General features: G+C 40.2%; 2 long non-coding RNA genes across 2 annotated transcripts; both read right to left on the bottom strand.

Annotated features, from left to right (window-relative positions):
• Nucleotides 1-18,128: 18,128 nt before the first annotated feature.
• Nucleotides 18,129-42,789, bottom strand: LOC138968445 (uncharacterized). Its single transcript, XR_011456195.1, has 4 exons — nucleotides 42,693-42,789; nucleotides 24,912-24,987; nucleotides 20,986-21,114; nucleotides 18,129-18,947 (listed from the first exon to the last, which is right to left on the bottom strand). It is a non-coding gene; the product is annotated as an uncharacterized lncRNA (long non-coding RNA).
• Nucleotides 29,402-39,294, bottom strand: LOC138968444 (uncharacterized). The gene is made up of 2 exons (XR_011456194.1): nucleotides 37,560-39,294; nucleotides 29,402-30,878 (listed from the first exon to the last, which is right to left on the bottom strand). It is a non-coding gene; the product is annotated as an uncharacterized lncRNA (long non-coding RNA).
• Nucleotides 42,790-72,089: the final 29,300 nt, after the last annotated feature.

Raw genomic sequence — 72,089 nt, 5'->3', positions numbered from 1 at the left:
TTTGGCCGAAATCAATACAGCAGTAATCAAGCTAGGTTCTTTCGGGTGCGTATCGCTAGCACTACGTGTCATTTGTGCTACGTGTCATTTGTCATACGTGTCAGTTGTGCTACGTGCCGCTATCGCTACGTTGATTAGTGCTACAAATAATTTGTCTATGAGGCGCTATCATTCGTTCATTATCACTACGTGTCGATAGCACTACATCTTTTAGCGCTACGTGTCATTATCGCTACGTGTCAATACCACTACTTACTGACGACTCTCGATCTCTTTCTCATTTTTTCTCTCGCTCTCACTCTTTGTGGTTTGTGTGTGTATAATTACGTATGTCTGTTTCAGTGTGTGCGTGTGTGTGTGTGTGTGTGTGTATGTGTGTGTGTGTGTGTGTGTGTGTGTGTGTGTGTGTGTGTGTGTGTGTGTAGGTGGTTTTACTGACAAATGGGGACGATTATCACTGGACAGCAGTAAAATGCGGACGCTTCCGTGAAATGGGGACGTCCCCATTTTACGGCCCCTGCGACCCCATTTGACTGGATTTGAGCAGATTGAGCGACCCCATTTGACTGCTTCCTAGCATCCCTGTGGACAAACGGACTTGATTTTCACACAGATTTATACACAGATTTTAGTTCTGCACTTTGTGGTCTGCTCAACCAAACCGTTTGTGATTTTTTTTATCATTTGACTTTAAATGACTTTACCGTAACTGCTTTTTTTTTCTTTTTTTTTATTTATTTTTTTTTCTCTCTTTTTCTTTTCTCTTTCTTTTTTTTCTTTTTCTTTTTACATTTAGTCAAGTTTTGACTAAATGTTTTAACATAGAGGGGGAATCAAGACGAGGGTCGTGGTGTATGTGTGTGTGTGCGTGTGTGTGTGAGTGTGTAGAGCGTTTCAGACTAAACTACTGGACCGATCTTTATGAAATTTGACATGAGAGTTCCTGGGAATGATATCCCCGGATGTTTTTTTCTTTTTTTCGATAAATGTCTTTGATGACGTCATATCCGGCTTTTTGTAAAAGTTGAGGCGGCACTGTCACACCCTCATTTTTCAATCAAATTGATTGAAATTTTGGCCAAGCAATCTTCAACGAAGGCCGGACTTCGGTATTGCATTTCAGTTTGGTGGCTTAAAAATTAATAAATGACTTTGGTCATTAAAAATCTGAAAATTGTAAAAAAAAAAACCAACATTTATAAAACGATCCAAATTTACGTTCATCTTATTCTTTATCATGTTCTAATTCCAACAACATATAAATATGTTATATTTGGATTAAAAACAAGCTCTGAAAATTAAAAAAAAATTAAAAATTATGATCAAAATTAAATTTCCGAAATCGTTTCAAAAACTATTTCATCTTATTCCTTGTCGGTTCCTGATTCCAAAAACATATAGATATGATATGTTTGGATTAAAAACACGCTCAGAAAGTTAAAACGAAGAGAGGTACAGTAAAGCGTGCTATGAAGCACAGCGCAACCGCTGCCGCGCCAAACAGGCTCGTCACTTTCACTGCCTTTTGCACTAGCGGCGGACTACGTTCAGTTTCATTCTGTGAGTTCCACAGCTTGACTAAATGTAGTAATTTCGCCTTACGCGACTTGTTTTTTTTCTTCTTTTTTTCTTCTCTCTCTCTTCTCTTCTCTTTTTATATTTAGTCAAGTTTTGACTACATATTTTAACGTAGAGGGGGGAATCGAGACGAGGGTCGTGGTGTATGTGTGTGTGTGTGTCTCTCTGTCTGTCTGTCTGTCTGTGTGTGTGTGTGTAGAGCGATTCAGACCAAACTACTGGACCGATCTTTATGAAATTTTACATGAGAGTTCCTGGGTATGATATCCTCAGACGTTTTTTTCATTTTTTTTTTATAAATGTCTTTGATGACGTCATATCCGGCTTTTTGTAAAAGTTGAGGCGGCACTGTCACACCCTCATTTTTCAATCAAATTGATTGAAATTTTGGCCAAGCAATCTTCAACGAAGGCCGGACTTCGGTATTGCATTTCAGTTTGGTGGCTTAAAAATTAATAAATGACTTTGGTCATTAAAAATCTGAAAATTGTAAAAAAAAAAACCAACATTTATAAAACGATCCAAATTTACGTTCATCTTATTCTTTATCATGTTCTAATTCCAACAACATATAAATATGTTATATTTGGATTAAAAACAAGCTCTGAAAATTAAAAAAAATTAAAAATTATGATCAAAATTAAATTTCCGAAATCGTTTCAAAAACTATTTCATCTTATTCCTTGTCGGTTCCTGATTCCAAAAACATATAGATATGATATGTTTGGATTAAAAACACGCTCAGAAAGTTAAAACGAAGAGAGGTACAGTAAAGCGTGCTATGAAGCACAGCGCAACCGCTGCCGCGCCAAACAGGCTCGTCACTTTCACTGCCTTTTGCACTAGCGGCGGACTACGTTCAGTTTCATTCTGTGAGTTCCACAGCTTGACTAAATGTAGTAATTTCGCCTTACGCGACTTGTTTTTTTTTTCTTTTTTTCTTCAAATCTCTCTCTCTTCTCTTCTCTTTTTATATTTAGTCAAGTTTTGACTACATATTTTAACGTAGAGGGGGGAATCGAGACGAGGGTCGTGGTGTATGTGTGTGTGTGTGTCTCTCTGTCTGTCTGTCTGTCTGTGTGTGTGTGTGTAGAGCGATTCAGACCAAACTACTGGACCGATCTTTATGAAATTTTACATGAGAGTTCCTGGGTATGATATCCTCAGACGTTTTTTTCATTTTTGTTTTTATAAATGTCTTTGATGACGTCATATCCGGCTTTTCGTGAAAGTTGAGGCGGCACTGTCACGCTCTCATTTTTCAACCAAATTGATTGAAATTTTGGTCAAGTAATCTTCGACAAAGCCCGGACTTCGGTATTGCATTTCAGCTTGGTGGCTTAAAAATTAGTTAATGACTTTGGTCATTAAAAATCGGAAAATTGTAAAAAAATATTTTTTTATAAAACGATCCAAATTTACGTTCATCTTATTCTCCATCATTTTCTGATTCCAAAAACATATAAATATGTTGTATTTGGATTAAACACAAGCTCTGAAAATTAAAAATATAAAAATTATTATCAAAATTAAATTGTCGAAATCAATTTAAAAACACTTACATCTTATTCCTTGTCGGTTCCTGATTCCAAAAACATATAGATATGATATGTTTGGATTAAAAACACGCTCAGACAGTTAAAACAAAGAGAGGTACAGAAAAGCGTGCTATCCTTCTTAGCGCAACTACTACCCCGCTCTTCTTGTCAATTTCACTGCCTTTGCCATGAGCGGTGGACTGACGATGCTACGAGTATACGGTCTTGCTGCGTTGCATTGCGTTCAGTTTCATTCTGTGAGTTCGACAGCTACTTGACTAAATGTTGTATTTTTGCCTTACGCGACTTGTTACATTTAGTCAAGTTTTGACTAAATGTTACATAGAGGGGGGAATCGAGACGAGGGTCGTGGTGTATGTGTGTGTGTGTGTGTGTCTGTCTGTGTGTGTGTGTAGAGCGAGTCAGACTAAACTACTGGACCGATCTTTATGACATTTGACCTGCGAGTTCCTGGGTATGATATCCTCAGACGTTTTTTTCATTTTTTTGATAAATGTCTTTGATGACGTCATATCCGGCTTTTCGTGAAAGTTGAGGCGGCACTGTCACGCTCTCATTTTTCAACCAAATTGGTTGAAATGTTGGTCAAGTAATCTCCGACGAAGCCCGGACTTCGGTATTGCATTTCAGCTTGGTGGCTTAAAAATTAATTCATGACTTTGGTCATTAAAAATCTGAAAATTGTAAAAAAAATATTTTTTTTATAAAACGATCCAAATTTACGTTCATCTTATTTTCCATCATTTTCTGATTCCAAAAACATATAATTATGTTATATTTGGGTTAAAACCAAGCTCTGAAAATTAAAAATATAAAAATTACTATCAAAATTAAATTGTCGAAATCAGTTTAAAAACACTTTCATCTTATTCCTTGTCGGTTCCTGATTCCAAAAACATATAGATATGATATGTTTGGATTAAAAACACGCTCAGAAAGTTAAAACAAGTCGCGTAAGGCGAAAATACAATATTTAGTCAAGTAGCTGTCGAACTCACAGAATGAAACTGAACGCAACGCAACGCAGCAAGACCGTATACTCGTAGCATCGTCACTCTACCGCCCGTGGCAAAGGCAGTGCCCGTGGAATTGACAAGAAGAGCGGGGTATTCGTTGCGCTGAGAAGGATAGCACGCTTTTCTGTACCTCTCTTCGTTTTAACTTTCTGAGCGTGTTTTTAATCCAAACATATCATATCTATATGTTTTTGGAATCAGGAACCAACAAGGAATAAGATGAAAGTGTTTTTAAATTGATTTCGAAAAAAAAAAATTGATAATAATTTTTATATATTTAATTTTCAGAGCTTGTTTTTAATCCAAATATAACATATTTATATGTTTTTGGAATCAGCAAATGATGGGGAATAAGATAAACGTAAATTTGGATCGTTTTATAAATTATTAATTTTTTTTTTACAATTTTCAGATTTTTAATGACCAAAGTCATTAATTAATTTTTAAGCCACCAAGCTGAAATGCAATACCGAAGTCCGGGCTTTGTCGAAGATTACTTGACCAAAATTTCAACCAATTTGGTTGAAAAATGAGGGCGTGATAGTGCCGCCTCAACTTTCACGAAAAGCCGGATATGACGTCATCAAAGACATTTATCAAAAAAATGAAAAAAACGTTCGGGGATTTCATACCCAGGAACTATCATGTCAAATTTCATGAAGATCGGTCTAGTAGTTTAGTCTGAATCGCTCTACACACACACATACACAGACACACACACACACACACACACACACACACAGACACACGCACAGACACACGCACATACACCACGACCCTCGTTTCGATTCCCCCTCGATGTTAAAATATTTAGTCAAAACTTGACTAAATATAATGAAGAGAGGTACAGAAAAGCGTGCTATCCTTCTCAGTGCAACTACTACCCCGCTCTTCTTGTCAGTTTCACTGCCTTTGCCATGAGCGGTGGACTGACGATGCTACGAGTATACGGTCTTGCTGCGTTGCATTGCGTTCAGTTTCATTCTGTGAGTTCGACAGCTACTTGACTAAATGTTGTATTTTCGCCTTACGCGACTTGCTTCTTTATGCAGTCGGCTTGATCTGCAAACGAACGGTACTGTCACTAGAGAGTTTTGCAACGTAATAACGTGAAGCACGGGACTCTATTAATTTTACAGATCGAGTGGTGTTTTTGAAACGCTGGCCTCGGCCACCTGTGAAAGTTGTGTCATGGGAACGGAATGAGATTGATTTGAGCACATGTATATCTTGACCTTTTAAAGGCACACTTTAGTACGGTCTCTCCCATCCCCAAACGGTCCCCATATGCATACAATTATGCTTTTTCTTTAAATGTGCACTTTAGTGCAGATTGTCTCCCTTTTCTCAACGATAATGCTTATTATTGTTTTTACTGAAAGTTCAAGTTCGTGCTCACCCCTTCCCCCCTCACCCCTCTCGCCTTCGGAATGTCTGCCTCCCGTTTTCCCCCCCCCCCCCCCCCCCCCTTGGTCTTCTTGTTTACTTCTATCTCATGCCCCCCCCCCTTTTTTTTCGTGTTTACTTGTTCGTTCTCACCCGTCTTCCACCCCCTTTTTTCTCGTCCGTTTATTTCTTCTTTATCCGCCTAGTTTCCCCTGGCCCTTCTGTCCGCAACCTGAATGACTTGGTATAGTATTTGATGTTTACAATGCATGTATTATAAGGTATTATTTGTCTATTGCAGTTATCACCGATGAACACCCACAACCCCAAACTGAGAGAGAGAGAGAGAGAGAGAGAGAGAGAGAGAGAGAGAGAGAGAGAGAGAGAGAGGGAGAGGGAGAGAGAGAGAGAGAGAGAGAGAGAGAGAGAGAGAGAGAGAGAGAGAGAGAGAGAGAGAGAGAGAGAGAGTTGAATTGAATTTAAATTTATTTTACGAGGGTAACAGAATGAGCACTGCATACATGCTTTTTTTCATCCGGCCCTCGCCCATTGAGGGGTAACAAAGAAGAAGAATTAGAAGATAAGTTTAACTATAGTACAAATGACATATTTACCATAATTAACATGTCAAGCAACCAAGAAGACATTTTAAGATGCATTGTGATTCTTTAGCAATGCTTGAAAATTATATATAGGAGAAGGGCTCCTAATATGGACCACTTTTTGTTTTTTGCTGATAACTAGCTTGTTTCTTTGCGAAGAAGTTTCATTTTGTGTTTGGTAGTCCTTCTCTCTTAGGTTAACTGTTAGGCCTAATTAGAGTGAATTAGCTTTGATAGGCATTCAGCAAAAATTAAATACAGACAAAATCACAAATGGTCCATATTAGGAGCCTGGGCGCCCAATATGGACCGGTAAAGAGGCCTTCGTGAATTACTGTATAAAGGACCCAATACTTCAAAATAACATGATAAAACTTAGTGTGCAAGTCAGACTAATTAAAATATGCTTTAGATTTATCTGTTTTGGGTTGATGAGAGCATTATTTGAAGCACACCAGGAAACTAAAGAAGCTTATCAAAAGCAGAGCGAAAATAAGTGAAATTATCAACTACCACAAAAACGAGACAATTATTTTGATATATGGGTGCGTCTCAGAATCTCGTCCTCTGTTTGTGACATTATCACCAAAAGTAAAATCTTCCCAGAAAACGTTGATAATACTATTTACACACTTCTCAGGGTGTACCTTTTCAGTTTAAACAAGAACAAAATATAACATTGCCTTTAGTTTGCCATATATTGAGCATTATTTGGACCATGTGTGCAAAATCACCCGTGTAACATGGAAACAATAAAAGACAAAAAGACTGCATTTATAAGGCTGAAAACGACTTTTATTCAGTTATTATTGTTGAATCACAAGCCATTATAGAGTTCAATATGAAATGACTACATGCAAACAACAAAATAATGTTTTTTTCAAAGTTCCATGCATTCGTCAAAATTTCAATACAAAAATGAAAATTAATTAATGATATCCTGATCAGAACATGTTGATACATGGCATTCATTCAGTCTTATTGACATTTAACCTTCACAATAGCATATATACAAAGATTTGTTGCTCTAAGACAAAATGTTAGAAAGTTATCCCAAAAGAATGCAAAATGGTCACCGATGTAACATGAAAACATCACTTTTGTAACAAAGAAACGGTTATGCTTTTTCCCACAAACTTTACTGAATGAAGCTGATTTTGCAACCAGATTCTTCTTAGGTAAAATGCCAAACACTAAAACAGGAACAGAAAGAAAAAAAGCTGGACAAAATCAAGCAAACTTTGCCCCAAAAAAGAGAAACATTAATGAAAAGTTCATCACCGACGTAACTCGGAAACGAACAACCAGACATGTATTATAAGGTTTGACATGAAGAATGCAAATGTTCAAAAGTGGTTCATTCAATTGTTAAGACAATAAACTAAAGGCATTGGTTACATATAGAACAGTTGCCACTTGCAGTTAATTAATTTATTTTAAAAGAAATAATGCCCCCTGGCATTGAAGGTGGGGTCACGAATCATGGTTGCATCAGATGTAGGGACTAAGGAAATATCATCGATCCCTGGAAAGCAATAGTAGTTTCCCTCCGGTTTCCTTCGAAGGAACGTTACCATCAGTTCATCAGGTCGAATCTCTTGCACCTAAAACATGCAAGTACCTGCGATTTCAACTAAAGATTGATGCAATATGTGTACTAGTTTCACTAACATGAATTTGTTTAATGTCTATCAAGATTTTGATGCATCCACATTCACTGGCTAAAAACAAAATAAAGTAATTATTTTGTTCAGACTTACCATTCCATTGAACATACAACTTTTACAATTAAAGAAAACATTGACACTTACCGTTCCTTTATTTAAATGGATTTCGGAAATTTAATTTTGATCATAATTTTTTATATTTTTAATTTTCAGAGCTTGTTTTTAATCCAAATATAACATATTTATATGTTTTTGGAATCAGGAAATGATGTAAAATAAGATGAACGTAAATGTGGATCGTTTTATATATAAAAAAAAAATTATTACAATTTTCAGATTTTTAATGGCCAAAGTCATTAATTAATTTTTAAGCCACCAAGCTGAAATGCAATACCGAAGTCCGGCCTTCGTCGAAGATTGCTTTACACAAATTTCAATCAATTTAATTGAAAAATGAGGGTGTGACAGTGCCGCCTCAACTTTTACAAAAAGCCGGATATGACGTCATCAAAAGTATTTGTCGAAAAAAAGAAAAAAACGTCCGGGGATATCATACCCAGAAACTCTGATGTCAAATTTCATAAAGATCGGTCAAGTAGTTTAGTCTGAATCGCTCTACACACACACACGCACAGACAAACAGACACATACACACACATACACCACGACCCTCGTTTCGATTCCCCCTCTATGTTAAAACATTTAGTCAAGTTTTGACTACGTGAAATCGAAAGAAAAACTATTATTAACAAATGTTTAGCCTAATTTTTCACTTCATAGAATATCATAGCAGCAAAAACTCACCTTTTCTTAAGAACCTTGGGTGTTGATCACTGTCGTAACAAAATCACAGACTTCGGAAACATTCTCGAAATCTTTCTTCGCTGCTGGAACCTGAACTATTTCTCTCTGTAACTGCGCATGCGTAGTCACCCGCACCTCTAAGTCACTACGCGCAAAATAGTTCTAATCTTTCTTCAAAACTCTGAACATTATTTGCAAAACCGTTCACCATCGTAACGGAATTTTGAAGAAGCATGTCATATTGCGCAACTTTCAACTTAGTTTGCAGATGCAATTTTGAGAAAATAATACTTAAATAACATTTAACTTAGCGAGTTTCTATGCCCTTTCATGTCAAGATCGTGTTGAAGATGAATATGCAAATTCTAAAGTTCAAATTTAGGACTTGTTGCTGTTGCACGCGTGTGGAAACCTATGTTACGACAGTGATGGCAAACTTTCAAGCGATTAATTTCGTTTAAAAAAACAATTCTGTGGACAAAATAACATTTCAACTGTCAAGTACACTTAAACCAAACACACATAACCAAAATAGCAGTCCTTGGACATTCTAAACGATTCTTGTAGTGAGGTACAAAACTAGTTGATGGTTCATGTCACAGATCAGACCTCCATTTTTCACGCATTTAATCATTTCTTTCGCAAAACAACCTTCATAATAATCATGCAAAATACTCAGTTTTGTTTGTACTATTTCTTTATTCATTTTACTTCTCAAAAATACCAATATCATGATTTAAAATTCAGTATGTTTCAATTGTGGGCTAATTTGATTATGGCACACACAAAAGGTTCAGTTTCTGAGACGCACCCATATTCTTTTGAAATTTTGAGGGCTAGTTAAGTTTTTTTCAGCAAGCTTCTGAATAAATTAATGAAAATAGCCTTTAGATTTGATTTTCTTCGATTTTTTTTAAGGCGGTCCATATTAGGGGACACACACCTACTTTGATATGTTGCTATTATTTTTTGTTTGCAGTAAAAACTCGGGGTCAACACTGCTAAAATTTAACAAATACAGTCTTAGCTGTCAAATATAACAATTTTTGTGTGATAACAGCTTTGGCTGTGGACAAAAACGAGGCCGTTTTAGGCGGCAAATTTAGAGTGAACGCTGCCAAAAGTGAGAAAAAAAGAGAAAAAGCCTAACGGGTTTGAGGTTTGTGTTTCTACAACTGTTTTGACATGTGCAAGTTATCCAGAGAGGGTGAATACAACGAACGAAATTTTTTTGAGCGCTCTAGCGCCGTTAGTTTGTCAGAACAGGAGGTGGTCCATATTAGGAGCCGGTTCATATTAGGAGCCCTTCCCCTAACAGAGAAATATTTATTTATCCCCGAGTACGCTAGTACAAGGGCTCAGCAGACTTTAATTGTGTGTCTGTCTGTCTTTCTCCACTTAACAGCTTATTGCTGGGAAACTACTGGGCGCAGTTCGTTCAAAAGTTGATACACTAACTTGATAATAGGTCCGATTGATCGTAATAAAACTTCATAATGTTACCTGGGACCTAAATGCGAAATAAACCACAAAAAACCGACTTGGCGGTGGGAGGAATTCGCGGAGCCACAGCCAGCCAGGCAGTCTGATAGAACAGCCGAACTCGTCACACATTGACGATAAATATAGCGTCATAAAAAGATTACGTCACGGTCAAAAGTCTTTGGCGTCTTTTTCGCTCGCGCGGTGTGTGTGTGTGTTCATTTTGTGCACATGTGTTAGTGTTACTGTTTGTGTGTGTGTGTGTGTGTGTGTGTGTGTGTGTGTGTGTGTGTGTGGATGTGTGTGTATGTATGTATGTGCGCATGTGTGTGGCATCAAGGATCTACCTATCAACAGCCCCAAACCAGACAACGGCCAAGCGACTTAGAGTTAGACAGTCTTGGCACCAAGGATCTACCTATCAACAGCCCCAAACCAGACAACGGCCAAGCGTCTTAGAGTTAGACAGTCTTGGCACCAAGGATCTACCTATTAACTCAAACCAGACAACGGCCAAGCGTCTTAGAGTTAGACAGTCTTGGCATCAAGGATCTACCTATCAACTCAAACCAGACAACGGCCAAGCGTCTTAGAGTTAGACAGTCTTGGCATCAAGGATCTACCTATCAACTCAAACCAGACAACGGCCAAGCGTCTTAGAGTTAGACAGTCTTGGCATCAAGGATCTACCTATCAACTCAAACCAGACAACGGCCAAGCGTCTTAGAGTTAGACAGTCTTGGCATCAAGGATCTACCTATAAACTCAAACCAGACAAGGGCCAAGCGTCTTAGAGTTAGACAGTCTTGGCACCAAGGATCTACCTATCAACTCAAACCAGACAACGGCCAAGCGTCTTAGAGTTAGACAGTCTTGACATCAAGGATCTACCTATCAACTCAAACCAGACAACGGCCAAGCGTCTTAGAGTTAGACAGTCTTGACATCAAGGATCTACCTATCAACTCAAACCAGACAACGGCCAAGCGTCTTAGAGTTAGACAGCCTTGGCATCAAGGATCTACCTATCAACTCAAACCAGACAACGGCCAAGCGTCTTAGAGTTAGACAGTCTTGGCATCAAGGATCTACCTATCAACTCAAAGCAGACAACGGCCAAGCATCTTAGAGTTAGACAGTCTTGGCATCAAGGATCTACCTATCAACTCAAACCAGACAACGGCCAAGCATCTTAGAGTTAGACAGTCTTGGCATCAAGGATCTACCTATCAACTCAAACCAGACAACGGCCAAGCGTCTTAGAGTTAGACAGTCTTGGCATCAAGGATCTACCTATCAACTCAAACCAGACAAGGGCCAAGCGTCTTAGAGTTAGACAGTCTTGGCACCAAGGATCTACCTATCAACTCAAACCAGACAACGGCCAAGCGTTTTAGAGTTAGACAGTCTTGACATCAAGGATCTACATATCAACTCAAACCAGACAACGGCCAAGCGTCTTAGAGTTAGACAGTCTTGACATCAAGGATCTACCTATCAACTCAAACCAGACAACGGCCAAGCGTCTTAGAGTTAGACAGTCTTGACATCAAGGATCTACCTATCAACTCAAACCAGACAACGGCCAAGAGTCTTAGAGTTAGACAGCCTTGGCATCAAGGATCTACCTATCAACTCAAACCAGACAACGGCCAAGCGTCTTAGAGTTAGACAGTCTTGGCATCAAGGATCTACCTATCAACTCAAACCAGACAACGGCCAAGCGTCTTAGAGTTAGACAGTCTTGGCATCAAGGATCTACCTATCAACTCAAACCAGACAACGGCCAAGCGTCTTAGAGTTAGACAGTCTTGGCACCAAGGATCTACATATGAACTCAAATCAGACAACGGCCAAGCGTCTTAGAGTTGGACAGTCTTGGCACCAAGGATCTACCTATCAACTCAAACCTTAACCTGCAACCCATGCATGACGTCAAAAACTGCGCAGTGTGTGTGTGTGTGTGTGTGTGTGTGTGTGTGTGTGTGTGTGTGTGTGTCTGCCGTGTGTGTGTGTCTGTGTGTGTGTGTGTGTGTGTCTGTATGTGTGTGTCTGTGTTTGTGTGTGTATATGTGTGTGTATGTGTGGTTGTGTGTGTTTGTGTATGTGAGTGTGTGTGTGTGTGTGTGAGAGAGAATGTGTGTGTGTGAGTGTGTATGTGTGTGTGTGTGTGTGTGTGTATGTGTATGTATGTGCATTATGTGCATGTATGTGCGCATGTGTGTGTGTCTGTTGGGGGGGGGGGGGTGGCGGTGGTGCCTCTCATAAACAAGAGTTTTTGTTGTAATATTTGCTTTACGAATGTGGAAAATAAGTTTTGAAACGGAAGGTAAATATAGGTAAGGTCGGGTTTAACGCAACCAAACCATTTTTAGGAGGCGTGTGGGTAAACAACTTGGTGTTGCTAGCCGGTTATTTGTTCAAAAGATTCTTGACAGTCCCCTTTGTGCCTTTTGTAAAAATGAAAATGAAACAATTTCCTATATATTTTGGTACTGCCCGCTTAGTCGGAAATGTTGTTAAACAGAAGTTGTAGTTACCGCGCAAATGTTCTTTTTACAGAAAAATTATTTTGTCTGGGTGTATGAACAGTGTTAAGGTAGATGTGGTTTTGGATTTTATCATTTTGCTTGCAAAGTTTTACATTTATAAGAGTAAGTTACAAGAGACAAGGCCACTGTTAGAATTATTTTTAAGAAATTTGAAATACAGATTTGAAATAGACAAATATTCCAGTTTCAATTCTGGTAACATTACAACATTTGTGGAATTATGGTCCTCATATGAAGAGTTGGTTAGGTAATACGCTAGGTTGTGCAGAGATGTGATGATTTGTGTATATATATGTCTTTTTTTGTTTTTGTTTTTGTTTGTTTGTTTGTTTGGTTTTTACATTTAGTCAAGTTTTGACTAAATATTTTAACATAGAGGGGGAATCGAGACGAGGGTCGTGGTGTATGTGTGTGTGTCAGTCTGTCTGTGTGTGTGTGTGTGTGTGTGTGTGTAGAGCAATTCAGACTAAACTACTGGACCGATCTTTATGAAATTTTACATGAGAGTTCCTGGGAATGATATCCCCGGATGTTTTTTTAAAAATTTTTTCGATAAATACTTTTGATAACGTCATAACCGGCTTTTTGTAAAAGTTGAGGCGGCACTGTCACACCCTCATTTTTCAATCAAATTGATTGAAATTTTTGTAAAGCAATCTTCGACGAAGGCCGGACTTCGGTATTGTAATAATTTTGTTTTAATATAAAACGATCCAAATTTACGTTCATCTTATTCTAGATCATTTCCTGATTCTAAAAACATATAAATATGTTATATTTGGATTAAAAACAAGCTCTGAAAATTAAACATATAAAAATTATGATCAAAATTAAATTTCTGAAATCGATTTAAAAACAATTTCATTTTATTCCTTGTCGGTTCCTGATTCCAAAAACATATAGATATGATATGTTTGGATTACAAACACGCTCAGAAAGTTAAAACGAACAGAGGTACAGAAAAGCGTGCTATGCAGCACAGCGAAACCACTACCGCGCTGAACAGGCTCGTCAGTTTCACTCCGTTTTGCACAAGCGGCGGACTACGGTCATTGTGAAAAAAATGCAGTGCGTTCAGTTTCATTCTGTGAGTTCCACAGCTTGACTAAATGTAGTAATTTCGCCTTACGCGACTTGTTTGTTTGTTTGTTTGACTGTATTATTATCTGACTGTATTATTATTTGACTGTATTATTATTAAGCAGGTAGTACGTTCATAATGTCCTCAATGTTTGCTTGTGTTGCCTATGTAAAAAATAAATAAGTGTAACAAAAATAAAAAAAATAATTAAAAAAAAAGTTTTCAAACAGAAGGTAAATATAGGTAAGGTCGGGTTTAACGCAACCAAACCATTTTTTGGAGGCGTGTGGATAAACAACTGTCTTACCATTTTACAAAACTTCCTTATTGACTCTTTTGAATTGACTCTACATGTACATGTCCATGGCTCAGTGCATTGTATTGAAATAGAAATAGCGTCAATACATTAGTAACCAGCCTCTCATTAGCCTAATTGGTGACGGGCGCTGTGGCGGGGTGGTAAGACGTCGGCCTCTTAATCGGAAGGTCGAGGGTTCGAATCCCGGCCGCGGCCGCCTGGTGGGTTAAGTGTGGAGATTTTTCCGATCTCCCAGGTCAACTTATGTGCAGACCTGCTAGTGGCTTATCCCCCTTCGTGTGTACACGCAAGCACAAGACCAAGTGCGCACGGAAAAGATCCTGTAATCCATGTCAGAGTTCGGTGGGTTATAGAAACACGAAAATACCCAGCATGCTTCCTCCGAAAGCGGCGTATGGCTGCCTTAATGGCGGGGTAAAAACGGTCATACACGTAAAATTCCACTCGTGCAAAAACACGAGTGTACGTGGGATCGAGTTTCAGCCCACGAACGCAGAAGAAGAAGCCTAATTGGTTATCTTGAACTTAAGCGTGTTAAATTCATAGCTCAGAATCCAGAGGCATTTAAGTCTCCAAATTTGTAGAACCTGCACTTGTAATCATAACAAGTCATTTTAGATCCCTTTGAAGTTACGGAATGAACTCCGATGAACTGTACGAATGCATTTTTTTTACATGGGTCAAAGAAGGAATTATCCGTATGATCAGACAAGGGAGACAACTCTTTTGTGTAAATGATGTCCCATGGTTGACAACGTACGCCATTTTCGGTGCATTTTCGTCGATTGAACAACCAAATTAATTAATTATACTTAAGTTTGAAGCTCAATCCGTCAATTAATTTCACGACAAATGTTCTTTGGCTTGCTTACATGGACTTGTATCAAAAATAAGTAAAGAATGTCACTGGATTCTGAGCTATGAATTTAACACGCTAAAGTTCAAGATTACCGCCTAATTGCTGGATTAGTGACGCTGATGGGGTCTATGTCGACCCAAAGAGTGGGATTCCCTGTAGGTGGAGTTCCTGTAGGGGGATTCCCTGTATACAGGGAATCCCACAGGGTGGAGTTTTTCAATAAAACTTGCAAACCATACTCAAATTTCTAAGAAATATTAAAAAAAAATCGAAAAACATCAAATTCTACCGATGTCGCTAAGCATCACGTGACTTTAAGCGATATCAGCGAAACGCTACAGGAACCACACCCTGTGGTTTTCCCTGTATACAGGGAATCCATCTACAGGAACTCCACCTACAGGGAATCCCGCTCTTTAATTTGGTCGACATAGACCCCATCAGCATTAGTGACCGTATATATCTTTAAGCCTAACACGGTCATTGAATTCATAGCGTGCACGCAAGGTTTATACTGTATAATCAGTGCTTGCAAGCTGAGGATTTACTTGACCGTGACTCTTGGATTAAGATCAGTCAAGGTCAAGCGACGATTGCTTAAGGGCAGGAGCTTCCTTCAAATACACCGTTTTTCTCTTCAAGTCATTTGACCACAGCATTCATGAAACAGAACTGTTTGTGTTAAAATTCGGTGTGCTTTTGCTTCAATGTAATTGTAGAGTAATAGTATATGATACAAAACAAAATGTGCTTTTAGATGGACTTAGTAAAAATTATTAAATGAAAAAAAACCAAAGCGTTGAATCGAAACATGTTAGTTCACGGATGACAAGATAATTTTCAACACTATTCATCAGAATGATTTGAACTTTTTTAGACATGTTTTCATGTTGCGGAAAACTTGTTCTCCCTTCTATTACTTTTTTGCAGTGTAAACTGTATAAAAACAAAGATAAGTGCGATATATTTTCTATTACTTCTAATCCGCCTTTACGTATCTACCACAATACGACTACTAACTTACAACCACGAACAACGAGAACTCGGCATTATAACAATTCCTCAGCAAAGGCAATGAGTGTCAAAAAAGGTCAAAAATGTAACACTGATGTCATTTTGATGAGAAAGAAGATGCGAGTTTACTGCATACGGTTTTGAGTAAATGCTTTTGTGTGTCTGTGTATGTGTGCGTTTATTTGTGCGTTTATGTGTGTGTGTTGGAAGCAATTATAAACAAATTCTCCCTATTTAGTTTGTACATTGTCTACTTGCAAAAGTTGACTTGGTACATCATAATGAATATATAGGTCGATTAATTTCACTCATGAAAGATTTTCGTAATTGGTTGTTTTCTATGCAGTTATCTAGAAAATGTATTTCATGTTTCACATAATCTATTCTCCCTAGGAGTATTGCTGTATCTACCAGTTTCCATTTTTTTTACATATTTTTTTTATGTGTTTGTGTGTGTGTGTGTGTGTGTGTGTGTGTGTGTGTGTGTGTTTGTGTGTGCATATCAAACCGAGCGTTAACCAGCAGAGAAAGTTAAAAAAAAAAAGTAAAAAAAAAAGAAAACAAGTCGCATAAGGCAAAAATACAACATTTAGTCAAGCTGTCGAACTCACAGAATGAAACTGAACGCACTGCAATTTTTCAGCAAGACCGTATACTCGTAGCATCGTCAGTCCACCGCTTGTGGCAAAGGCAGTGAAATTGACAAGAAGAGCGGGGTAGTAGTTGCGCTGAGAAGGATAGCACGCTTTTCTGTACCTCTCTTCGTTTTAACTTTCTGAGCGTGTTTTTAATCCAAACATATCATATCTATCTTTTTATGGAATCAGGAACCGACAAGGAATAAGATGAAAGTGTTTTTAAATTAATTTCGAAAATTTAATTTTGATCATAATTTTTATATTTTTAATTTTCAGAGCTTGTTTTTAATCCCAATATAACATATTTATATGTTTTTGGAATCAGGAAATGATGCAGAATAAGATGAACGTAATCTTGGATCGTTTTATATTTTTTTAGTTTTTTACAATTTTCTGATGTTTAATGACCAAAGTCATGAATTAATTTTTAAGCCACCAAGCTGAAATGCAATACCGAAGTCCGGCCTTCGTCGAAGATTGCTTGGCCAAAATTTCAATCAATTTGATTAAAAAAAAAATGAGGGTGTGAGAGTGCCGCCTCAACTTTTACAAAAAGCCGGATATGACGTCATGAAAGACATTTATCGAAAAAATGAAACAAATATCCGGGGATATCATTCCCAGGAACTCTCATGTAAAATTTCATAAAGATCGGTCCAGTAGTTTAGTCTGAATCGCTCTACACACACACACGCACACACAGACAGAAAGACAGACACACACACATACACCACGACCCTCGTCTCGATCCCCCCTCTACGTTAAAACATTTAGTCAAAACTTGACTAAATGTAAAAAAGAAAAGAAGGGCAAGTCGCACCCCGCACCGTGAATTTCGTACAATCGAACTTCGAGCGTTGGCTTTTTTTGTTCGTTCTGGGTCAAAGGCCACCATGTGTGTATGCGTTTGCTTGTGCGTTTATGTGTGTGTGTGTGTGTGTGTGTGTGTATGTGTGTGTGTGTGTATGTGTGTGTGAGTGTATGTGTATGTGTATGTATGTATGTGTGTGTGTGTGTGTGTGTATGTGTATGTATCTGCATCCGTGCGTGTATATGTTAAAGTATGTAAAGTAAGACCGGCACGGTTGGCCTAGTGGTAAGGCGTCCGCCCCGTGATCGGGAGGTCGTGGGTTCGAACCCCGGCCGGGTCATACCTAAGACTTTAAAATTGGCAATCTAGTGGCTGCTCCGCCTGGCGTCTGGCATTATGGGGTTAGTGGACTGGTTGGTCCGGTGTCAGAATAATGTGACTGGGTGAGACATGAAGCCTGTGCTGCGACTTCTGTCTTGTGTGTGGCGCACGTTATATGTTAAAGCAGCACCGCCCTAATATGGCCCTTCGTGGTCGGCTGGGCGTTAAGCAAACAAACAAACAAACAAAATGTGAAGTAAGGGAGTTATGTTGGTAACAATTGAAACATGCAGCATCATTGTTTCACATTCTGAATACATCGTTGTGTACATTATTCTTCATTCGCGCTCTCTTCGGTTTGCCTAATTTGCAGAAACACAGACGAAAACACGCACGCGCATTCACAAAAATCCGAATAACAGGTGAGTACACAACTTGCTAAGCATTATGTATTTTATTCCAGTATTTTGACATTAAAGCTTGCAGTCGAGTGCAAACGACTCCGAGAGGCAATAAAACGTCTTCAAGGTGACAAGGACGTTAGTCAGTTATACGCCTTTTTACTGCTACTGTTCTTTTTTTCAACAGAGTAGGGCCGAGTATTACACAGACAGCTGATGGGCAGTTCTAAAGGCTGAAGGCCGTAGGACACTGCTTGGACATTTTTAAAACCCTTCTTGGTTGGACACTGAAAGTACAAGGGAGTAAGCGCATAGTGCTTTTAGTTATGCGCTATAGAAATCTCCTTAATAAATAAATAAATACATGAAGAAAAACTGTGTAATCCGGAAAGACAACTTCGTAATTTTTGTGTGCAGAGAATGAAAATAAAACTCTGGCTGCTAGCTTGCATAAAAGAAGCAACCAAGCAGTGAGACAGGAAGGGGGGGAGGGGGGGGGGGGGCACGCAAAACAGACAGACAAGCAGACAGACACCAACAACCCCGACGAATCATTCCAAACTTCTAAGCCTCAAGAGAACTCGAGACAGTCCCGGAGACTCTCGGAGTGACGAAGAGTGAAAGCACAGCGTCGGAGAACCGTCAGATGACTGCGCCCCGCTGTAATAGGCACCGTCCCGTAGCCCCCGCCCGCCATCGTCGCCGCTGGGTCCCCCATCATGGCGCAGCTCTGCCCAACATAGGTCCGGCCATAGATCTCATGACAGCCATAGTGTTTGGGCCGAACAAAAAGGGAAGTCCGGTCGGTTTCCCCGTCATCAAATCCTCAAAGAAGGTCCTTACCCGGTGGTTTTTTCCTGAAACCCCAAAGCAGACAGGGAGTGAGGTAAGGTAAAGGTAAAGGTAAAGGTAAAGGTGAGGTGAGGTAAGATAAGGTGACGTGAGGTGAGGTTAGGTAAGGTAAGGTAAAATGAGGTGAGGTGAGGTGAGATGAGGTAAGGTAAGGTAAAATGAGGTAAGGTAAGATAAGGTAAGGTGACGTGAGGTGAGGTTAGGTAAGGTAAGTTAAAATGAGGTGAGGTGAGGTAAGGTAAGGTAAAATGAGGTGAGGTGAGGTAAGGTAAGGTAAAATGATGTGAGGTGAGGTAAGGTAAGGTAAGGTAAGGTGACGTGAGGTGAGGTTAGGTAAGGTAAGGTAAAGTGAGGTGAGGTAAGGTAAGGGGTAAGGTAAGGTTAGGTGAGGGTCGACAGAAAGAGAGATAGAGAGAGAGAGAGAGAGAGAGAGAGAGAGAGAGAGAGAGAGAGAGAGAGAGAGAGAGAGAGAGAGAGAGAGAGAGCGAGCGAGAGCGAGAGAGACAGAGAGAGAGACAGAAAGACAGACAGACAGACACAGACAGACAGACAGACAGACACTTGCCATCGCTCATACAAGTCACAAATAGATTCCTTTCCGGGGACAATAATAATCAAGTTAATGAATAAGTTCCCAAACACCATCCCAGTATAGATAAATAGATCAACCAATCAATAACTCAATCAATACATAAAAATAAATGAGTAAAGAAATAAATAACATAAAAAATCTCTGAATCTAAAAATCAATAAATCAATCAATTCATTAATTGATTAATTATTCAATAAGTAAATGAATCAACAAAATAAATAAATTATAAGTACAATAAATAAATATATAAATAAAAAGATCATAAATAAATACATAAATAAATACAAAAGTAAATAAACAAACAAATAAATAAATAGTCGAAGACAAAAAAAAAGTGAGGTCGGTTAAGTAACTTTTAAACATATCTCAATTGCTGCACACACACACACTCACACGCACACACACACACATACACACACACACACACACACACAAATACACACACACAAATACACACACACACACGCACATACACGCACGTGCACACATACATTACACACACACACACACACACCAGTGGGGGGCGGATCACAACAGTCATTTTTAAGGGGGGGAGGGGGTGTTCCAAATTACTTTTAGGGACAGAATGATCGACGACGCGAAGCCCCCCCCCCCCCCCCCCTCATCTCCGAAAAATAATGATAAAAACAAGGAAAATTGAGCAATCTAGTGCAACCTCAGTCGACACATTACCCAAGTACCTTCCAAAACCGTCATTATAGAAGACTAAGGCCGGCTTTTAGGGGGGCCCGGGGGCACAAAGGACAATTTTGATAAAAGCAAGAAAAATTGAAACAATCTTGCGCAAACTGAGCCATCATGTTTTCTTTATTTTCAAATTTGTTTCTTTATTTAAAAAACAACTTTTTGTTCTCCATTTTTGTTTTTAGGCTTGGGGAAGGGGGGTGGGGTCTAGAAACCCAGGAAACCCCCCCTGGATCCGCCCGTGCACACGCACACACACACACACACACACATACACACACACGCACGCACGCAGACACACGCACAGACACACACCTTACCCCCCTCCTCTCACACACGCAACACACACACAGATGCACTGACGTAAACGTGACTAACTAAAATAGACACACCCCTCACAACCTACTCCCCCCCAACACACATACACACACGCATGACACCTGCACAGTCGCATATTATCAACAGAAAGAACATGTGCAGACATATTGGTGACATAAGATGAAGTGATGAATGTCCCACCAAGGATTATTATTCATTCGCAGATTTCCTTTCAGTTACAGTCTTATCTATCGCCCTATACAGCACATATTTACATAACCTTCATGTAACCTTCGCTGCATCATGTTTCGAACTGAATACTCCGGAAAAAGAAAGTCGCCTACAATTTTCATGCTTTTTAAGCAGCATTAAACATAAATTACAAGGGTCATCCTCGACAGCCGTCTCCCAAAAAGGTATAAACATACCGCCCAACAACACAGGTCCGAGGATAGATCTCAAGATAGCCATACTGTTTGGGCTGAGCAAAAAGGGAAGTCCGGTCGGTTTCCCCGTCATCAAATCCTCAAAGAAGGTCCTTACCCGGTGGTTTGGTGCTGAAACCCCAAAGCAGACAGGGAGTGAGGTAAGGTAAAGGTAAAGGTAAAGGTGAGGTGAGGTAAGGTAAGGTGACGTGACGTGAGGTGAGGTTAGGTAAGGTAAGGTAAGGTAAAATGAGGTGAGGTGAGGTGAGATGAGGTAAGGTAAGGTAAAATGAGGTGAGGCGAGGTAAGGTAAGGTAAGGTGACGTGAGGTAAGGTTAGGTAAGGTAAGGTAAATAAGGTGAGGTGAGGTGAGGTAAGGTAAGGTAAAATTAGGTGAGGTGAGGTGAGGTGAGGTAAGGTAAGGTAAATGATGTGAGGTGAGGTGAGGTAAGGTAATGTAAGGTAAGGTGACGTGAGGTGAGGGTCGACACAGAGAGAGAGAGAGAGAGAGAGAGAGAGAGAGAGAGAGAGAGAGAGAGAGAGAGAGAGAGAGCGAGACAGAGACAGAAAGACAGACAGACAGACAGAGACAGACAGACAGACAGACAGACAGACAGACAGACAGACACTTGCCATCGCTCATACAAGTCACAAATAAATTCCTTTCCGGGGACAATAATAATCAAGTTCATGAATAAGTTCCCAAACACCATCCCAGTATAGATAAATAGATCAACCAATCAATAACTCAATCAATACATAAAAATAAATGAATAAAGAAATAAATAACATAAAAAATCTCTGAATCTAAAAATCAATGAATGAATCAATTCATTAATTGATTAATTATTCAATAAGTAAATGAATCAACAAAATAAATAAATGAGAAGTACAATAAATAAATAAATAAATAAATAGATCATAAATAAATACATAAATAAATACAAAAGTAAATAAACAAACAAATAAATAAATAGACGAAGACAAAAAAAAGTGAGGTTGGTTAAATAACTTTTAAACATATCTCAATTGCTGCACACACACACACACACACACACACACACACACACACACACACACACACACACACACACAAATACACACACACACGCACATACACGCACGCACGTGCACACATACATTACACACACACACACACACAAACACACACACACACACACACACCTGGGGGGGGGGGGCGGATCACAACATTTTTAAGGGGGGGGGGGGTTTCCAAATTACTCTAAGGCCGGCTTTCAGGGGGTCCCGGGGGCACAAAGGACAATTTTGATAAAAACTAGGAAAATGAAACAGTCTTGCGCAAACTGAGCCATCATGTTTTCTTTATTTTCAAATTTGTTTCTTTATTTAAAAAACAACAACTTTTTGTTCTCCATTTTTGTTTTTAGGCTTGGGGGAGGGGGGTGGGGTCCGGAAACCCAAGAAACCCCCCTGGATCCACCCGTGCACACGCACACACACACACATACACACATACACACACACACGCACGCACGCAGACACACGCACAGACACACACCTTACCCCCCTCCTCTCACACACGCAACACACACACAGACGCACTGACGTAAACGTGACTAACTAAAATAGACACACCCCTCACTACCTACTCCCCCCCAACACACAGACACACACGCATGACACCTGCACAGTCGCATATTATCAACAGAAAGAACATGTGCAGACATATTGGTGACATAAGATGAAGTGATGAATGTCCCACCAAGGCTTATTAATCATTCTCAGATTTCCTTTCAGTTACGTAGAGGTTGCATGCCGAGTCTCAGTGATTATGAAAAATAATGGTCGAAGTTTGCGGATCATTAATGCGAGCTTCAGCAACTGAGTTTTTGTGCGAAAGTTTGATCGAATCATATTCACCCAACCAGTCTACCTGCGCAGGCGATCGATTAATGCGCGGTTGTATAGTTCCGGGCAAATCATTCAATTCTGTTGACACTTCTTGTCAGTTTCCATGTTTTGAACTAAAAATCAAGTAAACAGTTATGTTGTCATTCTGCTGTGGCGGTAAAGGCAGATAGTGTGTGTTCTGTTCATGTTTTGGTATCGCTCAGGAAATGTTCTTTCCTCGACTGTGACTAGCAGACGAAGTTTTACACTCGTGTTCCAACGTTAAAAACTGTATGAAGTTCAGTTTTCTGGGGCAAAATAGTGTATGAAACCGCTGCATGTTCTTTAAATTGATTAAATGTTTGCAATTGATTGCGTGTGATCTGTTTATAAAATGAAATAGTGTTGAAAACTGACCGTCGGATTGCAGTCTTGTCGATGCAGCCGAAATCTGGAAGGGGAACTACTCGTGTCGCTAGACAAAGTATGAGAGTTACTTTTCCTTGTAATCTTGCTAGCGATAAACGATTGTGCACGGCAGATCTGAATTCAGAAAACAACCAAACTCATGGATTTTATGTTGAGATTCATGTGTTCAAGCCTGTAGTTGCTGGTTTAAATGCGGTATGGTTGTATTGTTTGCTCCAGAAATGTATACTTTGTACATTAGAGTGTTCTGAACTTTAGAGTCGCCAAAAGTAGATCCACAATGTGTACAGTCTCTACCCATGAGCTATCGAGGATTCAGGCCCGTTGTTGGGTAAGTGATTTTGGTTGTTGGGTAAGTTACCGAAAAATAACTAGCCCTACAAGTTTACAGGGAGAAAGAAGCAGAGGGGGGAATAAAGTCTTATCTATCACCCTATACAGCACATATTTACATAACCTTCGCTGCATCATGTTTCGAACTGAATACTCCGGAAAAAGAAAGTCGCCTACATTTCATGTTTTTTAAGCAGCATTAAACATAAATTACAAGGGTCATCCTCGACAGACGTCTCCCAAAAAGGTATAAACATTCTACTACGTCTGCAGACACAGAATATCCGCATAAAGATGAATATGCCACTGTTTGTTTGGAAGTGCTGGTTATCCAATAGAATAAAATAGAATAACATAAAACTAAATAAGACGGACGCAGTGGCCCCGTGGAAAAAACGCCGGTGTATCACGAAATGTTTACTCCACGAAAAATTTACTCCGGAGTAAAATTTTCGTACGAAATTCTTACTCCGAGTACAACTTCCGTACGAGAAAAGAACTCCCTAAGTAATTTTCTCGTGTAATGGGGGAGTACTTTTTTCGTAAAGGGAGTAACATTTTCGTATGACATTTTTACTCCGGAGTAAAAATATCGTGGGAGTAATTTTCTCGTGTTACACTGGCCTCCCAAGCGGAGGGCCGTGGGTCCGAATCCCGGCCGCGCCTCCGATCTCAAAGGTCAACTAATAAGCAGACCTGCTAGTGTCTTATCCCCTTCGTGTGTACACGCAAGCACAAGACCAAGTGTGCACAGAAAAGACCATGTAATCCATGCCAGACTTCGGCGTGTTATAGAAACACGAACATTCCCAGCATGCTTCCCCCGAAAGCTGCGTATGGCTGCCTAAATGGCGGGGTAAAAACTGCCATACACGTAAAAACCCACCCGAGCAAAATAACCGGTATCGTATAATACTCTCTAGTCCTTAAAAGGCTTAAGTACCTGTGGGATATGAAACACCATTTTATCGATCGTGCAAAAAACACGAATGTATGTGTGGAGTTTCAGCCCATGAACGCAGAAGAAGAAGAAGAAGAAGAAGAAGAAGAAGAAGAAGAAGAAGAAGAAGAAGAAGAAGAAGAAGAAGAAGAAGAAGAAAAAGAAAAAGAAGAAGAAAAAGAAGAAGAAGAAAAAGAAAAAGAAGAAGAAGAAGAAGAAGTAGAAGTAGAAGAAGAAGAAGAAGAAGAAGAAATAACATAAGATTAAAAAAAAAACACAACATAATAATCTAAAACACAATACAAAAAAAATGAACAAAAACATGAACAAATCAATAAACAGTTTCAAGCCTCACCCGGCTGAGCAGCTACATGCACGAAAAGGCAGGACAGGACCAGGACAGCGATCATCACAAGCTTCATCATCTTCAACTGAAAGTCAAAGCAATCCTTTTTTATAGCTGGTGTAAGTAAAACAACGTTTTCTTTGAAGTCTGAAGCACGAACGGTTTCATTTAATGCTATTAAATGCTATTGCAAGTGTGTTCTATAAGGTGAGAACTGGGTTTTATTTCATTAGAAGAATCGTTTTGTAAACCCTTTGAGACAAACTGGGGCTTTAATCAGGCTAAAAGGTCGATCTTCAACGCGCTTGCTTGTTTGGAGGAGCCGCCTTCCAAACAGGAAGGAGTGTGCTTTGAAGCCTGACATTATATCTGTCATTGTCGAGGGACACATTAATTAATGACATTACATTGTGTCATATTGTCCTGTTATGAAGAAAACCAGGTTGTCTAAAATCACACTGGTGAAGACAGTCATTCATTAAACTGACACATTAAACACGTACATGTTAATTTACTGTGCCACAGATTAATGTACGGTTAAACATACAGATACCAAGTGTGTTATGTAGTGCTATTTTTTTTATTGATTAAAAGGGCACGCTTAAGCGTCTTCCAAAACGTAAAACAAAAACGAGAAGAAAAAAAACCAAGAAAAAACAACAACACGTACATCGTTCGTCCAGTGCGGTATAACATACCAGCATGGTCGTATACTTTGGATTAATACGACGTTTTCACAACTAGTAAGTGTTTCTTCTGAACACAATCTTTGACAAGGCGAGGAATTGCTTCTTGTGTGAGTGAGTAGTTAATTAGGATTATCCTACATACGTGAGAGAGACACTCGTGAGATAATAATCGTTCAAATCACACGTGTGTATATAATGTAAATGAGGTCATGTCAAGCAAGTCTGGCAGGGACCTGTTTTTCCACTGCTTATGATGCCAGTCACCGTCATTATAGAAATAAAAATTGTGCTCGCTAATTACCCTCGATGAATTTTTAGAACTAACACGTCACGCCACACTTTCAGAGTGACGTGAAAGGCTGTGTGCATAAATGTGAAGAAGCAAAGGGAGGTAACTATTTCTGTACTTTGTAATACATTGAAGGGAGGTAACTCCTGTCATAGATTTAAAAGAAGGCTGTTCACATGAAAACTGCTGGCTGTGTGCATAAATGTACATGTACATGCAGTTCTCTGGTTAGGAAAACTCTCAGTATATTTGTGTGCAAAGGATTTACAAGTTTCGCGAATGGCAAATGCCCCCTGCTTAACCTTTGCCGGATGCCGCTTTTGACTACACACTCCCGACGATGCGGGTTTGTCTGAACCCATACATTTGAAAGAGGGTTTTTACCGTTTATTCCTCTAACGACGATGCGGGTTTGTCTGAACCCATACATTTGAAAGAGGGTTTTTATCGTTTATTTCTCTAACGACGGGGTGGGTTCAGGGAAACCCACAGCGCTACTTCAGTGGTTGCATCGAGTTTCTCCCTTCACCGACCTCTTGCAAGGGAGGGAGAGGGGGAGGGAGAGGGGGAGGGAGAGACTGAGAGAGACTAAGAAAGAGAGAGAGAGAGAGAGAGAGAGAGACTAAGAAAGAGAGAGAGAGAGACTAAGAAAGAGAGAGAGAGAGACCAAGAAAGAGAGAGAGAGACTAAGAAAGAGAGAGAGACTAAGAAAGAGAGAGAGAGTCTAAGAAAGAGTGAGAGACTAAGAAAGAGAGTGAGAGAGACTAAGAAAGAGAGAGAGGGAGACTAAGAAAGAGAGAGAGAGAGACTAAGAAAGAGAGAGAGACTAAGAAAGAGAGAGAGAGAGAGAGACTAAGAAAGAGAGAGAGACTAAGAAAGAGAGAGAGAGACTAAGAAAGAGAGAGAGAGAGACTAAGAAAGAGAGAGAGAGACTAAGAAAGAGAGAGATACTAAGAAAGAGAGAGAGAGAGACTAAGAAAGATAGAGAGAGAGAGACAAATAAAGAGAGAGAGAGAGACAAATAAAGAGAGAGAGAGAGACTAAGAAAGAGAGAGAGAGAGACTAAGAAAGAGAGAGAGAGACTAAGAAAGAGAGAGAGAGAGACTAAGAAAGAGAGAGAGGGAGACTAAGAAAGAGAGAGAGACTAAGAAAGAGAGAGAGAGAGACAAAGAAAGAGAGAGAGAGACTAAGAAAGAGAGAGAGAGACTAAGAAAGAGAGAGAGAGACTAAGAAAGAGAGAGACTAAGAAAGAGAGAGAGAGACTAAAAAGAGAGAGAGAGAGACTAAGAAAGAGAGAGAGAGAGAGAGAAAGAGAGACTAAGAAAGAGAGAGAGACTAAGAGAAAGAGAGTGAGAGACTAAGAAAGAGAGAGAGAGAGACTAAGAGAGAGAGAGACTAAGAAAGAGAGAGAGAGAGACTAAGAAAGAGAAAGAGAGAGACTAAACAAGAGAGAGACTAAGAAAGAGAGAGAGAGAGAGAGAGACTAAGGGAGAGAAAGAGAGACTAAGAAAGAGAGAGAGACTAAAAGAGAGAGAGAGAGACTAAGAAAGAGAGAGAGACTAAGAGAGAGAGAGAGAGACTAAGAAAGAGAGAGAGAGACTAAGAAAGAGAGAGAGAGAGACTAAGAAAGAGAGAGAGACTAAGAAAGAGAGAGAGAGAGACTAAGAAAGAGAGAGAGACTAAGAAAGAGAGAGAGAGAGACTAAGAAAGAGAGAGAGAGAGAGAGACTAAGAAAGAGAGAGAGAGAGAGACTAAGAAAGAAAGAGAGAGAGAGACTAAGAAAGAGAGAGAGAGAGAGACTAAGAAAGAGAGAGAGACTAAGAAAGAGAGAGAGAGAGAGACTAAGAAAGAGCTAGAGAGAGAGAGAGACTAAGAAAGAGAGAGAGAGACTAAGAAAGAGAGAGAGAGACTAAGAAAGAGAGAGAGAGACTAAAAAAGAGAGAGAGAGACTAAGAAAGAGAGAGAGAGAGAGGTGAGACTAAGAAAGAGAGAGAGAAAGAGAGACTAAGAAAGAGAGAGAGACTAAGAGAGAGAGAGAGACTAAGAAAGAGAGAGAGAGAGACTAAGAGAGAGAGAGAGAGAGACTAAGAAAGAGAGAGAGAGAGACTAAGAAAGAGAGAGAGACTAAGAAAGAGAGAGAGCGAGAGACTAAGAAAGAGAGAGAGAGAGACTAAGAGAGAGAGAGACTAAGAAAGAGAGAGAGAGAGACTAAGAAAGAGAGAGAGAGAGAGACTAAGAAAGAGAGACAGAGAGAGAGACTAAGAGAGAGAGACAGAGAGAGAGACTAAGAGAGAGAGAGAGACAGACAGAGAGACAGACAGAGAGAGAGAGAGACAGAGACAGACAGTCAGATAGACAGACAGTCAGAGAGACGGATAGACGGATAGACAGACAGACAGACAGACAGAGCAACTGACATACAGACAGAGAGATACGGACAGACAAACAGAGAGACAGACAGTCTCTTGGAGACAAACAGGCAGACAGACACTGTTCCGCCGCTTTGGTAATTATGGGTGTAGCAGAACCCGCGCCGTCGGCAGAGGGATAGTTACAATCACTACTACTCTTTAAAAGTATGGGTATGTGTGAACCCGCGCCATCGGTAGTGTTTATGTAAATTATCATAATCAATTAATTCTGATGTTTTGTCATGTACACACTAAAAATTTGCAGACAGAGAGCAAATTAGGTGTGTGAGAGATACTTAAAATTTCAAAACGATACCTTTAATGGTTCCAGAGTTACAATGATTTTAGTGTGTCTCTGGGTACAGGTGAACCCAGGAAGCACGGCAAAGGTTAAGTCCCTCCCGCGAGAACACCAAGTGCATTCCGCTAGTCTGGTCGCGAAATAATCGTCGCCCATTTGGGTTGACTGACTCGAGGGTTAGTGATCTAATGTTATTCAAACTCATTTTCCTTAAATATCAATGTTTCTTATACATTCTGCCTAAAACCTGAATAGAAATCTAGAAAAACAGAAATGTCCGAACAAAATGGAAATAGGTAGCCTACATCTTTTATGGACCTGCCTGCAATATTTCCTTTATGAAAAGTCCAAGGTTTAGGGTCACTTTTGATACGTTGACGCTCTTAATTCATTAACCACAATTGTATGTGTAAAAATGAACACAGAAGCACGTGGATAAATTCAGGAACACTGGTAGTCTCGCAGATAACAATAAAGGACATAACCCTGAATTTATCCACGAGGCGCTTCACAGTTCTCGCACATGGACAGTGTGTGCCAGGGAACTCTCTCCGAAAAGCGCGCTGGGCGAGAACCACAGAATTGGTAGCAAAGTAAAGTTCAACGATTTTGGTCCTTTCCTGTACTGGAATGCGATCCATTCAGGCTTTAAAAGAATTCTAAGATGCTTGTCTCAAATTCTATCTGAAACAGAAAAGAAAATATCACTTTACAGGTGTGGTGGAGCGCATGCGGGTGTTGCAATTACAAGAATCAGAGAGGGCTCGAGAGAGTACACAAACAATAAAAAGTTTGATGAATACATTGAATGATGTTCTCTGTCCTCTTTATTGCATAACACTCACGCACACAATCACCAAGCATTTAAAATAAAAGTTAAAAATAGGTTCGTCAGACTAATGCTACTTTTCAATAAACATTTTCAACACTTAGTCTGAAAAAGGTGGAAACACATACTCCATACTCAACTCAGAAGTAGCTTGAGGCAAATCTCTACTACAAAAAAAGTTCTGTTGCCACAACACTATAAAGTCACTGGTGTGTGCTCTAAAACACGGTAGTAAACACGCTATGATAAAACACGCTATGCTAAACATACACGCTATGCTAAACATACACGCTATGCTAAACATACACGGTAGTAAAACACGCTATGCTATACACGCTATCCCACCAAGAGTCCGCTCGGCTGGTCTACATCATCTCTGTACACGAAACACTCCCTGGTTCACAACAGCATTCAGTTCCAGGACATCCAGCCAACACACACTCCATCACTCCAATTGGTACACACCAACACACACTTTTTCACTTCACAAATGCATCACAAATGCATAATTCATCCAAAGGCCGGCAAGGCTTGACATGTTTTTTTCTCTGCCAGTCCAGGCCACAAGTGCGCGTTTGTTTCAACCTTGGCCGAGTTCATTACAACTTTTACTCATTTTAGTCGGGAAAAGGGGAAGGGGGAAGAAGGTCCTATATGACGCTGCTTGATTATGCGTCGCCACCCCAAACATTCTTTTATCAATACGATCTAAACTAATTTAACTTATTAAGAACAAAACTAAGCATTCCCCATTCAGGAATATTCAAACAAATGCATAGTCTGTGTGTTTTCATTCAAACCGAACACGCAGACGTAACCGATAGACACAAGCTAACACCCCTGTCTGTGAAATGACGAAACCCTGAAACCTACGTCATATCTACGTCATACCAATGATAACAGCCTACGACGCAATACAGGCGCTAGAAATTATAATTCTATTGACACAGTCACACAATGTCAATACAGATTTCTCTCACTCACCACACAGGAAAAATATTAACAAATTAAATGTCGACACTTTGTATGGCCCACCCTGTATATATACATGTATATTTGTGACAAAAATGCAGTGCGTTCAATGTTATTCTGGGATTGCTTTACACCACTTGTTTCTTTCTTGCTTTCGCAGGAAATACAGATATGTCGCCTACAGGCAGCTGGTGCGATGGTGTTGGGGGTTTCTCGGCAAAAGCATCAGGGTGCCTCTACCAGCTTGTGCCGTGAAAACGATCAGGGACACTTTCCCAGACGGAGGAAGAGTGGGGTTCAAACTCCCCCAGTTGGAGGGAATCGTGTGACCCTGTGTTGAACAGCTTCCTGCATGGTGGGACGATGATACTGGGATGCCAGGTGGTCTGGTACATGGTCCACCTGATCCCACAAACTTAGTTCCAGGTTCCTGGGGCTGTTAGTAGACTCCCGCATCAGATACTCCGTGAACCGATCAGCATAGCCTGTGCCCCGCAAATAGAAATACAAATTAAATCGATGAATTTGACTCAATATATAACTGCTTGTGGTGATATGCATCGCATATCGGTATGAATGTATAGCGGGTACATTAAGTATACTCCCCCTCTTGTGTTACAGTAGAACATCCCTTGTAAATGTATTCTCACGTTCACTACATTTCTTCGAATTTCTAAGATTTGATTTTGTTACATGTACATATCTTTTTTAGGACATAGAGTGGGAGTTCCACTAAACTCAGGTCTGTCAAAACTTTTGCATCAGATAGTGAATTTATGACTCAGAAACATACTCATAAGGGAGAGATCATTGAAACTGAAAGCAGAGGTTATTTGTGGAGAACACACCTGAAAGTACGCTGGAGTAGCCTCCCTTCCCGGATTTAGAACGCGTTTCGTGTCGTAACAGATTATCCACTTATTAGCCATATCCGTATGCAAAATAATGAAATAAACATTAGGAAATGGCAGAAGTTTACAACTATCGACATTTTCTATCAGTGCAATAAAAAACAAGAGGCGAAGCCATCAAGACTCACGTAAGAAATCGACAAACAACAGTAACACAAACTCAATCACTCCGTCACACATACACACACACACACACACACACACACACACACACACACACACACACACACACACACACACACACACGCACACACACACACACAGAAAGAGCATAGGTGAAACTGTGCAAGAAAGCGAGACACTAGATCTAGATCTGTCTGTCTGCATGTAGCCTACTTACAGGACACGACTGCCAACTAGTCTCGGCGCGCTCAAAATAATAATGACCGAGACTTTCAGTACTTCCTTCGCGTGACGTCTAACCCTCTTACGTCATAATGTGACGTCAATGTAATGTGACGTCTTCAAATGTTAGAGTTTCTACCACAGACATACACACACACGCACGCACACACAAACACACACACACACACACGCACAAACGCACAGACAGACAAAGTTATGATCGCATAGGCTACACTTTCGTGAGCCAACCAACAATCGTTAGAATTTGCATTTACGACTACATGTCGTGCGTGAGAACGTGTCAGTAAACAAGCACCTTCTTGCCTGGCTGAAGAACCCTACGAGTCAATCTAAAACAGACGACAAGTAATGGAAAGCAGTCTGCGGATAAACATATCAAACTGCTGATGAAAAAGTGTGTTCATCCCTGCCCTGGATAAATGACATCGGACTGATATGATGACAGCGTGGCAGCGTTCACGCGAAAAGATTTTTTTCAGATTATCGCTTCTACATTTTATTGCACGTAGGCTACTTGCCACTTGGGGCAGATCTGAATTTCACACTGGAAGAGGACAAATCGGTCTTGTGAGTTGAGAACCACATGTTCTTTGCCGACAGAAATCACGATGGGACAAGATGCAGATTGTGTTGAAGAGATGTTTGCAGATTATCGCATCTAAATTTTATTGCTCAGATCAATGCACGTAGTTGGGGTAGATCTGAATTTCGCAAGGGAATGACACATCGGTCTTGTGAGTTGAGAACCACATGTTCTTTGGCGGCAGAAATCACTATGGGACAAGATGAGGATTGTGTTGAGGAGGTTAATACTGACTGACTTTAGATGAAGAGTTTCTAGACCTGGTTTTTGTAGAGAGGCATCATGATGATATCCTGTGGGTTTTTTTTAACGTTCTTGGTGACAACGCACCAGAATCGCACGAAGATCGAACTCTCGAAGAAAACAAGTTTATCGCTGAACATCGGAAATGTGGAAGTATTGCTCTTCCTGTTTGATCAGTCTCCCCGTTAAATCTACAGGCTACATTATTTATCAGGTAACTTACCAAACCGGAGTGTGTGTGTGTGTGTGTGTGTCAGTGTGTCAGTGTGTGTATGTGTGTGTGTGTGTGTCAGTGTGTCAGTGTGTTATGGTGTGTGCGTGTGTGTGTGTGTGTGTGTGTGTTTGTGTGTGTGCCGGATTACCACCATTAACGCATCCTTTTGGACTTTTCTACGTAACCTTACTATGCCCGCTGTGACATTCACGAGGATTATTGTGATTCTTGGACAATCGTGTGCCTGTGCTGGACTTGCAGGAAGACAAACGGAGTCGGAACGGTATACGTGCTGCCAAGTGTGCACGCCCAGAGCGCAGTGTGAACCGAGAGTGTGTCATTGTGTGGAAGTTTTGCTTGATTGATTTATTCATGATTTAATTTGCTTTTTGGTTCAATAGAAAAATCTGTGTACGTTATACTTTGTATTTTGTGGTGTGATTCGCCCGAGTGCGAGACCCCCATCCCCGAACGCCTCTGTGGCAGGGCCGGATCTGGGGGGGCGGGGGGGGGAAGGTCCTGGGTTCCGGACCCCCCCCCCCACCACCCCCTGGCCATCTGATGTACCTCTCAGAGAAAAAAATAAAGAAATATGTGGACTTTTTAAGCTCTTCCCCCAACTCCCTTAGTTTATTTGGTCTTCTAAAACTATTTCAAATTATGAACAACATCAATTTGTGATTCCCAGTTGCAAGGAAAGACCAAAAAATGACCTCACAAATGCAACATTTCCTCGGCTTCTGGGAGGTTTTGCCGCCCAGACCCCCCAAAGGGGCGTTTCCCCTGCACCCCACCGGGGCCTCAGCGGCCCCTGGACCCCTGCCTTCAGTTGGACCCCCCCCCCTCAAACGAACTTGGTCCGGCCCTGTGTGGGTAGAATTGTATACTTGTGTGAGTGACGTGAGTGTGTAGATGAGAATGTGAAAGTTGTTTTGGACCCAGACACACACAGCAGACTTCAACGCAACAGCTCCAGTATATTAGGTATTACTCTTAGCTAAGTTTCAGCCTGACAACGAAATTCGAGTGACACAGCTAATGGCTGTACTTGTTATTTCTCTATTAAAACAAATGTATCAAGATCTTCAGGCCCCCCAAAATAAATTGTCTGTTTCTAATAACATGGCTAAACAAAATAGGGTAGGTAGGTAGGGATTTTTTAATTTTTTTTGCCAGGATAGAATACTTGATAATAATTAAATGACACAAAGAGACAAGACTCGCTATAGATAGATTTATTAAAAAAAAAAACACAAATGTGACAAAGGATATAAAATGATTGTTTTACCTGGTCTGGAATCTTCAGTAGTAATTGCATAAAAAAGTCTGATATATCAATTATCATGTTAACTTTTTTTTAAATAGGTGCGTTAAATCCTGGTCGGTTTGTTTTTAATGGACTAAGCAATCAACCCTTGGACTGACAGAAAAGATGTACTGTATTTTAGAAATGTCCAGTTGCTTAAAATTGCTTATTTTTCTAATTGGAAGAGAATATGCACTCTTTTGTGTTCAAATGGGTAGGGGGGGGGGGGGGGGTAGTAAAAGGATCACAGTTCAAGATTGTGCGCAACAAGAGGTGTGTTTCTTTAAACTGTGATGAAGAGGGATAACTCAACTTGGTATCTAACACTATTTCTGAACACTGTAACCACTTTAGCACTTTTAATTTATTTTTTCTGTCTTCCAAACTTCTAATTCAGCTTCAAAAATGAGAGAAAAAAAGGTTTTTTTCTGAAGTCAACAACTAAATCACTATGTTGGATAGTCTATTTTGCTTCCCTATTTATCGTCTTAAGTTTTTGATCATCTGATTACTTTGCTTTTCTATTTGGAAGATAATATGCACTCTTTTCTGAAGAATGGGTAGGGGGTGGGGGTAGTAAAAGCATCACAGTTCAAGATTTTGCATGACAAGAGATGTGTTTCTTTTTACTGTGATAAAGAGGGATAACTCAACTTGGTATTTAACACTATTTCTAAACACTGTAACCACTTTAGCACTTTTAATTTATATTTTTCTGTCTTTCAAGCTTTAAATTCAGCTTATAAAATGAGTAAAAAGGTGTTTTGTTTCTGAATTCACCAGTTAAATCACTCTGTTGGATGATCTATTTTGCTTCCCTATTTCTGTTCTGAAGTTTTTGATCATCTGACTACCTTGCTTTCCTATTTGGAAGATAATATGCACTCTTTTCTGAAAAATGGGTAGGGGGTGGGGGTAGTAAAAGCATCAAAGTTCAAGATTTTGCGTGACAAGAGGTGTGTTTCTTTTAACTGTGATGAAGAGGGATAACTCAACTTGGTATCGAACACTATTTCTGAACACTGTAACCACTTTAGCACTTTTAATTTCTTTTTTTCTGTCTTCCAAGCTTTAAATTCAGCTTATAACATGAGTAAAAAAGGTTTTCTTTCTGAATTCACCAGTTAAATCACTCTGTTGGGTGTTCTTTTTTGCTTCCCTATTTCTGTTCTGAAGTTTTTTATCATCTGATTACCTTGCCTTTCTATTTGGAAGATAATATGCACTGTTTTCTGAAGAATGGGTAGGGGGTAGGGGTAGTAAAAGGATCACAGTTCAAGATTTTGCGTGACAAGAGGTGCATTTCTTTTAACTGTGATGAAGAGGGATAACTCAACTTGGTATCTAACATTATTTCTCAACACTGCAACCACTTTTGCACTTTTAATTTATATTTTTCTGTCTTCCAAGCTTTAAATTCAGCTTATAAAATGAGTAAAAAGGTGTTTTTTTTCTGAATTCACCAGTTAAATCACTGATGGTTGTTCTATTTTGCTTCCCTATTTCTGTTCTAAAGTTTTTGATCATCTGACTACCTTGGTTTCCTATTTTGAAGATAATATGCACTCTTTTCTGAAGAATGGGTAGGGGGTAGGGGTAGTAAAAGGATCACAGTTCAAGATTTTGCCTGACAAGAGGTGCGTTTCTTTTAACTGTGATGAAGAGGGATAACTCAACTTGGTATCTAACATTATTTCTCAACACTGTAACCACTTTAGCACTTTTAATTTATATTTTTCTGTCTTCCAAGCTTTAGATTAAGCTTATAAAATGAGTAAAAAAGTGTTTTTTTCTGAATTCACCAGTTAAATCACTATGTTGCATGTTCTATTTTGCTTCCCTATTTATGTTCTTAAGTTTTGATCATCTGACTACCTCGCTTGTCTATTTGGAAGATAATATGCACTCTTTTCTGAAAAATGAGTAGGGGGTGGGGGTAGTAAAAGCATCACAGTTCAAAATTTTGCGCGACAAGAGGTGTATTTCTTTTAAAATTGGTGAAGAGGGATAACTCAACTTGTTATTTAACACTATTTCTGAACACTGTAACCACTTTAACACTTATAGTTTATGTTTGACTGTGTTCCATGCTTCAAAATGGGTTTCAAAAATGGATACACAAGGGTTTTTTTCCAAATTCACCTGTAAAATCACTATGTTTGATGTTCTATTTTGCTTCCCTATTTCTCTTCTTCAGTTTGTGATCATCCGATTGTTTTTTTGTTAACATATGTGACACTCCACAACGAAATGAGTCGCATGTCATCGTGCGCGGTTCTGCGCTAGGCTTAATATAAGCCCGGGGAGTGTCTGGCAACAGTGTGAGGCTCACCTTAGTCACAGGCTTATAACTCAAACAGTTTTCGCTCTTTTCTAAAACGGTTTACATCACTGGATAGAGCATAAAAAACTCTTTAAGAAAATGTAAAAATATGCAAAGGTGACATGCGACTCATTCCGTGGTGGAGGGTCACATATTCACAATACAATATCACAAATTCTTCAGTAGGGTTTGCGTGAAAAAATCTCATACCTATGCTCAAACTTCAGTCGTTATCTCAAAATTTTGCGCGACAAGCTCTATTCATTTTGTTTTTTCCTGATAAACAAAACACTGAACTAACATAAAAACAAACCTTTAAAATCAATCAATCAATCAATATAAAACTGCCTAACCACTTTGAAATATGGCCTCAGGTGTGTTCTCCAGCCTTAATTGGAAATAAAACCCTAGCTCACCGTAAGTTGCCTGCAAACGCCTTTTCTGCTAGCTGAAGTCGCCTTTCTTGGAGGCTTAAAAATTTATTAATGACTTTGGTCATTACAAATCTGAAAATTGTAATTAAAATTATTTTTTTATAAAACGATCCAAAATTACGTTTATCTTATTTTTCATCATTTTCTGATTCCAAAAACATATAAATATGTTATATTCGGATTAAAAACAAGCTCTGAAAATTAAAAATTATGATTAAAATTAAATTTCCGAAATCGATTTAAAAACAATTTCATCTTATTCCTTGTCCGTTCCTGATTCCAAAAACATATATATATATGATATGTTTGGATTAAAAACACGTTCATAAAGTTAACAAGAATAGAGATATAGAAAAGCGTGCTATCCTCCTCAGTGCAACCGCTACCGCGCTTTTCTGGATTGTTAATTTCACTGCCTTTGCCACGAGCTGTGGACAGACGATGCTACGAGTGTACGGTCTTGCGGAAAAAATGCAATACGTTCAGTTTCATTCCGTGAGTTCGACTGAGCTTGACAAAATGTTGTATTTTCGCCTTACGCGACTTGTTTCTTCTTCTTCTTCTTCTTCTTCTTCTTCTTCTTCTTCTTCTTCTTCTTCTTCTTCTTCAGTTTTTTTTTTTTTTTTTTTTTTTTTTTTTTGGGGGGGGGGGGGGGGTAACGAAAATGTACATATGCGATATGCTATATAGCCGAATTTGTGATATATAGTGAAACGGGATATAATGCAGTTACCCATGTTCAACTATGGAACAGCGACAGAAGAAGCTTATGTCAAAAGTGTGTACCTTCTAGTGACAACTGTGTCACAGCTGTCCTCTGATTGGTTGCTAAGCTCCCAGTCCTCGTCTTCTCCTTCAACCACCACCTCATCCTCCTCATCCGACTCGCTGACTGGCCCAGAAACTTCTCCGCTACAGCGTGACTCCAAGGCTTATCCTGTGGATTATCAACTTTTTCGTTAACAGAACCCAGTCAGTCCGCTTTCAGACAGCTCTCTCTTCCCTTAGGTCCACCTCCATAGGCTCTCCACAGGGTACAGTTATCTCCCCTGTGTTGTTCACACTCTACACGAACGACTGCAGTGGCACTGACTCCACCCTTCTTATCAAATATTCAGATGATACAGCGCTAGAAGATCTCTCCAATAGTGACGCAACTTACTTTGCAGAAGTAGAACGTTTCAACGCCTGGTGTAAAGACAACTTTTTAGACCTAAATGTGACAAAGACCAAAGAACTTCTGATAGACTTTAGAAGAAACCCTGCCCCTGTCCCTGACCGGATGATTGATGGTGTGACTGTTGAGCGTGTGACTGAATATAAGTATCTTGGCACAGTTATCGATGATAAGCTGTCCTTCAATGCAAACACCACCCTCATACACAAAAAATGTCAGTCACGCATCTACTGCCTTCAGAAACTTAGGAAGTTGAATGTGAACCCTTCTATCCTTCAAACTTTCTACCGCTCTTTCATCGAGTCTGTCATCACTTTTGGTTTTGTGTCCTGGTATGGAGGTCTGAGTGTGAAGAACAGGAATGTCTTAGTGCGAATGGTGAATGTCAGTAGCAAGGTGATTGGCAGGCAGCAAGCAAGTGTGGAGTCCCTGTATGAAAAGCGTGTGGTGAGAAAGAGTAGGCGGATAGCTTCAGATAGGTCCCATGTCCTTGCCCACCTCTATGAACTCCTTCCCTCTGGCCGTAGACTTCGCACGCACAAAGCTAGGACACTCAGGCTGCAAAACAGCTTCATCCCCAAATCCATCACCCTTGGCAACATGTAAACACATCCACATACCCGACTCAGCCCCTCTTCTGCCAGTGCAATCAGTAGTAATGTACATGTATGTATTGGTTTTATGTACGTCCGTATATTTTCTGTGATATATTGTATATGATTTTTTTTGTTGCAATGATGTTTAGCCATAGTCCGTTATACGCGTAGGTTTGCGAGAATATGTAAGCGCAGTGCTTTAAAGATGTCCATGTGGGAATGTGTAAGTGGGCGTAGTCGAATGTCCATGTGGGAATGTGTAAGTGGAGCATATAAGAATGCCCATGTGTGAATGTGTAAGTGGAGCGTATAAGAATGTGTAAGTGGAGCGTGGTCGAATGTCCATGTGTGAATGGGTAAGTTGAGCGTATAAGAATGTCCATGTGTGCGATGTGTAAGTGAGACATGGATGTGTTCATGACTGAATGCGTAAGCACAATGCAAGCAATGGCCAGAAAGGTATATGGGAGGTGTGTTTATAACCTGCCCTGTTATATAGTGCTATATGTCTTATGTAAAAACAATGTCCTGTTTGTATTATTGTTATGTACCACGCCTGAAATTCTCTATGAGATAATAAAGTATTCTTATTCTTATTCTTATTCTTCCTCCATGACCTCGATCTGGTCTTCATCTATTTCTAGCGGTTGTTGGTTTCTTTTTGTCGGTACTTTAGTATCCGTCTGCTGGGAGAAGTCAACCTTTTTCCTCTGAACCGGAGGTACTTGGTGAGCCTGATCATCAGTTTGTGACCCTGTGAAACAGAACGAACACGATATCCTTTGAAACGTGTATGCTCAGAAAACATAGAAAGTGTGTGTGTGTGTGTGTGTGTGTGTGTGTGTGTGTGTGTGTGTGTGTGTGTGTGTGTGTGTGTGTGTGTGTGTGTGTGTGTGTGTGAATTTGAAAGCATGTTTGTTCTGATCTATACAGTACATTGACAATTGGGACACACGCTGAAAGTCGTATGTATCCATGCTTGACTTGTAACAAATAAGCTGGTTCTGCATGTCTCCGTCAATGCAGACAAATCACATGCACAATTCATACTGTTCTTGTCTATAGTAGCATGTTTCTACCTTTCAAAAACTAAGCGCTTAGATCTGTTATAAACAGTATATTGTAATTCTAGCAAACACTGTCATTGTCAAGAATTTATATTAGGAGTTTGCGATCGGATTTACTAAATTACTTCACACATATATTGTAGGTATGTTACAAAAAATTCAAAATCTTCATTTAACATTTTGATCTATATCACTTGAAAGAGCAGAAAATCAGCATTCCAATGGTATATATAACTTTGAGATTGGATAAGTGTAACCCGAGTTATGAATTTTTAAAGTAATAAAATTCGTAATAGAGGCAAAGAGGATAAATTGAAACCATTTTTGACATTTTTCAGCTAAAATTAACTGTAACTCACACATTTGTTTATCAATATTGTTCAATTTGGTATCAAAAGAAAGTTTCAGGGCTCTATTAAACAACTATTAAAAAAAAAATTTTTTTTTTTTTTTTTTTTTTAGTGAAACTGAGAGCAGACGAGCTTTACCGACCGCCATGTTGGATGTGAATACAACATGGGTGACAATCCGGGCGCAAAGCGGCGCATCCGTTAAAAGGTACTTCGCATCGCTTTATCGACTTGAAACTTTGGGAAACAGCAGGAAAATGGTCAAACTAACTGTTCAGAGGGGTCTCATAAGAGTTCAAAGGCTATAAATTGTTTTATAAAAGTACCTCTTGTGTGTCTTCTTCGCCCGATATTCTGGCCGGCGAGCTCGACAGTGTTGGACTCGCCATCTTCCTCAATCTTAAAGTCAAGAATGTGCTCTACATCATCGACAGGGTGCCCATGTGATGTAAATTTGGAAAAGAATAGAAAAGAGGACCCCAAAACTGAGCCAGTGTGAGTGATCAGAAAATGGGGGGCCATTTTCAATGACGTCAAAAATTGAGCTGCGTGCGCACTTTGTAACATACCTATATATTGTGTAATCTGTCCACAAAACTGACAACCTTTTACTCTTAGTCTGCCACGCCTTCCAGCCTCACCCCCCCCCCCACCCCCAAACTTGTTTGTGCCCCGCCCCCATTTTCCACAGCTCAGCTCAGGCCGTTATAAAACTGTTGCCTGTGGAGCTTCGACGTCCAGACACACTAATCTGCACCAATTCGTGTTTTTTAATGTGGATGCATGGTCAAAACATAAAAGCATCTAGGCTATTAACTTTAGAATCAAAGTACACTGACCTTCAACCTGCTTTGAACGGAAGGCACTGCCAAAGGGGACAAAAATCGTTTCGGGTGAAACCCCGACCTGTACTGTTGTAAGTTGTTGAAGTCAGTGTCCAGAAAATGGTCACTGCAGATGAAGGAGCGTTGTTGGCCTGACACTTTGAAATAATCACGTGTTTGCTTCACAAAACTCTCCCATTTACACATCAGACTTCGGTTTTTACTGGGAAACTTGTGGAATGACACACCTGTTGATATTACAGAGTTTTTGCAGTTTCCGACTGCACAATAACGAGGCATTCTTTACCAAGTGATAACTTTTCTGTATGAAAAAAAACCTGGCACAAAGAAAACAAACAGTGACGTCACAGTGTACCGACGTCACAGTGTACCCAAAATCACGTGACCACTACTTGACCCCAGGCGGCTTGTCTTGGTTAGCCCAGCTACAGTAAATCTTCAACTACAGCAACAACACATTTTTTTCCGATTTTTAAAATAATTTTCTTGACAAGTTTGTAACATTTGGCATTCGATATTCAAGTTTTTAGAGATACTTCAAAACCTTGGACTTTTCCTTTATAAGCTTTGAGTAAATGTTTTAACATAGACGGAGAATCGAGACGAGGGTGGTGGTGGTGGTGTGTGTGTGTGTTGAGCCGGGGTTGACTACTAGTATACATATTTATGAGTGTTAGTTTGCGTCTGACGTCATATAGCTCTAAGAAGGGAAATCTAGTGTTCAATCAGAACATATACCGTGCACGATGAAAGACACGAATGACAGTGGTAAAGAAAGTACAAGAGGCTATGTGTCGGCGGGCGATAACCGAAGCAGTTTTTTTCTCCCACTTATATTTCAATTCCACGCATTTCTTTTTACATTTAGTCAAGTTTTGACTAAATGTTTTAACATAGAGGGGGGAATCGAGACGAGGGTCGTGGTGTATGTGTGTGTGTGTCTGTCTGTCTGTGTGTGTGTGTAGAGCGATTCAGACTAAACTACTGGGCCGATCTTTATGAAATTTGACATGAGAGTTCCTGGGTATGATATCCCCGGACGTTTTTTTCATTTTTTCGATAAATACCTTTGATGACGTCATATCCGGCCTTTTGTAAAAGTTGAGGCGGCACTGTCACACCCTCATTTTTCAATCAAATTGATTGAAATTTTGGCAAAGCAATTTTCGACGAAGCCCGGGGTTTGGTATTGCATTTCAGCTTGGTGGCTTAAAAACTAATGAGTGAGTTTGGTCATTAAAAATCGGAAACTTGTAATTAAAATTATTTTTTATTAAACGATCCAAAAACAAGTTCATCTTATTCTTCGTCATTTTCTGATTCCAAAAACATATACATATGTTATATTTGGATTAAAAACAAGCTCTGAAAATTAAAAATATAAAAATTATGATCAAAATTAAATTTCCGAAATCGTTTTAAAAACTATTTCATCTTATTCCTTGTCGGTTCCTGATTCCAAAAAACATATAGATATGATATGTTTGGATTAAAAACACGCTCAGAAAGTTAAAACGAAGAGAGGTACAGTAAAGCGTTCTATGAAGCACGGCGCAATCGCTACCGCGCCAAACAGGCTCGCCACTTTCACTGCCTTTTGCACTTGCGGCGGACTACGTTCAGTTTCATTCTGTGAGTTCCACAGCTTGACTAAATGTAGTAATTTCGCCTTACGCGACTTGTTTCCCATTTCATGTGTCCAACGTCGGATGTTATTCTTTTATTTTTTTTATTCGGCATTATACAAATAAACAAAACCCGACTAAAACAGGTCAAATAAATACCGACACAATGTAATGGTTCTTGATGTACTGTTATCTCTATTGTTTTAATAAAAACATTTTTTTTTTTTAATCCACACAAATAGAAAATCTGGACACTTACCTGTTAGGCTTTGACGACAGGAACAGGTAAAAGACAGAGACAATGAGAAGATATGACCAGTAGTAGTTGACTGTTCCTCTTGTGATAGACGGGGACTTCTGGTAGAGAGACAGACATCGCTTTGCCTTTTAAAGATCACCGCTGACGTTACGTCATCAAGCTTTGTCACGCGCGGAGTCATGACATTTTAAGATTAATTGCGGCAGATATATCTAAATCAATTTTTTTGTTCAGTTTATTATATCACTGCCTTTTCTAGGGCAGACTAGAGACGGGGGGGGGGGGGGGGGGGGTATGTGGGTTAAAGTTGGAGAAAGTGATAGAAGGTGACAGAATAGTTCCTTTTCAGGAAACGATTGAAGAGTAAAGGCCTTGTCATATTTGCGTTATGCAGGGTGTCACACTTGTCTTACGCTTATGCAATCACCTCTGCGCATGAGCTTATACATGTCAAAATCATAAGCTTTGGGAGTCATTCTCCAAAACTGGTTAACATAAGTGGGAATATGGACCAAATATAAAGCTTGTTTGATTACACATTAACATGCTTCCATTTGAAACTTCGAGGACGTCATCGTGGATTGACGCCCGACCAAAGCTAATTGAAGCCCGACGGAGCGAAGCGTTTAATTTTATTTTTTCTAAGTAAAAAAGTATTTTTTTACAATCATGCTTACAAATAAACATTGGCACGTACGCAATCATAATGGTGAGACATGGGCTATGTTCAAGCAATCGGGGTCTGCATCTTCGCCGGTAGCAAAGGGCGTTACGAACGTACCCTTCCAAAATGTTAACTACACCTTTTTTTTTCGTGAATGACGTCATTATTCACGACAAATTGTGAAAAAACCTTCACGCATCTGTATGGCTGGGTGATTACCAAAGGGGCAAACGTGAAAATGTATGCTTTTATTCAGTTGAATTGATGCTAGCTTATAATGAAAACGGCCGTTACGAACGCATGATGTGTGACACAAAACACTCTCTGAGACATCAAATTCGTCCAAAGTGTGTCCTCGGTTGAATGAATGCATTTTCTGCATCTTCAAGCTGCACTTGTTGACGTGATCGCAACAGAATTAATGATTGTATAGAAATTCATATGGTTACAGAAGTCGGAATACTCTAAGTAAGCGTGACAACATTCGATGCGTACGTAACGCTGTTTTCAACTTTATTTGTGGGGGTCTCAAACACAAAGGACATAGCAACAATTGCACAGGAATGAACCTTTATCGTTTCACAAAGTGACTTTTCAACAAATCATCCAAAATCAACCTATCGTGTAAATGAACTGTAGCTTCCAATATGTACTGAGCCTGTTCCCATTTTTCTGACGCCATTTTAGTTGATTTACTGACATTTTTACACTATAATAAATATCAAAATACAAATATGTTCATTCATTTTGCTGTGGGTGCTTCTTCAAACATATCTTTATCCAGATAAACAGGGGGAAAGGTCTAACCACATTTGCTTCTGTGAAAATTTCATTTTAAATGACCGACCTAAGAATTCACCAGCTTTGGAGAATGACTCTTGGACCAGTTGAGTTCTATTTCTCTATGTAGATTTCATAACGCAGAGCAAATTGACTAATCAGGAGAGGCCAGGGGCCAGTTTCACAACACAGAAACACAGACGTCGACTGCCGCGGTTGAACCACAGGCGGAAGGTATCGTTCACTGGACCACTACTTTTATAGTCTTTATATGAAAGTAGTGGTCCAGTGAACGATACCTTCCGCCTGTGGTTGAACCAGTGACATACAGAAATCCAACACAATCAGGTTTCATGAAGGAGATGCCAGTCAACTGACTGTTCGTCTTTGCACGGGGAGTTGCCCGATTGCAGTGTTGCTCTCCTCCAGCACCATTGTCGGACAACCGCGTTAATCCGACAGAAAATGGGATTATCCGTAGAAGAATGCTCTCATTATGTTTGGATTCTGAAGCATATGTGGTGATCGTTTTTGGCTCACGTAAGTGTAGCCTATGCGATGCTAACTTTTGTCTGTCTGTGCGTGCGTGCGTGCGTGCGTGATAGAAACTTTAACATTTGACTTAACACCGAAATACTAATTTCACCTGGTTATTATCCAAGCAACATTTTCAAAGTATTGAAGCAATGATCAACATTTCGTCGGCAAGTGTGTAGTTAAAGTGTGTATCCACAGAAAACGGGTGGTGGGGGGTTTTGGGCGGGTAAAAGCAGGTGACTGGTTTGTGTCGTGTGTGGTATGTAGACCAGGTCAGGGGTCAAGATCAGGTCAGGTCGCGTGAAGGATTGTGGTATAGACTCACTTTCCAGTTCTCACCTCTGCATTCGCCGATTCGGGGAAGACGATTTCACATTGTTCGATTTCTTAGCTCAAGAAAAATAGATAAAGAAGATACCAAAGCCAAAGACAGTGTTAGTGTCTATATTGTGAAATTGAAATTGACACAAGGTATAACCGAGGGTATCGAAACCTTTTTCTTCTCTCCCATATTTTATTATGAAAAGAGAGTGAGAGAGAGAGAGAGAGAGAGAGAGGGGGGAGACAGACAGAGTAAGAAAGAGAAAGACAGTTAATACAGAGAGAGGGAGAGATGGAGAGTGCTTTTTTTAATGGTTGTTTGCTTTTAGTTCTTAATGCACTGTTTTGCCAATAGTTTTGCTGCAGTAAAAAAAGCAAATTCAATAACCGCTCTCTCTCTCTCTCTCTCTCTCTCGCTTCATTACACACACACACACACACACACACACACACACACACACACACACGCGCGCGCGCGCGCGCGCACTCGCATACGAAGACAGGGTATCGTACACACACACACACACACATTCACACACACAAACATATCCACACTCACACACACACACACACACACACACACACTCACACACACACACACACACACACAAACAGAAAAACACACATACACACATAGACACGAACACACAGACACAAAGCCGCCCTTGAACCTTTTATTATATGAACAAATAAAACTCAAAAGTCGATCGAAACCTGTTTCCATGTAACCAAAGTTCGGTGTGTGTTTGACGGCAAGCAGCGAGTTTGAAGAGGGACATGGCTCACCACTGAAGTTCGACTCTTAGTGCAGAACGAGGTGTGCGCAGGCTGACCAATACCTGTACAGGCTACGTCTGCCGCTGTGATATTCTGCCTTGAGACGCTGGATGCGAGTCTCCATCCTTCTGTACTTGAGACGACGGGCAGGCGGCGCTTCTCCCCTGGCCACAGCGTTGATTGCACCCCTGGACAGAACCTCTTCTTGACGAACTCTCGTCAGAAAATACCAGAAGTTGGGATGTCGCCGTCCCACAGTCGCGTTCCAGCGCCTGTTCCAGGCTGTAAAAGATTATTATATGAAGTCTTATATCGCGCGCGTATCTCCAGACTCGGACTCAAGGCGCAGGGATCTATTTATGCCGTGTGAGATGGAATTTTTTACACAATACATCACGCATTCACATCGACCAGCAGATCGCAGCCATTTCGGCGCATATCCTACTTTTCACGGCCTATTATTCCAAGTCACACGGGTATTTTGGTGGACATTTTTTTTATCTATGCCTCTACAATTTTGCCAGGAAAGACCCTTTTGTCAATCGTGGGATCTTTAACGTGCACAGAGAACAGATAACTAATGTAAGGACGAGATCAATGTTTGATATCATCGACACACAATTTCACGTTTTTGGTTGAACAGCTATGGATTATGTTGTTAAGTTGTTGAATGTACCAGAGCAATAAAATAATCACGTGTATGCATGTCGTTCATGTCGTTCGTGTCGATCGACGAGCACATCCACCTGACCCTGAGCACACTCTTTCTTGCGCCTTGCGGCAGACTATGCGGTCAGCGCCACCATTAAAAATACCACCCGCAAATTGTTTAACACTGAAAATGTGAAAAAGAAGATTCGATCTAGCACATGAGACAAGTGCGGGTTTCTTTTCTCGTCTAGAAGAGAGGAGCAAGTGCCGAGAGACAAAGGGTTAACGTATTATGTCCTTTTGACAATCTAGCAGTTCTGATGGTAATAGTTGCTAAAGTGAACCAATTTGTATCACTACAAGTGATCGTGATGAATTCTTATCTTGGGCAATACAATATGTCTGCATTGTGTATTTAAGTACACCTGTGCTCGTCATTATCTAACATCATACTGTCCGCTGCGTTTATCACATTTGCACGTGTCGTATCTATATATATACGACTTGTGTCTGTCTGTGTGTGTGTATGTGCGCGCCATGCACGGCCAAAGTTCTCGATGGATCTGCTTCAAATTTGGTGGGCTTATTCAGAGAGACCCCGGACACAACCTCATCGATGAGATATTTCAACAAGTGCTCTCAGCGCGCAGCGCTGAACCTATTTTGGTTCCACCTCAGCTACCCGGGCCCCCATACCGACACACCAAAGCCGCTAGACCACATCACAACGCCAAAGTTCTCGGTGGATCTTTTTCAAATTTGGACACCGTATTCAGCTACACCCCGGACACAATATCATCGATGAGATATTTCTCTTAGTATCAGTAGTTGTCTCTTCTAAGACGTTAGTATCAACAGTGGTATCTTCAGCAGACAAGGCGTCCTCAGCCATAACTACTCTGAATGCTGTCCAAGGATATCAGATGAGATCCATGCGTTAAATGACGTTGGGTACCCAAACCAATACACTAAATACTCTTTTTCCCCCTTACCAAGTAATTCTTTTAGTACTTTGTCAATACAATACATTTTTTTCTCTCCTACTTTTTGTAATTCTTCTTTGGGCGGGGATATAGCTCAGTTGGTAGCGCGCTGGATTTGTATTCAGTTGGCCGCTGTCAGCGTGAGTTCGATCCCAGGTTCGGCGGAAATTTATTTCAGAGTCAACTTTGTGTGCAGACTCTCTTCGGTGTCCGAACCCTCCGCCCGTGTACACTACATTGGGTGTGCACGTTAAAGATCCCACGATTGACAAAAGGGTCTTTCCTGGCAAAATTACTTAGGCACAGTTAATAATTGTCTACTTATACCCGTGTGACTTGGAATAATAGGCCGCGAAAGGTAAATATGCGCCGAAATGGCTGCAATCTACTGGCCGTATAAAATTTCATCTCACGCGGCATCACTGCAAAGCGCCTAGAACTGTACCCACGGAATATGCGCGATATAAGCCTCATTGATTGATTGATTGATTGTAATTCTTCTGCGTGATCGTCTTTCAGTTTATAGGTCACTGGAGTTGATTTCAACACACTGCTAACTGAAAATATTTTTTCTGGCCACGCAGGTAAATAACCTTTTTTAAAGAGTCGTCGTGTTTTACTTAGTCTTACACGATCACCAACCTGTAGCCTACCTTTGAGTTTTTTTCTTTGGGGGTTGTCCATACAAAACTAACCAAACTGTAACTTCGCCCGTTAGCGAGGCAAACTTTAACAGGTGCTGATTCTATACTTCTGTGAAACGAATGGTTATACCTTTTTTGTGTTGATGTCATCGCGCCCCTCGTAGTGAGATTGTATTTTTTTTTAAACGCTAAAAAGGGGCGTTCAAAAACTCTGTTCCCTTGTCAGTTTGCAATTTAAAAGGTTTGCGTCTCCGTGGTGCAATACTCGGGCGTGAGCAGCCTCTAACCTAACATTCTGTATGACTGCCTGTGGTACAATTCGTGTTCGGTGTAAATGTACCTTCGTCGCGATATAACCTTCGTGGTTGAAAACGACGTTAAACACCATTTGTTGTTGTAAATGTACCTGCGGTGTTTATAACACCTACATAAAACCAACAGGTAGCTATCTGAGTCTAGTTGTTAAAGCTTTTTATATTTTTGTACATCAGCTCTCATCTCTCCCGCCTCACCAGTCGAGCTAACTCCTCCACCCACCCCACACCATTTGTCTAGCACTAATCTAAGCATTAAACCCTAATCAACCCTCGGGGTAGGCAAACCACCTCCTATTAAACTTCTCTAACTGCTGGCCACCTCTGGTGGTTTTCTCGGCGAGGGGGCTCCGCAAAGAGTAGGGGTACCATTTTTATCGCCTTATCCTGACACCTCTGATAGTTATTAGCGCCATAAAAGAGAGAGGGCTCCACCAACCGCAGAGAAACCCATTTAATTGCACTAGACAGCAGTGTACGGCATCTAGATAAAACAGCGAACCTTCGTAACTAACCCACTGACTAGTGTTGGTGTTGTTGTTGTTATAATGACTGTTTTATTTAAAAAAATATTTTCTTCGTTGTTGATAGGCTATGTAAGAGGTAGGGTTATATGTGTGGTGAAAAAAAAATGTAAGTGCAAACACACACACACACATAGGTGGTTTTACAGTCATTTGGGGTCGGCTGTGTATCAAAATGCCATCTTGCTCAAAACACAGGCATTTGGGGTCTCTTTTGTTTTAAGTGTTAGAAAGTTTCTTAAAACTTCAATGAGCGTTAAATGCCATTTTAAAGTGTGAAAACTCATTTCAGGAGGTTATTACATAAAATGCAACCTCCAGCGTGATTTTTAGAAAAACAGACATTTGGGGACGATGTTTGCTGTACAGCAGTGAAATGGGGACGTATGTGTACACAAAGTGCAGAGCTAGAATTACGTTATCGGTGCTATGAATGTTTTAGGTGTTAGAAAGTTTGTTAAAACTTCAATGAGCGTTAAATGCCATTCTAAAGTGTCAAAACTCATTTCAGGAGGTTATTACATAAAATGCAACCTCCAGCGTGATTTTTTAGAAACAAACAGGTATTTGGGGACGATGTTTGCTGTACAGCAGTGAAATGGGGACGTCCAAAAGTGCAGAGCTCCCGCAGAGCTATATGAATGGTTTCATCACATACATGGCGCTAGGCGACATATGTTGTGAAAAATTTTACAAATCACGTTTTTGCGCCCGATATTTTCTTGTCATCTCCAAAGTCAAGGGACAAACACGAAATTCCTTGACTTTTGGGGTAGCGCGACTCTGTTAATTTTAAGAATTAAAAAAAAAAAAATTCATTACTAGGATGTCCCATCGTTGGGAAATTCCGGTCGCTTCCTCCGAGTGGAAAGCTAGCAGTGACAGAGTCGCACTACCCCAAGTCAAGGGATCTATTAGTCCTGTTTCGCCGTTATCCCAATTCGCCCCCATCCCATTTTGGCGACATTTCTCAGGCCAAGTGTCATTTTACCACCATATCATGTACCATTAGCTCCACATCCCATTTTGGCGCAATCCCGTTTCGCCGTTAGCCCATTTCGCCCCCATCCCATTTTTGCGACATTTTACAGGCCAAGTGTCATTTTACCACCATGTCATGTACCATTAGCTCCACGTCCCATTTTGACGCAATCCCGTTTGGCCGTTATCCCATTTTGCCCCCATCCCATTTTTGCGACATTTCATAGGTTATGTGTCATTTTACATGCCATTCTAAAGTGTCAAAACTCATTTCAGGAGGTTATTACATAAAATGCAACCTCCAGCGTGATTTTTTAGAAACAAACAGGTATTTGGGGACGATGTTTGCTGTACAGCAGTGAAATGGGGACGTCCAAAAGTGCAGAGCTCCCGCAGAGCTATATGAATGGTTTCATCACATACATGGCGCTAGGCGACATATGTTGTGAAAAATTTTACAAATCACGTTTTTGCGCCCGATATTTTCTTGTCATCTCCAAAGTCAAGGGACAAACACGAAATTCCTTGACTTTTGGGGTAGCGCGACTCTGTTAATTTTAAGAATTAAAAAAAATAAAAAAATTCATCACTAGGATGCCCCATCGTTGGGAAATTCCGGTCGCTTCCTCCGAGTGGAAAGCTAGCAGTGACAGAGTCGCACTACCCCAAGTCAAGGGATCTATTAGTCCTGTTTCGCCGTTATCCCAATTCGCCCCCATACCATTTTGGCGACATTTCTCAGGCCAAGTGTCATTTTACCACCATATCATGTACCATTAGCTCCACATCCCATTTTGGCGCAATCCCGTTTCGCCGTTAACCCATTTCGCCCCATCTCATTTTTGCGACATTTTACAGGCCAAGTGTCATTTTACCACCATGTCATGTACCATTAGCTCCACGTCCCATTTTGGCGCAATCCCGTTTGGCCGTTAGCCCATTTCGCCCCCATCCCATTTTTGCGACATTTTACAGGCCAAGTGTCATTTTACCACCATGTCATGTACCATTAGCTCCACGTCCCATTTTGGCGCAATCCCGTTTGGCCGTTATCCCATTTTGCCCCCATCCCATTTTTGCGACATTTCATAGGCCATGTGTCATTTTACATGCCATTCTAAAGTGTCAAAACTCATTTCAGGAGGTTATTACATAAAATGCAACCTCCAGCGTGATTTTTTAGAAACAAACAGGTATTTGGGGACGATGTTTGCTGTACAGCAGTGAAATGGAGACGTCCAAAAGTGCAGAGCTCCCGCAGAGCTATATGAATGGTTTCATCACATACATGGCGCTAGGCGACATATGTTGTGAAAAATTTTACAAATCACGTTTTTGCGCCCGATATTTTCTTGTCATCTCCAAAGTCAAGGGACAAACACGAAATTCCTTGACTTTTGGGGTAGCGCGACTCTGTTAATTTTAGGAATTAAAAAAAAAAAATTCATTACTAGGATGTCCCATCGTTGGGAAATTCCGGTCGCTTCCTCCGAGTGGAAAGCTAGCAGTGACAGAGTCGCACTACCCCAAGTCAAGGGATCTATTAGTCCTGTTTCGCCGTTATCCCAATTCGCCCCCATCCCATTTTGGCGACATTTCTCAGGCCTAGTGTCATTTTACCACCATATCATGTACCAATAGCCCCACATCCCATTTTGGCGCAATCCCGTTTGGCCGTTAGCCCATTTCGCCCCCATCCCATTTTTGCGACATTTTACAGGCCAAGTGTCATTTTACCACCATGTCATGTACCATTAGCTCCACTTCCCATTTTGGCGCAATCCCGTTTCGCCGTTATCCCATTTTGCCCCCATCCCATTTTTGCGACATTTTATAGGCCATGTGTCATTTTACCACCGTGTCAAACCACTAGCGCCACATTCCATTTTGTCGCCATGCCGTTTTGCCGTCATCCCATTTTGCCGCCATCTCTATTTCGCGACATTTTGGATTGTGGCAAAAATGGAATTTGGCGTAAACGGAATGTCTTCCTAGTTGAATAACGCAGTATAGTAGTATAGTGAGGCTTGGCAAGAAGAATAAATAAAAAATGTGATGGCGGCCAAATGGGATGGTGTCAAAATGGGATGACGTGCTATTGTTATGACACGGTAGTAAAATGACGCTTGGCTTGTGAAATGTCGCGACAATGGGATGGGGGATAAATGGAATACAGGGAAACGGCATGGCGGCCAAATGGGATATGGTGTCAAAATGGGATGTCGCGCTATTGTTATGACATGTTAGTAAAATGCCCTGTCACGTAGTCTCAATCCAAATTGGAAATCCATAGCATCATCATTATAATCATCCTCATCTCATTAATCATCCAAAATTATAAATTTTATAAAATGACGCTTGGCTTGTGAAATGTCGCGAAAATGGGATGGGGAAAAAAATGGGACGGCGGCAAAATGGGATTGCACCAAAATGGGATGTGGATCAGCCACTAGATTTCCAATTTTAAAGTCTTAGGTATGACCCGGTGTGACGTTTTCATCTTTCGCCGTGTTGATATTTCGATTTTCGGCCTCGTTGATCTAGTATAAACTCTACACTGAACAAAAAAAACACCCTTCGATAGTACTGATGAGCGACCTTGTGTACCTTACATTCATGGGGCCAAATTTGTCCAACCAATTATTTTATTTAACTTAGAAATTTGATTCATCCTAAAATGTTTCCCTTCTTACTCAAGGGACGTAACCACTCGGTACACGTTTTCGAAGAATTCGATTTTGGGAGTGAAATCTATTTAATTTCACAACCAATTTTTTTCACATGCAAGAAACTGACATGCTTTTCGTCCATAAATAATTTCTCTTCTTAATTTTACCAGGAAACAACATTTCGGTCTCGAGTAAATATCGAGGGGGAAATATGTACACAGGCAAAAGATGAAATCGTGACACCGGCCGAGGTTCAAACCCACGACCTCCCGATCACGGGGCGGACGCCTTACCACTAAGCTAATCGTGCCGGTTTACCCTTGAGTGACAGACGGACAGACAAAAGAATATACAGACAGACCGTAATTAACACAAACACACACACTCAGCAGAGCAAAGCGGTATAACACACAAACTCAGCAGAGCAAGGCAGTATTACACACACAGACTCTGCAGAGCAACTAAGTCGGTGACACACAGACACAGTTATTTGGGGACGATGTTTGCTGTACAGCAGTGAAATGGGGACGTCCAAAAACCGATAGCTCTGCGCTGTGCTATGAATGGTTTCATCAGTTACATATGGCGCTAGGCGACATAAGAGTATTTCCAATCCAGTCAGTAGCTAGCATTCACGACCCTGACAACGGATGGTTTGAGTCTGATTTATGAGAATGAGAATGAGGGAGAGAGAGTTGTATTAAATTGAATTGAATTAAATTGAATTGAATTTATCTTTCTCTTAACACTGTAACAGAACAAGAAATGCTAAAATGTTTTTTTTCCATCCCGCCCTCGCCCATTGAGTTGAAATAGAAGTTAACCACATTATGTTTGAAAATGTTCCAGTGCTTTATGTACAATAATGTTTCAATACAATCATAGTGTATTAACATTTTACCAGTATCAGCTGCAAAATAGAAGTAGTGCTTTACAAGTTTCGAAAGAGAAACAGCATGTAATGATACGTAAATGGTGTACAGCAGTGAATTGGGGACTGTTTCCCAAACAGCAGTCAGATGGGGTCTGGTTGTTGTACAGCAGTCATTTGGAGGCACAAGCTAAAACTGCTTCAGAGATGTGTGTTTTTCATTGGCTTTGATCTCCGCTGAGAGGGAGAGAGTCAGAAAGAGCGACATAGACAGATAGACAGAGACAGAGAGACAGACCGAGACAACAAAGGAGAGGTTAAGGACACCCCCTTACCCTTGAGTGACAGACGGACAGACAAAAGAATATACAGACAGACAGACCGTAATTAACACAAACACACTCAGCAGAGCAAAGCGGTATAACACAAACTCTGCAGCAAGGCAGTATTACACACACACACACACACACACACTCTGCAGAGCAACTAAGTCGGTGACACACAGACACAGGTATTTGGGGACGATGTTTGCTGTACAGCAGTGAAATGGGGACGTCCAAAAACCTGTGCTTGTTTGTTTGTTTGTTTGCTTCACGCCCAGCCGACCACGAAGGGCCATATCAGGGCGGTGCTGCTTTGACATATAACGTGCGCCACACACAAGACAGAAGTCGCAGCACAGGCTTCATGTCTTACCCAGTCACATTATTCTGACACCGGACCAACCAGTCCTAGCACTAACCCCATAATGCCAGACGCCAGGCGGAGCAGCCACTAGATTGCCAATTTTAAAGTCTTAGGTATGACCCGGCCGGGTTTCGAACCCACGACCTCCCGATCACGGGGCGGACGCCTTACCACTAGGCCACCGTGCCGGTATGGTTTGAGTCCTATTTATGAGAACGAGAATGAGGGAGAGATGATTGTATTGAATTGAATTGAATTAAATTGAATTGAATTGATCTTTATCTTAACACTGTAACAGAATAGGAAATGCTAAACTACTTTTTTTTCATCCCGCCCTCGCTCATTGAGGTGAAATAGAAGTTAACCACATTATGTTTGAAAATGTTTCCAGTGCATTATGTACAATAATGTTTTAATACAATCATAGAGTATTAACGTTTTACCAGTATCAGCTGCAAAATATAGTAGTAGTGCTTTACGAGTTTTGCAAGAGAAGCAGCATGTAATGATACGTAAATGTGATACAACAGCGATCAAAGTTCAAGTCTGAAGGTAGGCTCTGAGAAGTGTAACCAGTGCATGCAAATCCTTGGCGATATGATTTATCTCAATAAGGTACAGTGTTCGTCGCACATCCGCAGGCTCCTCAATAAATGCCAGTCGTTCTGATTCATCATAACTCATGTCTGCTTTGTCCCTGAATAACGTCCAGTACAATGTTTCAGCTTTGGTACAATCGTAGGTGAACATGAAGTCATCTGATTTTGCAAGCAGCTGTTTGGATGAAGCATTGTACACCATTCTAATCACTTTCTTTCGTGTTCTGGGGTTCGTAGTAATTTCTAAAGCAAGTGCTTTTACTTCCCCTAGACTGTACTCCCTTTCCAAAGCATCCTTTTCAGCTTTAGTCAACTGCTTTTCCACTGGTTCCTCTGTATCACTCTCTGACGTAAAATATCTGTCCTTGTCACTGTCAGTGGCCACGCATGTGGAGTCAACGGATTGCTGCAAGGCAGGTTCCGTCAGCTTGGATGGAATGTGGCTCCGTGATTCACGTGCTTCAATGTTCACAACACAGCTTGCCTCGCTGTCAATGCGTTCGCCGGCGTGTAGTCTCATTTTCTGTTTGTGCCTAACGTCGGGAACTTTGTCGTACGTGTTTGTGTGAATTATGCCTGATGTTGTGCTGGCATGATTTCGCAGATGATCGATCAGCTGTATCAACAGAAGAAACGCATACCTCTTTGCTGTTAAATTGTTGGGATCATTGTCTGTCACGTCTGAGCTGCGAAGGGGTTTTGTTTACGTTGCGTTGACTAGCTCGGCAAATGGCGGCCTGTTGGTTCTCTGTGCTGAGCAGTTGAAGTGTGACTGTGGCTCCTTCTCATTCTCCGGTGACTTTCCAGTACTTGACATAGTGGTCAGCTGGCAGGCCTGTCAAGGTAGCTTCCACAGCAGTTGGTAGTCCAACGACAGGCATTTTCTTCACTTGTTCAAGTAAATTGCTGGAGCGAAAAATGTGTGCTGCCGGAGGGACAGATAGAGAGAGAGAGAGAGAGAGAGAGAGAGAGAAAGAGAGAGAGAGAGAGAGACAATGACAATGACAATTCTTTATTTAACGAGGGTAGTAGATTAAGCAGTGGTCTGCTTTTTTACATCCAGCCCTCGCCCTAAAGAGGGACTAACTAAAAAAATGAAATAAAAAATACAAGATAAAAATTAGAAAATAGATAACTAAAATTCTACATTTTAACAGATAACTAAAGTGAAAACACATTATACATATGTACACAAAATGCATTACATTGAGGTAAATTGCGAGTTGATTGATGTGAATTAAGTGGTATAGTGCAGCTTGCACTTTCTCAACATCATGCTCTAATCCATACATTACATTTTTAAAGAAAATCAATCAAACAAGCAAGACATTGCCAAGATCATCACACATCTAAATACATGTAGTGGTTGGTTTGTAAGTCCCTTCATTCGAAAAGGGTTTGTGTACATTATACCAATAAAGAGGAGAGGGGCATGTTTAATACAAAAATTGTATTTGTAATTGTAGAGAGAGAGAGAGAGAGAGTGAGAGTTGGGGTAATTAAATAAGAGAGAAAGACAGAGACAGAGTGAGAGAGACGGACAAACAGACGGACAGACATACGGACAGACAGTAACCTGCGAGAGAGAGGAAGACAGACAGATAGGCACACAGTCAAAAACCGGAGAAAAAAAAATCATAGAAAGAGATAGAGATAAAAGACACAATTGCAACAGCTCTGCAGATTTCTTTCCTACGTGTTTGTTTAAAACAAATCTGACAGAGAAAGGAGAACAAAACAGAGAGAGAGTAGGAAAGAGAAAGTGTGTAAGAGAGAGAGAGAGAGAGAGAGAGAGAGAGAGAGAGAGAGAGAGAGAGAGGGGGGGGGGGGCGAGAGAGAGAACGGGAGAGAGAGATGACGATGATGATTTAACGTTGTTATACAATGAATAGGGTTAGAGGCTATCACGCAGCAAACTCTCCAAGAGAGGGAAATAAAGAGATATATCATCATCATCATCATCATCATCATCATCATCATCATCATCATCATCATCATCATCATCGACATCGGCATCGGTATTGGGATCAGCATCGTCACCTACATGTGTCTTTTCATGTTGTTTTTTTGTTTGTCGGCTTGTCTAGTCTGTCTGTCTCTGTCTCAGTCTCTGTGTCTGTCTGTCTGTCTGTCTGTCTGTCTGTCTGTCTGTCTGTCACGGGCTTGGGGTCTCTGTTTAATTTCGTCTGTTTTCCGTTGTTGCATCTTATTTGCATAACCATCTTCGATAATCATTTGGTCGAAATTTGCCAGGAATAAACCATCATTTGTAATACATTATGCTGACTGTAAGAGAGAGAGAGAGAGAGAGAGAGAGAGAGAGAGAGAGAGAGAGAGAGAGAGAGAGAGAGAGAGAGAGAGAGATGGCGAGAGAGAGATGGGGAGAGAGAGAAGGGGGGAGAGAGAGAGAGAGAGAGAGATGGCGAGAGAGAGATGGGGAGAGAGAGAAGGGGGGAGAGAGAGAGAGAGAGAGAGAGAGATGAAGAGAGCGAAAAAGAGAGAGAGATGGCGAGAGAGAGATGGGGAGAGAGAGAAGGGGAGAGAGAGAGAGAGAGAGAGAGAGAGAGAGACAGACAGACAAACAAACAAACAGACAGACAGACACACAGACACGCAGACAGACACCAAAGGTTGAGAATAGAGAGAAAACAAGAAAAGTGTGAAGCAGCCGTGCATATTTCTTTTTTGCATAATCCGTGAAAGTAACCTAAGAGAGAGAGAAGAACAGGCAGACAGGCAGGGATGTGTGTGTGTGTGTGTGTGTGTGTGTCTGTGTGTGTGTGTAGAGTGATTCAGACTAAACTACTGTACCGATCTTTGTGAAATTTGACAGGAGAGTTCCTGGGTATGATATCCCCGAACGTTTTTTTCATTTTTTTGATAAATGTCTTTGATGACGTCATATCCGGTTTTTCGTGAAAGTTGAGGCGGCACTGTCACGCCCTCATTTTTCAACCAAATTGGTTGAAATTTTGGTCAAGTAATGTTCGACAAAGCCCGGACTTCGGTATTACATTTCAGCTTGGTGGCTTAATTAAATTAAAAATTAATTAATGACTTTGGTCATTAAAAATCAGAAAAATGTAAAAAAAACAAAAAATTATAAAACGATCCACATTTACGTTCATCTTATTCTCCATTATTTGCTGATTCCAAAAACATATCAATATGTTATATTTGGATTAAAAACAAGCTCTGAAAATTAAAAATATAAAAATTAGTATCAAAATTAAATTGTCCAAATCAATTTAAAAACACTTTCATCTTATTCCTTATCGGTTCTTGATTCCAAAAACGTATAGATATGATATGTTTGGATTAAAAACACGCTCACAAAGTTAAAACGAATAGAGGTACAGAAAAGCGTGCTATCCTTCTCAGCGCAACTACTACCCCGCTCTTCTTGTCAATTTCACTGCCTTTGCCGTGAGCGGTGGCTGGCGATGCTACGAGTATACGGTCTTGCTGCGTTGCATTGCGTTCAGTTTCATTCTGTGAGTTCGACAGCTACTTGACTAAATGTTGTATTTTCGCCTTACGCGACTTGTTTTTGTTTTGTTTTAATAAACTGAGAGAGTAAGAAAAAGACAAAAAGAGAGACAGAGCTAGAAATACAGAGAGACAGACAGAGAGACGGACCGACCGACAGAATTAGTGCGAGATAGAGATAGAGAGACACACAAACAGGGACAGACAGACAGAGACCGACATTTTGAGAAGAATGAAGAGAAAACCAGCAGTATTATATGCATAGTCTTAAGCTGTGTTTCCATATCGCGACGCGATGGCAGCACGATAGTTGCGGCGAGGTGGCGGCAGCGTCAAAACCGATCGCAACAGTAATATCAAAGAACGCATGTTTCCATATGTGCGATGCGACGGATGCTTCATCTGGGGATTTAATCAAGTTTGAGTGAATCTTTCTTGAAGGTTTTTCTTTGTATTAATAAATTATGAGTAATCTAAGCTTAATTAGTTTGGACAACATTTTGGATGAAATTATTGCTGCTGCAGGAACATTGAATTGGCAAGTCTGTAACAGTAATCGTCTCTCTGACCCCCCCCCCCCCCCCCTTGCTTGCTGAAAAATAAAATTAACTCTCTTCCCGTCCTCTGTCACATCCTCTGATTCTTTTGCTGTATCTTTTCCTCTTTTTTTGGTAAAAATTGTATCTTGTCTGTCTTACATTTATAACAAGGGGATAAGCGATTCTCTGACCTTGACATAACGTGAAATAATAATTCCTATCTAGATGTACATATTTATAACCACATTTAATATAAGCTTAGCTTATTGTGTGGTTACAAATGTTTATATCGCATATATATGCAAGTTATCCAAAGAATGAAATTGTTTTGAGACCTATAGCACCGTTAGTTTGTCAGAACAGGAGGTGGTCCATATCAGGCAGTTGTCCATGTTAGGCTATTTTCCCTTACGACCAGGGTGTGCTTATTGCGTGTCTTATGAGAAACAGACCGCGTGCAGAAACACACACACACTATGATGTGTTGTCGTATTATTTTTGCTTTGGTCAATCGTAGGACCCTATTCTGAGGTCTCAATATTTTCCCACGGTCTTCCCAACGCATGCGATGTCACTTTCCATTGAGCGTTTTTGCCACCATTTGGCAAGGAGTTATCAGCTGAGATAAAACGACTGTAAGTAGAACGCGAAAATCACACCTGGACTCGATCCGACCGACTGGTTCTTGTATACGCAAGAGCACTTGATAGTCTCTGCCGCGGATCATAAAATCGTATAATCTGCTGATTTTCGCATCCCGAATCTACTCAGCTTCGTCCCAATAGGCCCACTTAAAACATCACACGCGGAATTTAAATTAGCTAAGATGGACAACTGGACACCACATGTGAGAACCACGCACCAAGACATTGTCAGCATTGAGAGAATGTTTTCACGGAATTGTTTCACGATTCTGTGACACTGTTATATTGCGGGGTTATGATATTTTCTTCGTTTCTGATTTGAATTCATGTAAATGAAATCAAGTTAAAATTAAACACTATTGTTTTTTTAGAAACCAATGCGGACCCTGAAAGAAATAACGTTTCACTCAGATAAATTTTATCCAGCCTGTCACGTTTTTCATTTATACATTTTGACAGAAAAAAGAAAATAACAAAAGAAAAATTAACACATCTGTGTGGGATTAAAATCAAACGTCGATTTGTGTTACTAAAGTTACTGACCACCATGTGCATGCGAACATTTGCTGCTCCCCCCCCCCCCCTCCACATCGTAATCGTATCGGCTCTGTCTCATTTTGCCCACCACCCCTCCACCTCTCCCCAGGACCCCCCCCCCCCCCACCTTCCTTTTCAGTAAATAGCCCTTCAGTCGGAGCGGCAGTTGTCGCCACGCATCAGACTTTTTTTGAATAATTATGTGCGGTTTTTAGTATCTCCTTTACAAAGCTGATCTGATAATTAACTATCTTTTTTTTTGCAAGCAAACGACAAATTCGCCTCAAAAAATGTTATTGACAGTGCATATAGAAAAGGTAGCAAAAAAACTTGCGGGGACAAAGTGGGCGAGGGAGAGCCTGGGTGGTCAAACGGGGGCCGTGCCATGCCATATGTCACCTGCTGGTTAAACGAAAGGTTTAAAGGAACAGATATCGCACACAATATTTTGATCTTTTGATCAGTCAACCATCAATTTTGTACATCAACCCCAACAGTGTTGTTGTCCAAAAATAAAAGAATTGCATTCTGTCCTCAAACTGAACGGTAGTTCAAAGTTAAAGGGATATTGACCAAAGTGCTTTTGAGGAACAATAAAACACTCTCCCCAAAATAAAGACGCAAAAAAACACCCCACACAAATAAATAAATAAAGAAAGAAGCAAAACAGATTTACAAGGAAATTAATTATGTTCATGGTATGCTAGCGCTGTTTTTATTTTATTGTATAATAAGCATGCTGATACCGGGATGCAGTATACGTTAAATGTAAATGATATAATGCTGACTATCTAAATGTGAATCAAAAAACAAGAAAGGTAGGTTTTTTAATTTTTTTTAATTTAAATGTGAACCAGAAAAGATGCATTTCTTTTAAATTGATGGCGCCGTCAAAAACAAAAACTAAATTCTTGGTTACAAAATCAAATGAATCTTAGTAGTCGATAGTTTAGTACTATTTGTCACTTTATTAGAGGTGGTTTGACTGAGTTGCCGACTTCTCCGCTTTAATTCCTTTTCAGTTTTATCTGTACACTCTTTGTTTTCATGCGATACGTGTAACACTTTTCCCGACCTCGCACATGATGGACAGCATTCATTGGAGCGATATGTTTTCACCGGGTTTTCGCAAAATTGTATTTCATGCCACGCTATTATCGATTACCTCAAATTAAAAAAGAAACAAAGAAAAACTCCGGACAAGCGCACAAGGTAGAACCAGCGGTCAGTGCATGGGACTGCAAAAGTGCACGTGTGCGTATGCGTGTGAATACATTTTTTTTAAACTAGTTAGTGTCAATATCGATCGAATGTCATTTCGATCACGTTTCAGTTTAGCGGACAAGCGTAATCGGATTCAACATACGCATACACACTCACATAGTCGGAAGAGTCGTCGAACAGGGAAAAAAATGACAAAGTAAAATATTGTAAATTGAAAAATGTTTGTGTAATTTTGCGATGAGACAGAGACAATCTGGGAAGGAAGTTTATACCCAAGTAATACTATCGAACGGGTTAGTCCGTAAGCTGCGGACAAATATTCTTACTCAAAGAGAAAAATGAAACAGGATTTTTTCAGTAAATGTAAGCTTACAGGGCTGCCGATGGGGAAAGACTGAACCACCTAAACAAATAGCAGTTCACATCGGTTGATGATTCTTCAGTCCCACAGAACTTCGGTCCATTAGGAAGTAGCCCTGTTGATTTGCTAGATTAACATCACATCGCTACCCGAACCGATTTTTATTGAAAATAAACACTTTTTTAAGCTCAGATATAATTTATCTGTAAGTTACATCACGTCTACAGTCGTTGACATAATCTAAAAACTCTATCAAATTACTCCGCCAAAGTTCCGACAAACTTACTACACATATATGCGTCGTCTGCATGTGTTGCGCGCGCAGTCCGGGGCGTGGCTTATTAAAAAAAAACTAAAAAAAACCCGTATTAGTCTTTTTTTTTTTAAGAGTTAAATTCAGATAGCACTTCATTTGGACAGCCTTGAGAAAACGGCCGTACAATACGTGTATATCTTCTTTTATCGAGAAGGAGATTAACAGCGGTGGGGTTTCAGTCATGCTTTCTGACGCCAGCTTCAATTTCAGATAATGTTAGGAGATTTCAAAATGCAAGGGGGTGGGGGTATAGAGTGGGGGGGGGGGGGGTATTTTCTCTGAATCGTTTATAAGGAAGGAATGTGTTTTTTAGACCCCAATCGTCAATGTTGAAGGTCCAGTATTAAAACTTGCCCAGTGTCTGACAAAATTAGACTCAGTTTAAAATTACCCTTGACAATTTGTGCGTGAGACAGACTGATTGCCGAACGGAAAATGGAATCACTCATGTGGCGCAGTGAAGTGTAGCCAAGTACCTGCTATGTCCTTCAGCAGAAGTGGCGGAGTGCCTGTCATCTGTTTCTCATTTAGTGGCCTCACAGTGGCCGAAGATTGGATTTGATGTGACTTTTAGTACACACTTGTGAGCGTGATCTGGTAATTTCCCTTCGCTTGCGTCTGACTTTCCCGTCTTAAGCTAACATACGAGAACAAACATAATATGCAAAATTGCAAGGATCGACCTCCTTGCATGAAAAGTCAACAACACTTTGTTATTTTCTCATTGTATAGAAACCTAAAATGTGACAGCAGCCCACAGGGTTATCTGTGTTCGTACACGCCGAAGTCTGTTCACTCGAAATCGTTCTGACAATTATGTTTTATGTTCAATGATATGTTTAAATTCAAATTCCAACGACAAAAAAAAAGAGAGATAGAGAGAGAGAGAGAGAGAGAGAGAGAGAGAGACAGACAGACAGACAGACAGACAGACAGAGAGAGAGAGAGAGACAGACAGACAGACAGACAGACAGACAGACAGACAGACAGACAGACAGACACAGACAGACACAGACAGAGAGAGACAGAATCAAATGTAAAGCGAACTGTTTAAACCTGTTGCGATAATTAATGTACAGTTCTGTACAAATAAACTGTACTCTTAGTGCCCGACCCGACTCCCCAAACCTACGTCGCGGTTATCTGACGCTCTCTCTACGTCGTGCCTCTGCGTGCCTCCATTACAGAGAAATGGAAGGTGAAAATCTTTGTGTCAGTTTGACTCTTGATTTTAAACAAGTCGCGTAAGGCGAAAATACAACATTTAGTCAAGCTGTCGAACTCACAGAATGAAACTGAACGCTATGCAATTTTTCAGCAAGACCGTATACTCGTAGCATCGTCAGTCCACCGCTCATGGCAAAGGCACTGAAATTGACAAGAAGAGCGGGGTAGTAGTTGCGCTGAGAAGGATAGCACGCTTTTCTGTACCTCTCTTCGTTTTAACTTTCTGAGCGTGTTTTTAATCCAAACATATCATATCTATATGTTTTTGGAATCAGGAACCGACAAGGAATAAGATGAAAGTGTTTTTAAATTGATTTCGAAAATTTAATTTTGATCATAATTTTTGTAATTTTAATTTTCAGAGCTTGTTTTTAATCCAAATATAACATATTTATATGTTTTTTTAATCAGAAAATGATGAAGAATCAGATGAACGTAAATTTGAATCGTTTTATAAAAAAAAATAGGCCTATTTTTTTTTACAATTTTCAGATTTTTAATGACCAAAGTCATTAATTAATTTTTAAGCCACAAAGCTGAAATGCAATACCGAAGTCCGGGCTGTAAAAGTTGTTTCAATTTGTTTCCATTTAAAACGTCCGCTACTGGCACCTCAGTCGGACCATACATAACACTCTGAGAAGTAACCAAAGTGTTTTCTTTTAAAGTAATTTGTAACTCTCCGCTCCGCACGCCAACCAAAACAATTCCTGGGAGACGCCTACATCGTTCGGAAAAAAAACCCACAAAAAACTGTTCCGAGCCAGGACTGAACTAGAAAGGGTTTCCATGACCACGGACGTAGCTTTGTGCCGAGGCTGATCACGTGGTCAGGTTGACCAATGGCAACGCGACCCTTTTACGGCCTCTCTATTGTCCAATGTGTGTACTCTATGACCCCTTGAAAACTTCAGCGATTGGTGTGAAGTGTACTCTTTAGAGAGGATGAGTTCAGCGGTTAATTGCTTTTAACATACTTACCTGAACAGGTTATAGGCCATTATCTCGAGATGCCTTGCTTTCGGCAACAGTTCTTTGAATCCCTCCCTCCCTCTCTCCATCTTCTCTCTACCAGTCTGTTTCTCTCTTTGTTTCTCTCTCTTTTTCACACTTTTCAACCATTAACTATTCATATTCATTTGCATAATGTAGAGCAGTCCCTAATTGGGCGACAGTTGGCTGTTAAAAGGAAAACACATAAAACAAACCAAAAAAGAACACTTTTGTAAGCTTACTACATTACTTTTGAAAAAAACCATCATTGGGTTCATTTCGCGTCATTTTGCTTTCGTCAACAGGAAAGTTTTTGTAATGCCTCTCTCCACCTCCCCATATGCTCCCCTCCCCCATTTCTGTCTCTGTTTTTTACATTTAGTCAAGTTTTGACTAAATGTTTTAACGTAGAGGGGGAATCGAGACGAGGGTCGTGGTGTATGTGCGTGCGTGCGTGTGTGCGTGTGTGTGTGTGTCTGTGTGTGTGTGTAGAGCGATTCAGACTAAACTACTGGACCGATCTTTATGAAATTTGACATGAGAGTTCCTGGGTAGGAAATCCCCAGACTTTTTTTTCCATTTTTTTGATAAATGTCTTTTATGACGTCATATCCGGCTTTTCGTGAAAGTTGAGGCGGCACTGTCACGCTCTCATTTTTCAACCAAATTGGTTGAAATTTTGGTCAAGTAATCTTTGACAAAGCCCGGACTTCGGTATTGCATTTCAGCTTGGTGGCTTAAAAATTAATTAATGACTTTGGTCATTAAAAATCTGAAAATTGTAAAAAAAAAATAAAAATTTATAAAACGATCCACATTTACGTTCATCTTATTTTCCATCACTTTCTGATTCCAAAAACATATAAATATGTTATATTTGGATTAAAAAAAGCTCTGAAAATTAAATATATAAAAATTATTATCAAAATTAAGTTGTCCAAATCAATGTAAAAACACTTTCACCTTATTCCTTGTCGGTTCCTGATTCCAAAAACATATAGATATGATATGTTTGGATTAAAAACACGCTCAGAAAGTTAAAACAAAAAGAGGTACAGAAAAGCGTGCTATCCTTCTTAGCGCAACTACTACCCCGCTCTTCTTGTCAATTTCACTGACTTTGCCATGAGCGGTGGACTGACGATGCTACGAGTATACGGTCTTGCTGAAAAATGGCATTGCGTTCAGTTTCATTCTGTGAGTTCGACAGCTACTTGACTAAATGTTGTATTTTCGCCTTACGCGACTTGTTTACATTTAGTCAAGTTTTGACTAAATGTTTTAACGTAGAGGGGGTAATCGAGACGAGGGTCGTGGTGTGTGTGTGTGTGTGTGTGTGTGTGTGTGTGTGTCTGTGTCTGTGTCTGTATGTGCGTGTGTGTGTGTAGAGCGATTCAGACCAAACTACTGGACCGATCTTTATGAAATTTGACATGAGAGTTCCTGGGTAGGAAATCCCTGGACATTTTGTTCATTTTTTTGATAAATGTCTTTGATGACGTCATATCCGGCTTTTCCTGAAAGTTGAGGCGGCACTGTCACGCCCTCAGTTTTGGTTGAAATTTTGGTCAAGTAATGTTCGACAAAGCCCGGACTTCGGTATTGCATTTCAACTTGGTGGCTAAAAAATTAATTAATGACTTTGGTCATTAAAAATCTGAAAATTGTAAACAAAATATTTTTTTTATAAAACGATCCAAATTTACGTTCATCGTATTCTCCATCATGTTCTGATTCCAAAAACATATAAATATGTTATATTCGGATTAAATACAAGCTCTGAAAATTAAATTTATAAAATTTATTATCAAAATTAAATTTTCGAAATCAATTTAAAACACTTTCATCTTATTCCTTGTCGGTTCCTGATTCCAAAAACATATATATATGATATGTTTGGATTAAAAACACGCTCAGAAAGTTAAAACGAAGAGAGGTACAGAAAAGCGTGCTATCCTTCTCAGCGCAACTACTACCCCGCTCTTCTTGTCAATTTCACTGCCTTTGCCGTGAGCGGTGGACTGACGATGCTACGAGTATACGGTCTTGCTGCGTTGCATTGCGTTCAGTTTCATTCTGTGAGTTCGACAGCTACTTGACTAAATATTGTATTTTCGCCTTACGCGACTTGTTTTTCTTCTCGTGTCCCTTTGCTTGTTTGTAAGTTAGTTTGTTGATTTTCTGTTTGTTTTAATTACTGTTGATGAATTGTACGCTCTTAATATATGTTTTACGCGCAAAGTAAACATTTATTGCCGGCGTAAAATTGAAAATATTGATTACGCCTTCCTAGGCAAACCTGAGGTGGTGATCCAAATCATTGATACGTATTGGAAGGACTTCATTTACAAATAAAGAAATAAATAAGCCGTTTTAGTGATTTTTCCCCGGCGACATCCACCTTTCGAAGCCCAAGAGACATTCGCAGTGATGTAATTTGGAAACATCTGAAATAACTAACTGTAAAATGCTCCGTTACCGTTGCCGATTATTTCTTTTCATACAAACAGGATTTCACCTTCTGGCGATAATCTCTTTTGCGTTTGATTCTTGATTCTTTAAATTAATTTTTTCAGTGCTATTTAGTTGTAATCCATTACCCAAGCAGATGAAACCCGTGTGAATAACTGAACACTTAGACACTGATGTTCAGATGGTACGTGTGTGGTTACATAATTACAATAACCAAAATTGCAACCCGAACTGTCCAGTGAAGTGCTTTTCCAAGTTGCATGTGAGTGTGTGATTGTGTCTGTTCGGAGCGCTTCTAAGAAATTGTAAAAGTTTATGCGTAAGCATTTGCGATTTTCCGGTCTTGTACTTTTTCGTCAGTTTTCAGCAAACTCAGTTATATCATGTCACATTAGTGTGTGTTTCTCTTTTCTTTTATTTTTTCGTGTGTGTGTGTGTGTGTGTGTGTGTGTGTGTGTGTGTGTGTGTGTGTAGTTAGTTGTGTTTTTTTTCAAAGATTTGTTTTTAGCCAAGTTGATAGAGCGCTTGGGCGACTTACTTAAAAAACAAAAACAAAACTTCCCTTTTTTTTCCAACTAAGATCCTTTATACTCGTTTTAGGAATGGGTATGCTAAGTACATTTTTCTTGGCGAATTGTTGTGTTAGCTAAGCAACATTACGTGAATCGTTAAAACATGTGGGTTTTGTTTTTTAAAGTATTCCCCGCTTAACGAATTAAGATTTCTATGCAAAACAACGTGTGTTAACCCCATGTACAAAAACAGTACATGTAGTACATGCTTGAAAGTGCAGAGTGCTGTTGCGTCCAAAGAATTGAGTATTTCAGTAATTATGTCGACTGGTGATAAACACACATACAAACACGCGCACGCATTAACAAATCATAGAGAAACAAGCAAACAATTCGCAGAACAAACGTATATTAATGTGTGTGCATGCGTGAACGCGTGCATTCGTTTGCTTGACTAACTGACAATGTCAATCACGCTTTTAGAAGAGAACCGCTGATTTCAACGTGGTATGGCTTTTACGCGGTCTTATGAGCCTTCTGTAAGACGGGCAGCGTTCGGCCTGTAACAAAACAGACCATCCAATAAACACCAGCGAAGATTTCATTGACGCGGCGGTCAAGTGTTTTGAGTGAAGTGGGCGGAGCGTTGGGTTTATCACATGACCATTTGGGCCAATGGATGAATGTATTTAGTATGTGCGCTACTTTACTGGCGGACCACGAAGCTCGAAGAAGGTGTCAACTTGATTTCTTCATGCAATAAATCGTTGGCAGAAAAAAATGTTGCCCTTGGTGGAATGGGAGCCGCTCAGAAGAGGCGTGATAGAACTTGTGCGCGGTTCATGCATACACAACAATCATTTTTCTTTCAAGGTTTTATTTAACACTATGTGTTCGTAAAAACCGTTGCTCAACAACAAAAATAAATTAATTAATATTTTTCATCCTATACATGCCGCTACAGAAGCACACAGGGAGAGGTAGACGCGGCGAGTCGTGTCGTCTGTGAGGTAACGATCGTGTCAAATCATAGTATCTGTTAACGACGCGCCGAACCAAGGTCAGGGGGTGGAGACAGGGGTAAAGAAGAAAAAATATGTGTATTCAGATTCATTCTTCTTTCAGTTGATCAGCTTACTTGACTTCTATTTCCCGAAAGTTTTTTTTGTTTTGTGCGCAAAATTATCGATTGTTGTCGTTGTGGTATAGTTGGTTGTCGATATTTTTTCTTCTCAACATCACTGGCTTGATTTGTTTAATGATATATGTAGCAGGCAGCACACGTCTGTTTCAGAAATCGTTTGAACGTCTGAATTCTGTTATGATACAACAATATAGATGATATACAACTTTTACATGAGAGAAGAAAGTCAAACATTATCTACCTAGAACATGTTGTCTTGTTAAGTTAGCATGCGTATTTTGTGTTCTATGCTATTCCTACTCATGCAGATGTCGAGTGCATTTGAGGTAGAAAAATAACAACAACCGGCAGTTTTGTCGCGACATTTCTCGCAATAATGTTTTGGTAAAGTTTACTTCCTCGTCCGGATTTTCATATGTAATTTTCCATGATGTTCGACCTGCAGCCGACTGCGAATTACTCTTAAATGTTTTGAAAGTTGCAACGCAAGTAAGCGTTTCTATCTTTCCATGAACTTTTGTTGTTGTAGTATATCATTATGACATATCTGGGCCCCGGCCGAGATTCGAACCCGCGACCCTAGGATCACAAGTCCACAACCTGAGCTACCCGGGCTCCCTTGAAGCCAATCGGTGTGTTTGAATCTTTAGTCCGATCGTGCAATCAAACCTGTCCAATGAAAGCTTGTCCACCACTTTGTCTATAACGACCACACGAAATATATATATATATATTTTTTAACATATTGTAAAGTTTTGACTAAATGTTTTAACTTAGATGGGGAATCGTGACTAGGGTTGTGGTGTAGGGCCTACGTAGTACGTGTCTGTGGGTCTGTGGGTCTGTGTGTATGTATGTGTAGAGCCATTCAGAGAAAACTACTGGACTACTGGAGGATACGTTTCTTTGATGACGTAATATCTGGCATTTTGTACAAGTTTTGGTGGCACTGTCACACCCTCATTTTTGGATTCATTTGATTAAAATTCTGTAAAAATAACTTTCGACAAAATCCGGACAACAGGATTGCATTTCAGGATTAAAGCTTGCAAATTATTTTTTGAGTTTGGCCATTAAAAGTCAGAAAATTGTATTTAAAAATAAAATGTGATGAATCGATCCAAAAAGATGTAATCTTATTCTTGATCATTTTCTGATTCCATAAACAAATCTATGTGTATCGATTGAACACTGGATTTCCCTTCTTTGAGCTATGTGACGTCAGAGGCCGACAAAACGTCTGTTTAGGCGGCCAGCCGAGACTACAAAATAGTGCATGTTTGTGTGCGTTCAATCATAAAAACTACAAGAAATTCTACCCAGATACATAAATTTTATTTGTATTTTTTTACCAAAATATGACAATTTACACATATCTCGACAGTCGTTCACCTCGACCGCTAGCGCGGTCTCGGAGGAACACTGACTGTTTCGATCTGTGTAAAATGTCCTATTTTGGTCAAAAATACATACAACGTTTAATGTCCTGTTTGGATTAAAACAAGCTCGAAAAAAATGTGACCCTCCACCACGAAATGAGTCGCATGTCACCTCGCGCGGTTCTGCGCTAGGCTTGATATAAGTCCGGAGAGTGTATGGTAACAGTGTGAGGGTCACCTTAGTCACAGGCGTATAACTCAAACAGTTTCCGCTCTTTTCTAAAACGGTTTTCACCACTGGATAGAGCATAACAAACTCTTTAGGAAAATGTAAAAATATGAAAATCATGCAAAGGTGACATGCGACTCATTCCGTGGTGGAGGGTCACAAATATACAATAGAAAAAGCACAATTTCATAAGAAGCGCTTTACACTACTGCGCTATACTGGCTTTCTGTGGCGTGAACGCGATAGCGGTCGCCGTCAGGTATGAAATCGACACAGGTATTGAGTTTTGTCTTCGTATTGTCTTTCATAATGTGAGTTCGAAGGGTTGACTGAATGTATTAATTTCGTCTACGCGACATGTTTTAAGATATTGCTTACTTGTCAACTGCGATCACATGTCTAAACGGACTGCGGCTGCCAGTTTCGGCCCAAACTAACGTTCACAACCTGTCTTTCACAACCTTTAAAATCATGTTTGTTTTAAATTTATTTTTTTAATTACATTGTACTATCTCTACATCACCAATACATAAAATTCATACACTACCATCTCGCTATACCGACTGCTAAACGTATCAGACGGACGGGACGGCTCTCAGTTAGCCGAATGCAATCACGTTGTCTTCTGCGCTTGAGTGCACCCCATACACACCTCTTGACATACTCTTGACATACTCTTGAAAGCGATAAGACACCACCCGAGTAGCCAACGGCGGCTTTCTTTAATTGCGATAACAACTCGGGTAGACAGTTTCAAACTGTCGTTAAAGACAGGTCCAACTACACTTACTTTTAAGATGTTACATTATGGAGGTCAAAATGGCCAATTTTCTGTAGGTTTTTTTTGAACAATCTATCCTGTTATTGTATTAAAAAAAGAAGCTTTAATTTTTCGGCACTATATTTGATTATGGTGGACTCAGTGGAACTCATTCTGATAAGCATCGCTCCACGGCTATTGCCAGTTGTCTCTCTGACCGGACGCTACAGTCCTACGCGAATCTATATAAAAAAAAAGAATACAGAGTTATCTCCCATTTTCGCGAGCACTGATCTAAATTTGAGATCAGTGTTCGCGAGACGAAAATGATTGCAGATTGGCCGACTTCGACAGTGATCTCCGTTCTGTTCTTCACAGTTATGATAAAGACATCGTTCTAAGGTCAAAACAAGTCGAAATTTTGGGACTGCTGCCGGAAGGAGACCGTAATATATGGTTTCATCTCTGTCAACTGGTTACAGAAAAAATCGTCTGCTCCAGTGAGCGCCGAAACCAAACGGTTGATTATCACGTGACACTTTTGTCATATTTAGAATTGTTTGCACAGTAAATACAGCCGCGAAAAATAGCTCGCTTGAAACTGTCTTACATTTCAATTCCTTCGTAATTTTAAAATGACAAAACACCATGAAAAATCATTATCGACGATCGCGAATCTGCTTCCATATCAATAATACATTACAAAAAGCTCTAAATATGCACACACACACACACAAATCGGTTTCCTTGCCAGACAAGGAATCTCAAGGCATCCTGTCAGGGAGAGAATGACCTGAACTCCTTTTGACCTGAGTTCAAGATGAGTGGAACTGTCCTAACATTCTCAGAGAATTATTTTCAAAGTTTATGTTTGTTTTAAACATTAATATGTGAAAACAGAATTAAGGTAGGTGATCAGCGATGCTGTCAAAACTACTCACATTACGTCATATATGGCTGGTTTTTAGTGTTGATATTTTTGTTTCGAGCGACAGATTGACTGATTTGTTTCATATCGCTTAACCGGTATTTATTGTGGGTTTTTTTAAACATTTTTTATTAGGTGTTTTTTGTGTTTGTTGTTGTTGTTGTTGTTGTTGTAAGCACGCTGCTGGATTACACACACACACATACACACACGGCTGAGTCTGCAGGTGACCCGTCTGCAGTTTTACTAGATATTGCTCGTCGTCGGCGTGTGCTCTTTCAGTAGATATTTTTGTCTTTCTTTGCATCCACATTGTGACACAGTGAAGCCGTCCACGCTGGGTGGTGCAGGGGTGGTTTGGACTCGATAGATAAAATATTACGATTTTTAGCATAAAGAAAACAAATCCGAATTTTTGAGCGATGGGACAATAAAATAATGAAAAGAATTAAATAAATCTAATTGATCCCTTGACTTTGGGGCAGCGCAACTCTGTTGCTACTAGCTTTCTTCTGGGAGAATGCGACCCGAATTTCCCAGCGACGGGAAAATACATTAATGACAAAAACATCTTATAGATCCCTTGACTTCGGGGTATCGCGACTTTGTTGCTGCTAGCTTTTCTCTGCGAGGAAGCGCCC

The sequence above is a fragment of the Littorina saxatilis genome, linkage group LG6 (genome assembly GCF_037325665.1).
Source record: "Littorina saxatilis isolate snail1 linkage group LG6, US_GU_Lsax_2.0, whole genome shotgun sequence".
NCBI lineage: Eukaryota > Metazoa > Mollusca > Gastropoda > Littorinimorpha > Littorinidae > Littorina > Littorina saxatilis.
This window is presented reverse-complemented; position numbering and strand designations above follow the sequence as displayed.